Genomic DNA, 57957 nt, shown 5'->3' on the forward strand with positions numbered 1-57957 from the left:
GGTGAAATCAGACATGCTTGTCTAGTTCCTCTAAGTTGGGGTGCTCCAACTTCTTTGTTTCCTCCCAGATTCCAAGTGTAGGACAGACAGAGTTTATGCAAACATGTTTTTCTTCAGCCTGCACCTGCGCATGAAGCCACGTAAAGAGTTCAGGACATTTCAGAGGCCATGCTTGATCCCTTTATAATTATCAAAATCATCAAAATCCTAGAGGGGGTTTTCTTTCATCTTCTTCTCAACAAAGCTCCAGAGATTTGTCCAAAGATCACCTTTGAGTCCACTCAGGGAGATATCTGAATTGTCAACAACGTAAGGTAATTAAGATATATCATCAGAGCAGAGAGGAATTGGTGCATAAAGGCCTTCTGTACCACTGACAGTTTGGGTTCAGATTTAGGACAGGCAAGTTGCAATACAAGGGTGCAAGGCTGATTTCTAACCCTTCTAGGTGTGAAGTCTTGGTTGCATTCCATCAACATTATCTAATTATCTTCTATTTCAGAGGAGCAGTCACAGACAAGGAAGGTGTTCCAAGCAGGCACAGAATGGTACTGCTTCTCCTGATCTTCCTGCCTCATGCAGACTGTGGAGCGAAGGCAAAATGCCCCTTGACTTTGGAGAGAGATTGGCTAGAGCCATTCAATTATTACAGGCCAGGAGACCACCTCATTAGTGGAGTCATCTCTGCCGCAGGTGCAATATTTAATCCACAGCACTTCAATGAGTCTCCCTCTACCACCTTTATCATGTAAGTCCATTTATTGCGATTTGGTTATTGCTGCTTCATTCAATATTTATCTTTATTCACCATCCTTTGGGAGTTGTGGTGTATCTGTGTACTTTAGACCTTCCAGGCTGTGATGTTTTAGGCTATAAATTTTAAAATCTTTATTTTCTTCCTTTTTTACTGTTTGCACTTCTTTTTAAAAACAAATCAATAAAAATAATTTTAAAAATTAAAGGGTTGGGGGAGACCGGAGAGAGAGAGAGAGAGAGAGAGCAATAGATGTTCCATGTCATTTTATGAGCCTTTAAAAACCTTTTGTCTCTTATTGTTATTTGAAAGTCTGTGCCCGTCTAATTCCATCATGAAAAATTCACTCTATTTTAGTTTTGTTTTCCAAGGGATAATGGGTCTTGACTGAACAAGGCTTTTCCACCACTCAGGCATCATTAAATGGGGATTGGCTGTCAAAATCTGAACTTGGATCAGTGTTAGGAGGATTAAATTCTAGAAATTGGATCCAGGACTTTAGATTATCCTTAGAAGCTTGTCCAAAAAAAGAAAGAGTTGGAAGTGATATATTCACTGAATGCTGGAGGAAATGATGTGGTATTTTTTGCAGCAAAGAAGGAACAAGGTACTGGCTGCCCCTGTCCTTCGTCTTTGCCATTCAAGAGATCAATCAGGATCCCAGGCTCTTGCCCAACATCACTCTGGGCTACAATATTTATAATAACTTTTTTCATGGAAGGATAACGTATGAAGCTTTGGTAGATCTGGTCTCTTCTAGACATGTGAATGTTCCAAACTACAACTGTGGAGGACAGAATAACTTGATTGCAGTTCTGGAAGGGGCTGACTCTGACTCTGAGAACTCCATCCAGATTTCAAGCATGTTGAGCATCTATAAAATGCCACAGGTAGGAATGGAGATGGAGGGATTATCTGACTGAGCTTCTCAGGCATGAAAATTTTGGGTAGTGTCAACTCAGAATGAGGAAGACATTGGATGTCAAGGAATTGAAGAAAGGAGATAAGGAATGGTCAGAAGAATTGTTGTTCTCATTTTGATACTACCTGTACTTCCTCCCTTCCCTTTGTGTCAAATGCTGATGTGTGTGTGTGTGTGTGTGTGTGTGTATGCCTGTGCATATAAAATGAGGAGGAAGGGAACTTCCCTCATACTAGTGGCCATGCCACTAAAAATGGAATAAAGTAGAAAAGATTTCCCTGAGTGAAACTGATATTTTGTTTTTCAATTGAAAACAGTTATAACGCATTCAATAAATAGCATAACATAAAATAGTAACAAAATTGTTGAAACAAATGTACAGTATAATACCAGTAAATTAGAAATATAAAAGCATATTTTAAAAGATGAAAACAGGAACTGAGGGAATTCATAAAGATAAAAATGGGGTCCAGTCTTATGTGCCAAAGAAAATCTGGGGGGGAGGACAACGTTTCTTTACAAAACAGATATATGTTATTTGGGAAAATAACTATTTCGGCTTTGATCCCAAACAATGCAAACCAACAGTTCTTCTTTTCTTGCCAGGTCAACCATGCTTTTGGCTCCCATGTTCTGAATGACAAGAGGCAGTTCCCCCTTTTCTATCGGACGGTCCCCAAAGAAGACACCATATACCCAGCGATTGTCAAGCTGCTCCATCATTTCAGATGGACGTTCATTGGTCTCATTGCTCCAGACACTGAAAACGGAGAGAGGTTCATGAAGACATTGACACCTGGGCTCATAAAGAGTGGCATTTGTGTCGCCGTCTCACTAATCATTCCACAACTTAATACATACAGCGTGAGGTTCAGTGTTCCTCCATTTGAAAAGTGGGGACAAGTCCATGTATTTTTTTATTATGTAGAAACTACTTATTTCTCGCTGGGAATACGACTTGGAAAAATAATATTTGACCAGCTGGTCAAACCCACAGCAGGGAGAGTCTTCATCACAACATCTATGTGGGATTTGAGTATAGACTTCGTCAGCTTCATCAACCATGGTTTTGATTTCCAGCATTTCCACAGTATTCTTTCTTTCTCTATTGGGGCAAATAAATGGACAAAATATGACAATTTTGATGCCTTTTTCTTTGCAAGCAAGCAGTTTTGGGAGACAGCTTTTAATTGTTCCCCTTTACAGAATACATTGTCAGTGAAAAGCTGGACAAGATGCCGAGAAAGAGAAGAACTGGAGATGCTGCCCCAAGAATATCTGGAAAGACTCTTATCTCTAAACAGCTACAGGATTTACAACACAGTCAAAGCTGTGGCCTGTTCCTTAAATGCTGCGTATTCCTCCAGATCAAAGTGGAGGTTGAAGGACAGTCTGGAAGTTCAAAGGCTACAGCCATGGCAGGTATTTCCTTTCCCATCACTGACATCACTGCCAAACGTGACAATCAATTGTACAATTCCAGAATGGTAGTCTTGGAGAACTTGAGGAATGTAGTGGGGAGGTGAGATTTTGCAAACCCCTTTGTGAAGTGCCCTGAATTGGATCCTTTTCATCTCCTCTCAGATGATAGTCTCTCTGGTAACAGTTCCTACTACTGGCTTAACCTCTTCTTTGTCTTGCAGTGGCCCATTTGACCCCCACCTCCTACATAAGAATTCCCTTGGGCAGGGAAGATGGCATTGCACAGGCTCTCTCTCCCATAGCCTTCTTCCCTCCCCTTTATTGTGATATTTCGGCACCAACTGAGCTCCACTAAGCTCTATCCTTTGTCCAAAGATTATGTGTGTTGCTGGAGCCTGTATTAAGTGCCTGAGCAACTCATGTTCTTATTACGATAGAGTTTAATACATGTGTACAATTGTCATATTTCTGGCTTATTTATATTCTGATTCCATTAATATGCAGAGGCAGGAAGTTTATTCAAGAAAACGGCATACAACTCAGCAGCACCTCCCAATCAGTCTGGCCCCTATAGGGCAGTTGCCAGAACTGAAGGGACCTGCCTTCTGCCCTTTCTAAGGCACCTCTGGTCTCTGTTCTGCCCTTTTCATTATCCTGCACGTTCTTGGAGACCAGGGAGGAGGGGAGCCTGTCTCAGCAGGAGAGAAAGAGTCCTTGGATTCTCCAGCAGCCTCTTGACCCCTCTCCTGTGCTCCCAGTCACTGACTGTAACTGCTCACTAAACCCTGTTGCCCCTTCAGCATCCAGCCCCTCATCGCAATCTTCTTCCTCTGAGCTCTCCTCAGTGTCCCACCACCAATCCCCTGGCTCTGAGCCTTCCTCCCCTGGGGTTCCCTGGCTAGTGCTTCCCACCAAACTGCCCAACCAATCCCTGACACTCTGTAGCCAATCCCAAATGAGAGCACATCCAAGCATGAAATGTGCAGAGTTGAATATTCAGTGTTGTTTCCACTGTTCTATATGTAGCCCTTTTCTCTGCCATTCTAGCTGCACTCTTTCCTGGGAGACGCCCAGTTTTACAATTCTTCAATGGACGGAGTGTATTTGGATGAGAACGGGGAACTGGCAGCTGACTTGGACATTGTGAACTGGATGGTGTTTCCAAATCGGTCCCTTCTTAGAGAGATCATTGGGAGCATCAATAGGCAGAAATCCCTAGACCTAAAGTGCACCATGGACCAGAATGCCACTGTGTGCCCCAAATGGCTCAACAAGGTGGGGAAAATAATTTGTTTCGTTTTATTAGATTTCCCATCCGATAAGTTCAAATCATGCCACCATGCTTTCTGTCACACTGCCTTCAAATGCCTCCGGCATCCCTTGAAAATCTAACAGTGGGCCCCTGTGAAACTCTGTATATGCATGAATCAGCTGCTATGGGAGTGTAATTTCAAGGTGGGTGTTTTAGTAACTAGATGATGTGGCCACTGGTTTCCCCCTTCCCCATCATATTTAAACCATTTAAAACTTAAAATCTGTAGGAGAGTGTGGCTTATAGCAGCCTCAATGCTGGCAATATTTCCTGAACTGCTCCTGTAAATCCATGTTCTATGGAACAACTTTCAGAAAAGTGTGCAATAGATTTGTTTGATAGAAGAGATGGATAGAAGAGATTTGTTTGATAGAAGAGGGGAGCTAGTCTCAAACGTTTCTTGGGGGAGACCTAGGTTTTTTGGGGGGTATGTTATTTGTCCTGTCTTCACGCTTTTTATGATGGAGAACCGCTGTAGCCACCCCCAACGACACGTTCTCAAGATGGAGGGTGAGGGAACAGCTGCAGTCGCCTGTGGTTCCTGCGCAATGTTTGCCATCTTGCCAAAGGTTGCAGGCAGCTTTACCTGCAGCAATTGCATGTTGATTGCCCTCTTAGAAGACAAAGTCCAGCAACTGGAGGAACATGTAGCTACGCTCCAAAGAATTAGAGAGCTGGAGCTCTTCTTGGAAGCAACAGAGCACACCGTCTCCACCATGGAGGAGACAGGGGACTCCCCTGAGAAGGAGGCTAGTTCACCAACACAGGAGCCAGATATATGGAGAAACGTGACTCAAAGAAGTAGGAGGCCCAGGGTTCGCTCTGATTGTTTAGAAATACACAATCGCTTTGAAGTCCTCTCCCCTAGCATGGAAGACGAAGAGCAGACTCCATTTGAGGATCTCTCCCTCATTACAGTCGATCAGGTATATGAAGACGAGCCGCAAAGTCAGTCCTCAGGGAATGTGCAGGCGACCTTGGAACAGACAGCTCACGGAAGAACCCCGACCAAACCTAAGAGGAGGCGTGTAGTGGTGATAGGGGATTCCCTACTGAGGGGAACAGAAGCAGTGATCTGTGGGCCTGACAAGATGTCTCGGGAAGTGTGCTGTCTCCCCGGGGCTAAGATCCAAGATGAAACTGAATGACTGCAAGGAATCATAAAACCCACTGACAAATACCCCTTCCTCTTGGTTCATGTGGGAACCAATGACACTGCAAGCAATAGCCTCCAGAAGATCAAAAGAGACTATGAGGCTCTGGGCAGGAAATTGAAGCAATTAAATGCACAAATTGTCATCTCATCTGTCCTCCCAGTTGAACGACGTGGCCCAGGGAGAGAGGGAAAAATAGTGGAAGTGAACAGTTGGCTTCGCAAACGGTGTAAACAGGAACGGTTTGGATTCTTAGATCACGGACTGCAGTTTCTTGAAGATGGACTTCTGGCAAGCGATGGGCTGCACCTCACAATGGTTGGGAGGAATGTTTTTGCCAAAAATCTCAGAAACCTCATCAGGAGGGCTTTAAACTGACTAATGTGGGGGAGGGAGACAGTGCTCCTGAAGGTAGGAGTCTATCAATTGATGAAGATGATCATCCAAATGTCATAGACCAAATGGAGCAAACAGCATGCAGACCTAGTGGTGGGAGGAAAAAATCCTTAAATAAGAGACACGGGGGAATGATTAATGGACTTCAATGTCTTTACACTAATGCGCAAAGCATGGGAAATAAACAAGATGAGCTTGAGTTCTTGGTACAACAAACTAAATATGACATAACAGGCATCACTGAAACCTGGTGGGATAAGTCCCACGATTGGAATGTAATAATGGAGGGATACAATCTATTTCAGAGAAACAGACCAGACAAGAAAGGAGGAGGAGTGGTGTTATATGTCAGGGATGTGTATACTTGTGAAGAGATCCAAGATTTAGAACCTCAAAGCCAAAGTGAGAGCATTTGGGTCAAAATTAAGGGAGAGAGGAATAACAGTGACCTCATTGTGGGAGTTTACTATAGATCCCCAAGCCAAATGGAGGACATAGATGATGCCTTCCTGGAACAGATGGCCAAGCATGCAAAAGGAAGGGAGATAGTAGTACAGTGGTGCCTCGCAAGACGAAATTAATCCGTTCCGTGAGGCTCTTCGTATAGCGGTTTTTTCGTCTTGCAAAGCAAGCCCATTGACAGCTTAGCGGATTAGCGCTATTAGCGGTTTAGCGGCTTTTAGCGGATCAGCTGATAAGCGGCTTAGGGCTTAGGAAAAGGGGGACTTGCAGGAACTCGCAAGACATTTTCGTCTTGCGAAGCAAGCCCATAGGGAAATTCGTTTTGCGAAGCGCCTCCAAAACGGAAAACCCTTTCGTCTAGCGGGTTTTCCGTCTTGCGAGGCGTTCGTCTTGCGGGGCACCACTGTAATGGGGGGACTTCAATTACCCGGATATTTGTTGGGTGTCAAACTCAGCCAAGAGCATAAGGTCAAACAGATTCCTCACTGGCCTTGCAGACAACTTCATTGTCCAGAAAGTGGGAGAAGCAACAAGAGGAACAGCCATTTTAGATCTGGTCCTAACCAATGTTGATGACCTGGTTAGTGGGGTAGAAGTGGAAGGATCATTAGGCACGAGTGATCATGCTCTTCTGAAGTTTACTATACAGCGGAAAGGAGCAGCCAAGCATACTAGGACTCAATTTCTTGACTTTAAGAAAGCCGACTTCATAAAACTTAGGGAAGTGCTGGGTGAGATCCCATGGACAGTAATACTAAAAGGAAAGGGAGTTCATGATGGCTGGGAGTTTGTTAAGAGGGAGATAGTAAAAGCACAACTTCAGGCAATACCAATGAGACGGAAACATGGAAGGTGCCTAAAGAAGCCAGGGTGGCTATCTAAAGAACTTTTAACTGAGTTAAGATTAAAAAAGGATGTGTACAAAAAAATGGAAAAGGGGGGAAACCACCAAAGAGGAATTCAAACAAATAGCTAGCGCGTGTAGACACAAAGTAAGAAAAGCTAAAGCACAGAATGAACTCAGGCTTGCTAGAGAGGTCAAAAGCAACAAAAAAGGCTTTTATGGGTATGTTCGTAGCAAAAGGAAGAACAAAGAAACAGTGGGGTCACTCAGAGGGGAAGATGGTGAAATGCAAACAGGGGACACACAAAGGGCTGAACTCCTCAATGCTTTCTTTGCCTCAGTCTTCTCCGATAAAGAAAACAATACCCGACCTGAAGAATTTGGAGCAAATGATTCAGCAGAGGAAACACAGCCCAGAATAACTAAGGAGATAGTCCAAGAATACTTGGCTAGTTTAGATGTATTCAAGTCTCCAGGGCCAGATGAACTGCATCCAAGAGTATTAAAAGAACTGGCAGATGTGATCTCAGAACCACTGGCAGTCATCTTTGAGAATTCCTGGAGAACAGGCGAAATCCCGGCAGACTGGAGGAGGGAAAATGTTGTCCCTATTTTCAAAAAGGGGGAAAGAGAGGACCAAATAATTACCACCGAGTCAGTCTGACATCAATACCAGGGAAGATTCTGGAGCAGATCATTAAGCAAACAGTCTGTGAGCACCTAGAAAGGAATGCTGTGATCACCAATAGTCAGCATGGATTTCTGAAAAATAAGTCATGTCAGACGAACCTGATCTCGTTTTTTGACAGAATTACAACCCTGGTAGATGAAGGAAACACAGTGGAGGTAGCCTACCTTGATTTCAGCAAGGCATTTGACAAGGTGCCCCATGATATTCTTGTAAAGAAGCTGGTAAAATGCGGTCTTGACTATGCTACCACTCAGTGGACTTGTAACTGGCTGACTGACCGAACCCAAAGGGTGCTCATCAATGGTTCCTCTTCATCCTGGAGAAGAGTGACTAGTGGGGTGCCACAGGGTTCTGTCTTGGGCCCGGTCTTATTCAACATCTTTATCAACGACTTGGATGATGGACTCAAGGGCATCCTGATCAAATTTGCAGATGACACCAAACTGGGAGGGGTGGCTAACACCCCAGAGGACAGGATCACACATCAAAACGACCTTCACAGATTAGAGAACTGGGCCAAAACAAACAAGATGAATTTTAACAGGGAGAAATGTAAAGTATTGCACTTGGGCAAAAATAATGAGAGGCACAAATACAAGATGGGTGACACCTGGCTTGAGAGCAGTACATGTGAAAAGGATCTAGGAGTCTTGGTTGACCACAAACTTGACATGAGCCAACAGTGTGACGTGGCAGCTAAAAAAGCCAATGCAATTCTGGGCTGCATCAATAGGAGTATTGCATCTAGATCAAGGGAAGTAATAGTGCCACTGTATTCTGCTCTGGTCAGACCTCACCTGGAGTACTGTGTCCAGTTCTGGGCACCACAGTTCAAGAAGGACACTGACAAACTGGAACGTGTCCAGAGGAGGGCAACCAAAATGGTCAAAGGCCTGGAAACGATGCCTTATGAGGAACAGCTAAGGGAGCTGGGCATGTTTAGCCTGGAAAAGAGGAGGTTAAGGGGTGATATGATAGCCATGTTCAAATATATAAAAGGATGTCACATAGAGGAGGGAGAAAGGTTGTTTTCTGCTGCTCCAGAGAAGCGGACACGGAGCAATGGTTCCAAACTACAAGAAAGAAGATTACACCTAAACATTAGGTAGAACTTCCTGACAGTAAGAGCTGTTCGACAGTGGAATTTGCTGCCAAGGAGTGTGGTGGAGTCTCCTTCTTTGGAGGTCTTTAAGCAGAGGCTTGACAACCATATGTCAGGAGTGCTCTGATGGTGTTTCCTGCTTGGCAGGGGGTTGGGCTCGATGGCCCTTGTGGTCTCTTCCAACTCTATGATTCTATGATTCTATGATCCTAACTTGAACCCTTCTAGGAAACTTAACTATGAATCTCAAATGAATAAAGTTTAGCTACCTCTGATTAATACAGTGATCATGACACTTTATCATGTACAAGAGGGGAAACTGAAAGAGAGCTGAGCAACAGGGGAAGGGAAGCGAAAGGAACTAGGGTTTGGATTAATCAGGAAACTGTTTTCATTAGAGGTTTTCCTGCAATCAAGCAGTCTATAAATGTGGCCAAAGATAATCAATTAATTAATACATTGCTCTCATCCTTAACACAGCAACCTTAACACGTTTTCCTTGATGCCCCTTTATGCTCAGCCCCTGCCTACTTCCAGGTGTGTGGAAAGTTGCCAGCCTGGATTCTTCAAGGTCGTTCAGGAAGGAATGCTGCTCTGCTGCTATGACTGCGTTCCCTGTGCGGAAGGAACAATGGCCACTCAGGAAGGTGGGTGACACCAGCAGAAAGACCTGCCCTTGGGGAAGAGGACAAAGGACCTTTCTGGGGTCCGGGGTTTATTAAAGGGGAGCTCTAGAACTGATGCACTGCTACAACACAACTGGGCATTTTCCCCATTGGGTGTTCATACATGCTGTATTGACACATCCAATGACAATTGGAAGCCTACACAGAGTGGGAGAAAATTCTGAGATATGTGAATTTGACATTACTTTGACTGTTAGTCAAACTTGCACAAGAGGCACCATGAACTCCCACATGATTGTCAGGCACAAATGTTTCATATAGTTGAGTCCAACAAGGTCCCTTTTGAGTGTCATTTTCCTATTCCGTAATATTATTAATACCAATAATTGCTCTCCCTGGTTGTACACAATGGTTTTTATATTTTCTTTTAGTGGGGAGCACTTTGGTATTACTTTTTGTTAAGGAAAAGCAGTAAAGTTGATATTCCTTGTGTTCTTTCCAGATGCAGAGCGTTGCACCAGGTGTCCAGAAGATCAGTATCCAAACAAGGACAGAGATCAATGTTTCTACAAGATCATCACTTTTCTGGCTTATGAAGAACCTTTGGGGATCTTCCTAGCTTTCTTTGCCCTATTCTTATCCTTAACCACGTGTGTTGTGCTAGGAATATTCATTATATTCCGGGAAACTCCCATAGTCAAAGCCAATAACAGGGACCTCTCCTATATCCTCCTCATCTCCCTCCTGCTTTCCTTTCTGTCCTCCTTCCTCTTCATTGGAAGGCCAAGGAAAGGGACCTGTCTTCTTCGACAAATGGCCTTCAGCATCATCTTCTCAGTTGCCATCTCTTCTGTGTTGGCCAAAACCATCACTGTGGTTCTGGCCTTCCTGGCCACAAAACCAGGAAACACGATGAGGAGATGGCTGGGGAAGAGTCTGGCCAACTCCATTGTCATTTCCTGTTCAAGTGTCCAAGTTGTCATCTGCATCTTCTGGCTGGGAATCTCTCCTCCCTTCCCAGAGTCTGACATGCATTCCCAGCCCAGAGAGATCATCCTGCAATGCAATGAAGGGTCTGTTTCCATGTTTTATGGTGTCCTTGGCTACATGGGCTTCCTGGCCTCCATCTGCTTCACAGTGGCTTTCTTAGCTAGGAAGCTGCCTGGGGCCTTCAATGAAGCCAAGCTGATTACCTTCAGCATGCTGGTCTTCTGCAGTGTTTGGGTCTCCTTTGTGCCCTCCTATCTGAGCACAAAGGGGAAATACATGGTGGCTGTGCAGGTCTTCTCTATCTTGGCTTCCAGTGCTGGGCTTCTGGGCTGCATCTTCTTTCCCAAGTGCTACATAATTGTACTTAGGCCTGAGCTAAACACAAAGGAGCATCTGACAACAAAAGCTGGTTCTTAAATGACTCATTTTCGACAACTGTTGTCCAGCACAGTAATGTTGAAAAAGACATTTTTGCCTTGCAAATGTAGCTTCTTAATTTTAAAAGCATGTTTATGGCTCCTTTTCTGATGGTTACTTTTCAAACTTTTAAGAAGTGTCTAAATGTTTAAATTTTATTTTTAATTGTACTATTTTAACTTGGAAAGCTGAATGTCTTTCTCTTAAAATTCAGGTTCTTTGGCATTTCCTGCATTTCAAAATATTGATTTAATAGGAAAATTGATTGGGACTGCTAAAACAAACAGAGGAGAAAAGTGTAATTGAGTAGTGAAATGTTTTGATTACAGAACAGTTAACAGGGGGCACAGAAACATTATTTACAGATATATATATATATATATACCACAATGGGAGGGTTCTTGGGAGGGGGGAATAAACATGGTAAGAATAATTTATTCCTTATTGTAAAATGCCATTTAAAGCATGTTGAACTTTGAGATATGAATTGCTCTTCATTGCACATACAATTAATATCTGAATTTTCCTTCACAAACATTATGTTAAAAATACTGAGATAATTGTGCCCTGATAAATCTGTTGCTCTTCACGGTGTCTCAGGACTTAGTTGCTTTTGAGCTGGCGAGAAAGAGTGCTGATTTTTTTCTTCTTCATTTCTGTTGGGAAATATCACGGCAATGATAGTTAGATGAAGGAAGTAAAGTTGAAAGGAAGATCATTTCTTCCAGAGAGCCCAATGCCCTTTGATAGTGACTTGAGATAACTGCTCATGGTACCCCCACTCATCCCATTTGCTTTGCATCTATTTTGCAGGCTTTGCAATATATTCTAAAACTTCTTTGAGCAGAGGTAACAATATGGGAAGTGCAGCCTCTCTAGTCTCAAAGCCACTGTCAGCTCCTTTGGGGGTGGAGAATGCAAACCATATCCAGCATGAGTTCCTATTTGACTCTGGCTGGAGTTTCTGCTGCTGCTGCTCTTTTTCCACTATCATGATGAGTGGAAGGATTCTCCCCCCTTCATCTGTGATGTCTCAGATTCTCTGTAGCTGAAGCTCTGTCTCCTGACTTCTTTAGACATGGCAGAACTTGTCATAGTGGAAGGAAATTCACCCTAGATCAGCTCCAGTTGTCCCTCTGGCACATAAGAGGCAGGGGAGAACTGCTAAAATAAACACACAGAGACACATTTAATCTATAGATAACAGGTGGTGGGGAGACCTAGATTGTGGAGGGTGGGGACAAGGTCACACTATCTGTGACACCCTCCTGCAAGGGGATCAAAATAGATGCTCATTTGGACTCCCAGTGGAGCATGGCAAATTGGGAAGAGTCCATTGCTAGCTCATCTGCCAGCATGGATAAGTATTTGGTGATAAAAGGTGGTCAGATCATCTCCTAGGGTCAATGAGGGATTGATAGGAAAGCCTAAGAAGTTCTGAAGAGACACTCTTATCAGGAGGAGTTTAAACTTCCAGAGACATGGGGTGGGGGTGTTCAGAGCATGGAGCTCATACACCAAATAATTGGTCAGAACTGTTAAAATAAACACAAACAAACACACTTTTAATCTATAGTGTGGGGGGGTTGAATTGTGACGGGTGGGAAAAGGTCGCACTGTCCAAGGGCTCCTCCTGCAAGTGGGTCAAGAAAGAGGCTCATTTGATTAGCCCCATTGTGACCCAAGGAAATGTCTTTGCAAAGCATGCTAAGAACATGTCTTAAATACATGGAGAAAATGTCACCCTTTACTATGAACATCCTAGAAAGGTAGCTGACATGTCCCTCATTCCAGGACTAATCAAGGACTCCGATATTATGTTGGCAGGCCTACTTACTATATAACCAAAGTGGCCTTTTTGCTACACCTCCTTCTGAAATGAATGACACCTCCTACCGGTTTTTCCAGTTCTCCAGAACCACCCAAGGCTTATGTTTCTGCTGCTATGCCTCTGGGGCATGGAATGGATAGATCTATCCAAATGGATAGATTGGCACCATGTACAAGGCTACCAACGTAAAGGTTGGCTGGGAAATTATACACACTGCACCGATAGATTTTGGTTGCAGGGTTCCTTCAATACCACCTATCAAGGAAACACCACATCTTCAGATCTGTATCCATACTTTCCCCAATATACAGTCAATCTATTACACCGGACAGGGACCCATCTGTTCTGGATGGATGATCAAGGATCCACATTTATGGTTCTTGTATAATGGACTTGCTACCAACTACCTCCCGGTAACTATCAGTGTGTGGGAATCAGAGCCTTCACCTTCCCTGTGACTGTAGAGACTTATCCTCTTCTTGCCTCTAGAAGCAGGAAATGGAGAGAAGTCCAGGGGAAACAGTGCAGTGAGGAAATCTATCTGACCCGTTCTATAGGTGCTGTTGGTGGAGGTTTTGTTAGTGTGCTAACGCTAAATATATTTCCAGGAGTTGTTTCTGAACAAAATTGTGAAGCCCTTTCTGCCTTAACGTGTAGGCTGGAGAAAACCATCAACGCCACAACCTATATACTCAGGCAGTTACAATCTGAAATCAAGGATTTACATCAGATAACTGCTGCTAACAGGCTAGCACTGGACTATCTCCTTGCCAAGTCAGGAGGTTTCTGTAAGATAGTCTCAGAAGGCAAATCTACTGAGGAAGAATTGCAAAAGTTGCAGGCCCTTATATATGACAACCAACCAAGTCAAAATCCCTGGGAGTGGATGTGGTCTTGGGTCCCAGGAGTTGGGTGGTTACATAGTCTTTTGACCGCCATTGCAGTAGGAGGGTTAATACTGTTGATGATTCTGTGTATTACTCCTTGTTGCATATCTCTGATCAGAGGAATGGTGGCTCAAAGCATTAAGAGTCTCACTGATACCAACATAATGGCCATATATCGAGCCTTACCCCCCAATCCAGAAGAAGAACATGAAGAACATGATTATGCTAGATTAATTCATGAGACTCCTCCTGAAGAGATTCCCCTGGAAGAGACAGTTGTCTATACTGGAGTTCAACATGAGGGTCAAGCTGGAGAAACAAATGCTTGAATTGTTTCTAAGCTTGAAAGGGGGAAATGTGGCAAGGCCACCTGAGGAAGGTATACAGGTATACCATTGTGCCTTCTATGCTGTAATGTATCTTCATAGTGCCTAACGCTAGATGCTAGAAGTGCCTAAATTCTAGGAACCAAACGCTGTGTCTCTCGATCACGAGATGGTCACCATGACCAGACAAAGGAGGATGTCTGAAATTGGGTACTTTCCATATGATGCAGATGTCTGATAACAAAAGGAGGGGGGTTGGCTTTGCCTGCCAAAAGAGGATTTTTTCGCTTGCTTACAGATAACAAGGTATAAGCAATTAGTAATACCCTGAGTACATATATGGAAAAAGCAGAAGTGATCTTTAAATGGACATAGGAGGATTTAGGAAGGGCTGTGTCCAAGCTTATTGGTTTGATTTTGCTGCAGGTTATGAATATGTAATGCTTAAAGCTGTTTGGAAAAAGGTATATAAACTCAGAGCACCAAAACTCCACACCCAGTCTTTGGAAAGAAATTTCCACTGGGTCTATTGCTGTCAGCAATAAATTTTTACTTTCTATTTCACCACCACTTCGTCTGTGATCACTGAGCACACCTTGAACAGGTTCCAGTTAACCCTTTGCAACACCCTTCGGAAGAGAACTGGAAAAGGGAATATTCCAAGGGATGTGACTGAAGGCCTGTTTGCTGATTTTTACTTGTTACTCAGTAGAAAAGAGGGGGAAGTCCCTAAGCAACTTACCAAACACACACACACACCCTCAATCACGCAAGAGCACCAATGACTCAGCTATACAGTTGCAAATATAACGTTTTAAGTTTGTTTTAAGTGCATTATACTATCTATCTATCATCTATCATCTATCTATCTATATATTCACAGCTTTTTAAATATATGTCTATGCTCATGGGTGGGGTGTAAACACTCTGCACTTAAGAAAGGAACACTTTCCAGTAAAATATTTTGAAAGATATAAATAAGACACGAAACAAGGTAATAATTTGCTGATATGTTTTATTGTAAAGAACGCAGGGTGAGGGAGATGTGGGGAAGTTCAGTTAACAACTTAAAAATGTACCCTGAAAGTTGGATTATTTTTATTTTTTTCTTTTCTATCTTTTTCTTTTTTCTTTCTGTAAACTGAAAATATAATAAAAATTTTATTAAAAAAAAAGAAGAAGAAAGGAACACTTTCCTTTCTTAAAGTCCTTGATATCCTCTACTCTAGTACAGTTCTGCATGAGCCAGCCAGTCACAAATTCCGCTACCCTTCAGAAAATCAGGATGAGGATTTACATTCTCTGCTATGCTGGGTGAGATCATTCTAAAAGGAGTTGCTGGCTATTTAATCTTACAATTCTAAAGATGGAAGAAACCCTGAAGAAGGAAGGAAGGAAGGAAGGAAGGAAGGGAGGGAGGGAGGGAGGGAGGGGCTTATTCTGAATCACAAACTTGTGATAGCTGAGAAACACCAATTAGTTGACGTAGCAGAATTGGGGTGTTAATGCCCTCTGAAACCCTGAAAAATGGCTGGGTTTGAGACTTCTGACTGACTAGCTCCATTTGAGTCAGGAGTGTGCCATAGGCACAGAAAGCAATACCAACTGAAAGTGCCCATGAGCATGTGCAGAGTACCTTCAGCTCATCCCTTATTTGCTCTTGTAAAGCTTATATAAATGTACTGCTGATCTAGGAATGATCCAGAAAGTGTAATGGGTTACATGTAGAATTGAGTTATAATGGCTGGATTTTAAATAGGACAAGACAAGAAAATACCAGTAAGTCAAGCAACACAGTAAGTTGTCTTGGGATAAGGATCACCTCAGATGTAGGAAAATAAACTAAATTTTATCGTAGAAATTCATGGATGAAATTCCAAGCTGCAACATGACGAGAAAGGAGATGGGGGTCCTTCTGAGGAGGGGCAACATAGAAATCTTATCAACATTGAAAGTAATCCTAATAATTTCCTAACAATTCTGATGTGCTCCAAGGTGTTTCAGGGAAGAGAAAAGAATATCTGATAGTAAGCAAATACACAGCAAAAGGCACAAACAGAAAAGGATAACGATGAGGTGTGTCAGGAAAAAAATGAAGCTACAAATGCAGAGAAAATTGTTCTCTTTTCAAATAACAACCCTTTTGAGAGTGAGAAGAGCAAAGCACATCTGTTTTAGCAGGCTTGCTGTAGATCAAATAATTTATGCTGCACAAAAGAAAGGCATTTAAGAAGAAGAGGAAAATGTCTGACTACCAACAGTTTGAATAGACAAATAAGTGTGACTGTTTATTTGTGACCCCCAGGTAAATTTGAGCAGCATAAAGACTAGTATGTTTGGTCAATATTATAGCGGGATAAGCCTGTGATGAAGTGATGTACAAGCTTATGCCCAAAGGACCTATGGCCATTGCAGAGCTATTATGACTTCAGTTTCAACATTCATGATTTATTTGACAGGAAGAAAGATTTAAATCTAAGAAGCTACATTTGCAAGTAGGTCTGTGCTGGATGGAAATGGTCGAAAATTAGTAATTTAAGAATCAGCTTTTGTTGTCAGACACTAGATGTTGGTCATCAAATCAGTTGCATAGAACAAGATCATAAACCATCCTTTGATTTGGTCAGATCCTCCTTTGCATTCAGATCAGGCCTGAGTACAATTATGTAGCACTTGGGAATGAAGGTGCAGCCCAGGAGTCCAGCACTGGAGACCAAGATAGAGAAGATCTGCACGGCTACCATGTATTTCCCCTTTGTGCTCAGGTAGGAGGGCACAAAGGAGAGCCAAACACTGCAGAAGACCAGCATGCTGAAGGTGAGCAGCTTGGCCTCATTGAAGGCCCCAGGCAGCTTCCTAGCTAAGAAAGCCACTGTGAAGCAGATGGAGGCCAGGGACCTCATGCAGGCAAGGACACCATAAAACATGGCAATAGACCCTACATTGCATTACAAGGTGATCTCTCCAGCCTGGGAGGTCATGTCAGACTCTGGGAAGGGTGGACAGATTGCCAGCCAGATGATGCAGATGACAACTTGGACAAGAGAACAGGAAATGACAATGGAGTTGTCCAGACTCTTCCCCAGACATCTCCTCATCGTGTTTCCTGGCTTTGTGGCCACGAAGGCCAGCACCACAGTGATAGGTTTTGCCAATACGGCAGAGACAGCAACGGAAAAGATCTTACATCTATTCTATGGTTAGCAGAACCAGATCCATTGAGTAACTGAGCTTGTAGGGAAGGGAGAGTGAATGTTCAGGACGTGGGTGTTGGTGTTACAACTGGGGTGTTAGTTGCAAGTGCTTTTTTGCTGATATTTTGGAGGGCGTGTATTTTTCGGGGGTTAAAGTTATTTAGCTTGAAGTAAACTACTAAATACTTCAGCTGCTCTAAATATTCGAGTCAACATTTCTCTCACACAGGATCTTCTGTGCACCAGATTTCTCTCCCCCGGGCCCCAGCACAGTGCAATGAATGACACTGTGCTGCTATTTATTCAGTCGTTTGGACAATTACGAATAATATCGCTTGAGTTCTGGGGAGAATAAATCACTATGATTCTGATAATTATGTGGAAAACAAAGTTCACACTACTTTGCTGCCATTTATGGAACATTAAAAGAATATGTTGCCATTTAAAGGACAAGCTGACCCATGTAAAGACCAGGGCACCATTTCTGTGCATTCCGGTTCTCATGTTTTCCTCCAGGTCTGCACCTGTGCCTTGAGCCACACAGAGACTCAGGTGATGCCTCAGGTGGTATAATTATTCTTATTCTTGCCAAATCACCAAGGATTTAGACAAATCAACCAAACACCAGAATCAAGGCTAAAGTGAGGTAATTTATTACACTCTGCCTGAAAAGTTTCTTGCAGAAAATATACCCTGTGCCATGGACCACTTTTCTTGTCCAATTCTCAGGGCTTGGATTAATCATGAGATTGTAAGAGCACCTGAGGGCCAGCCAATGAGTTTTTAATATACCTTTTCAGCTGTTTCTGGGTGAGCCAGCTTTTGTTAGTTCATCAACAGATCTCTCTTCTCTGTTGATGCAATAACAAAGTTTCAAGGACTTTTCTTTATTCTCCTTCTGATTCCCCTTGAGCCTTTATCTAAGTTTTCTCTCCTACAAGCCCAACTTCATTTTCACTGGAAGCCCTGCCCACACTCTGGATCATGTTTAGCTATAGGATCCCCCAAATTGAATATTCCTTATTCCTGCCCACCTATCAAATATATTTCTTCTTTTTAAAACTCTATTTTAAAATCAATTAGAAAAATGATCGAAAGCACTGGAGAATAGCTGGTGGAAAAGCCTACTGGATGGCAGCCTTGAGAACTGCAGTTGTCTCCATGTCTGCTTTGATGCTTGGGCCGCACCCATTGAAGGTTTCTGTGGTCCTTCTTTAAAAAATATGGTTAGCCACCTCCGATTAAACAGTGGTCTTTATTGGTGCAACATTTTACAGGGCAGAAGAATAGAAGTATGTGCTTTCAAGAGTTTACAACCATGGAAGCAGTATCATAAGATGATTTATTACAATCAGGTAGTACAGAAATTTCATCATAGCTTTGAGTTTGTTAAAGCAATCAAGTAAATTCGCCATTTGCCTTCTCCATTTTCCATAGTGTGTTACATGGAAGATTGATAAATGAATTTCCCTATCTGTGGTGCTGCAACATGCTGTGCTAATTGACTGAACTATCCTGCAGATCTCAACATTCACCATGGCAGATATTTGGGAGGGGGGAGGGTCGGGTCTTCCTGTAAGAACGTAGGCTCTGATCCAAGTAGCGACATGCTGAATTGGGCTCAGTAGCAAACACACAGCCAGTGTGTTTCTAGTAGATCTGGTGATATGTAGGAATGTTTGGATTCCTCTCCATTTCTCATTATCCCAATCTCATGTTCTGTTTTCCACATTTCTACCTCTGTCCCACTTGGCTGCTCCCACACTGAGCAGCCTGGCTGCTTCCCTTCACACCATTTGCAGCTTCCAGATTTCTTCATGTGTAGCCCCACAATAGGAGAACCAGAAGATTTGCAGAGCATGTAGAACTGAGGCCAGCCTAACCCCAACCAGGAACATCCATGGCTCGTGAACCTGCCCGAAATAGGAATGCACACTCAATGTCACTAAGCCTTAATTGCAGGGTTCACATGAGAATCCTGGGCCTTCCCAAACTGATGTCTCATTTACATAGGGAAAAATAAATAGGCCTAACACAATTTCTTTGCTGCTTAGACCTTGCCTCCTTCTAAGTGTGTGGAAAGTTGCAGCCCTGGATTGGTCAAACGTGTTCAGGAAGGAATGCCACTCTGCTGCTATGATTGCATTCCCTGTGCAGAAGGGACCATCTCCACTCAGGAAGGTGGGTAATGCCAGCAGAAAGGGCTGCCCTTAAGGATGAGGAAATCGCTTCATTCCAATATACAGGGGGAAATTTAGAAGTGATGATAACTCCAATACAGATTGGAGAAGTGGGCCCACATAAACCAAATAAATTTCAATAAGGAGGGGGGGATACAAGGGATACAAGGTTCTGCACTTTGGCAGGAATAACCAGCTGTACAAATGTAAGATGGGGAACACCTGGCTTGCCGTTAGTACCCCTGAAAGGGATCTAGGGAATTAGTAGACCACAAGTTTAACAGGAGTCAATAGTGTGATGCATAAGCAAACATAGTTCATGCTGTTCTAAGCTGCATCAACAGAAGTCTAGTTTCCAGATCAAGGAAAACCATAGCACTGCTTCATTCTGCCTTGGTCAGACCCCACCTGGAATATTGTGCCCAGTTCTGTGTGTCAAAATATAAGAAGATATGGACAAGCTGGAACGTGTGCAGGGAAGGCCGACCAAGAAGATAAAGGATCTGGAAACTAAGTCTTAGGAGCAATAGTTGAAGGAGCTGGGTATGTTTGGCTTGAATAAGAGGGAACTGAAAGGACATACTTTAGCCATCTTCAAATATCTAAAGGGCCATCACATTGTTTTCTCCTGCCCCAATGAGTAGGACCTGAAAAACTGTCTTCACGTTACAAGAAAGGAGATTCCGACTAAACATCAGGAGGAACGTTTTGATGGTAAGGCTTGGTGGCAAGTCTCCCTCAGAAAGTGATATATTCTCCCTCTTTCATCTGGGCTATCTCTGATTCTCTCTAGCTGAAGCTCTGTCTTCTGACTTCTTTAGATATGGGAGAACTTGTCATTATGGAAGTCAATCCACCCAAGATTAGCTCCAGCTGGCCCTCTGGCATATAAGAGGCAGGGCAGAACTGCTAAAATAAACACACACAGACACATTTAATCCATAGATAACAGGTGGTGGGGAGACCTAGATTGTGGAGGGTGGGGAGAAGGTCACACTATCCAGGGCACCCTCCCGCAAAGGGATCAAAAAAGATGCTCATTTGGACTCCCAGTGGAGCATGGCAAAGTGAAAAGAGTCCATTGCTTGCTCATCTGCCAGCATGGATAATTATTTGGTGATAAAAGGTGGTCAGAATATCTGACTGCCAAGAATTTCTCTCCTAGGGTCAATGAGAGATTCATAGGCAGGCCTCAGAAGTTCTGGAAAGACACTCGTCCATCATTATCAAGATGAAAAATAAACCTCCAAAGACATAAGGGGAGGGGTCCTGTTCAGAACATGGGGTTACAGCAACTCATACACTGAATAATTGTCCTTAAATTAGGGATTCAAGTTTACATCAATATTCTTTGGCTTTTAAAAAAGATTGGAAAGAAAAGTTCACTGGGCTCCCTATTTGGGCCCATTAAACAGCACCCAGGGACAAAGGTTGCTTTTGGTATCACCATTCTTAAATATTTAATAGATTTCGAACAAATGTGGAAATGATACTCCTTAAATGAATGGGTAAATAAATGTTGCAGTTTGCACCAGTTAACAGAGTATTGTGATATTTAGCCAAAGACATCTATCACCATAAACACGGGAACTGTAAAATGAGGTTTAGAAACAATCAGAAGAATATCATCTGCATATGAATTTAATTTATATTCAACTGAATTGTGGCCTACTCCATAGATCTCCCTACGTTGTCTAATAGCAGAAGCAAATATGAAAAAGCAAGGGTGAAATCAGACATGCTTGTCTAGTTCCTCTAAGTTGGGGTGCTCCAATGCACAGCCCAAGGGCTGCATGAAGCCCTAAAGACCTTTGTCTCCTTCCAGAAGCCAAGTGTGGGGCCTGCAGACCATAAAGCTTCCTGCAGTGGCTGGGGGTGGGTCACCTCAGTTGACCTGTGTCTCAACATGGTCCATATCCAAGTATCACGGACTGGCTGGATGAGGAGGAGTGGGGGAGCCTCAAGGAAGCCAGGGAAGATGAGGACTGAACCCCTGGGTCCTGGTGGTGGGACAAGGGGGAAGGGTAGAGCTGGGAGGTACTGGAATCAAGGGGGGTGTCAGAAGGTGGAGGCCCTTACAGGACAAGGTTGGAGACTGAGTGTCTCAATGTGAGCAGACAGTGAGGAATCAGAGGGTACACCTGCCATCCCGCAGCAGAACAGTCTCAGTCCTGCTCGCTCTCCTCCTCTCACACCCTGATCTAGAAGAGTCCTACATGTTGACAGACAGACCCAGGGGAGGAGCTCACTCCCATATCGCAGTCTCTGTCTGTTGGGGAGGGCTCCAGAGTGAGAAACTAGGAACTTCCGGGTTAGCGCCAACGTCCAATGGCGGATTCCCTCCGAGCTCCGGAGGGAATCGGCTCAGTAGGGATCGGGTTCTGCCGTGCCGGCGACGCGGGGACCCTTAAAAACCACAGGTGCGAATGCCTGTGGACGTGGTGACTCAGCGGGCACCATTAACGCTCCCCCCGACCCGCAAAGGAGCCTTTTTAAAGGCTGCGGAACGGGGGACGGGGGGTGTCGCGGTGTGAGAGTCTTCTGCTTCCCCTGCTGAGCGAAGCCGCATGCCATGGACGGAGAGCACTGACTTTTTCCTTTAAAAATTCGGACTAAAGCAACAACCCGTGAGTAAATACGGAAACCGGACTTTAAAAGAAATAATTCTTAAATTCGGAACAAACGGGGGACGGATAAAAAGGAAGTCTGCCCCCCCCCATCTTGTAGATATTTTAAAGCAAAGATCGGAGAACTAAAGTCGAGAGAACCATCTTTTCCTTTTTTCGGAAGAAAAATTAATATTTTCGCGATTGGACTGTACAGTTGATATTGCTGGAGGATAAGAGCTAACTTAAATAAAAGTACAACCCCCCCGGGAACCGGGAGTGATCTGCGAGAGAGCCTGTTGAAAAGATACGGACTCTGACAGCTGTCAAACTAGCTGTCAAAGTTGGGAATAAAAGGAAACGTTGTTTCTGGTGACTCTGCTGGCTAGATCTTTTTTATAAATTTTGATACAATTTATCAGGAGTAAAGGAAAATAAGCTACATTTGGACTTTTGGAAGTAAGTGGAAAGATACTAAGTAAACAGGGTCCCCCTAGAGGGGACTTTTGGGATAAATCTAAGGTAAATAGATATAAGATTTTAAATAAGTATTTGTTGAGTGGATAAAAATGAAGTTATAATACAGAAGGGGGAGGTGTGAGGAGGTCGGGGAAATAAGGCTCAAGAAAGAAAGGATTGAAATTATACTTGTTTGTTTGTTTGTATACGTTTGTATGTTGGTTTGTGTTTATGAGTGTAAAACCTCAATAAATATTATATTTTTTAAAAAAACAGAGTGAGATACTAGAGGGGAATGGCGGGGCTGGAGCTAAGTTTCCTGCAACTTCTTGAGCTGAAGTAGTCAAGCCAGGATGACCTCGCTGTCTCCCCGGCCTCTTCTTGACCTGCAATGGCCCACCACTTCCCTGTCAGCCCTTGTGATACAGAAGCACGGCCCTTCTAAACCTTCAGCTTTCCATATCCCAGGCCTGACCCTGCTCAAGCTTGCAGTGGTGCTGCACTCTCACGCAGGTCAGCAGGCTCCCACGAGAGCACGGCACCGAAATATGTGCACCCCAATTTACATCAGAGGAATGTTGGAGGGTGTGGAATGAGCTTCTTTCATCAAAGTTAGACATATTCAGCTTCCCATTCTGTTATGCCTCTCAGAGTTTGAAGGGACATGTGGGAGTTTTTGCAAACATGTTTTTCTCCAGCCTGCACCTGCGCATGAAGCCATGTAAAGAACTGAGGGCATTTCAGAGTCCATGCTTCTTCCCTTTGTAATTATCAAAATCACAGAGGGGTTTTTCTTTCATCACCTTTTCAACAAAGCTCCAGAGATTTGTCCAAAGATCACCTTTGAGTCCAATCAAGGAGATATCAGAATTGACAACAACATGAAGTTATGAACATATTTCACCAGAGCAGGGAAGGATTGGTACATAAAGGCCTTCTATACCACTTAGAATTGGGGTTCAGATTTAGGACAGGCAAATTGCTATACAAGGGTGCAAGGCTGACCTCTATTCCTTCTAGATGTGAAGCCTTGGTTGGATTCCATCCACATTATCTAATTATCTTCTAGTTCAGAGGAGCAGTCACAGGAAAGGAAGGTGTTCCAAGCAGGCACAGAATGGTACTGCTTCTCCTGCTCTTCCTGCCTCATGCAGACTGTGGAGCGAAGGCAAAATGCCCCTTGACTTTGGAGAGAGACAGGATTGAGCCATTCAATTATTACAGGCCAGGAGACCACCTCATTAGTGGAGTCATCTCTGCCAGATTTGCTATATTTAATCTACACCACTTCAAGGAGTCTCCCTCTACCAGCTTTAAGCAGTAAGTCCATTTATGGGGATGGGGTTACTGCTGCTCCATTCAATATTGATTTTTACTTATCATCATTTTGGAGCTTGGTGTATCTGTGTACTTTGGGCCTTCTAGGCTGTGATGCTTTTGGAATTAAATTTTTAATTCTTCATTTTCTTTCTTTTTTAATGTTTGCACTTCTTTTTTAAAACAAATCAATAAAATTAATTATAAATATAACAGGCTTGGGGGAGGGTGGAGGAGAGAGAGCAATAGATATTCTGTGTCATTTAATGAGCCTTTAAAAACCTTTTAACTCCTATTGTTCTTTGAAAGTCTATGCATGTCTAATTCCATCATGAGAAATTCATTCTGCTTTAGTTTTGTTTTCCAAGGGATAATGAGTATTGATTGAACAAGGCTTTCCCAACACTCATGCATCATTAATTGGGAATTTGCTATCAAATGTCCAAATTTGGATCAGTGTTAGGGTGATTAAATTCTAGAAATTGAATCCAGGATTTTATATTATCCTTAGAAGCTTGTCACTGAATGCTGGAGGATATGATGTGATTTGTACATTTTTTCAGCAAAGGAGGAACAAGGTACTGGCTGCCCCTGTCCTTCTTCTTTGCTATTCAGCATATCAACCAGAATCCCAGGCTCTTGCCCAACATTACTCTGGGCTACAATATCTATGAGACCTTTTTTCATGGAAGGATAACGTATGAAGCTTTGGTAGATCTGGTCTCTTCTAGACAGGCAAATGTTCCAAACTACAACTGCGGAGGACAGAATAACTTGATTGCTGTTCTGGAAGGGGCTGACTCTGACTCTGAGAACTCCATCCAGATTTCAAGCATGTTGAGCATCTATAAAATGCCACAGGTAAGAATGGAGATGGAGGGATTATCTGGCTGTGCTTCTCAGGCATGAAAATTTGGCACATTGTCAGCTCAGAATGAGGAAGACATTGGATGTCAAGGCATTGAAGAAAGGAGATAAGGAATGGTCAGATGAATAGCTGTGCTCTTTTGGATATTAACTGTACTTCCTCCCTTTCGTTTGTGTCAAATGCTGATTCATGTGTTTGTGTGTTTGTATGCCTGTGCATATAAAATGAGAAGAAAGGGAACTTACTAGTGGCCATGCAACTAAAAATTGGATAAAGCGGGGAAGTTTCCTCTGAGTGAAACTGTGAAATTTGTTTATTAATTGAAAACATTCATAACCCACTCAATTATTAAAAAAAACTTTAGTAGTGCACAACCTAAAACTAACAAAATTGTTGAAACAAATCAACAGTATAAAGCATTAAAATAAAAGGATAAAGGCATATTTTTAAAAAGGAAAACAGGAACTGTGGGGATTCATAAAAATAAAAATGGAATCCAGTCTTATATGTCAAGAAAAGTCTGGGCAAAAAACCAACAACACACGTGTTTTTACAAAGCAAATATATGTTATTTGGGGTATGAATTATTTCATCTTTGATCCCAAACATTGCAAACCAACAGTCCTTCTTTTTTTGCCAGGTCAGCTATGCTTTTGGCTCACATGTTCTAAATGACAAGAGACAGTTCCCCTTTTTCTATCGGACGGTCCCCAAAGAAGAGGCTGTTTACCCAGCGATTGTCAAGTTGCTCCATCACTTCAGATGGACATTCATTGGTCTCATTGCTCCAGACACTGAAAACGGAGAGACGTTCATGAAGACATTGACACCTATGTTTGTAGAGAGTGGCATTTGTGTTGCTATCTCACTAAGCTTTCCACAACATAATACATACCGTATGAGGTCCAAAGTTCCACCATCAGAAAAGTGGCGACAAGTCCAAGTATTCTTATATTACGTAGAATCTACTTATTTCTGGAAGGGAATGAAAGTTGCTGAAATGATATTTGACAAGCTGGTCAAACCCACTGCAGGGAAAGTCTTGATCACAACATCTATGTGGGATTTGAGTGTAGACTTAATTGAGTTAATCAACAGTGGTTTAGATTTCCAGCACTTCCACAGTATACTTTCTTTCTCTATTGGGGCAAATAAATGGGCCAAATATGATGATATAGATGCCTTTTTCTTTGCACTTCAGCAGTTTTGGGAGGAAGCTTTTACTTGTTCCTATTTAAAGAACACATTGTCAGTGAAAAGCTGGGCAAGATGCCGAGAAAGGGAGGAACTGGAGATGCCGCCCCAAGAATATCTGGAAAGACTCTTATCTCTAAACAGCTACAGGATTTACAACAGTGTCCAAGCTGTGGCCCGTTCCTTAAATGCTGTGTATTTGTCTAGATCAAAGTGGAGGTTGAAGAACAGTCTGGAAGTTCAAAGGTTACAGCCATGGCAGGTATTTCCTTTCACATCTTGGACATCTCAGCCAAACATCGCTATCAATTGTACAATTCCAGAATGGTAGTCTTGGAGATTGTCTGAGAATTGGGGGATGTAGGGGGGAGGTGAAATTTTGCAAATCCCTTTGTGAAGTTCTGTGAATTGAATCCTTTTTATCTCCTCTCCGATGATAGTCTCTCCGGTAAGAATTCCCACCACAAGCCTAACCTCTTCTTTGCCTTGCACTGGCCTATTCGACCCCCACCTCCTCCATAAGAATTCTCTTGGGCAGGGAAGATGGCATTGCACTGACTCTCCCTCCTGTTTAGGGTGTAACTTTGGCATCTGAGCTCCACTTAGCTCTTCCCTTTCTATAAAGGATTGTGTGTGTTGCTGGAGTCTCTATTAAGTGTCTGAGTGACTCATCTTCTCATTATGCTAAGAGTTTAATATATGTGGACATCTGTCATATTTTTGGTGTATTTACAGTGGTACCTTGGTTTGCAACCACTTTGGATTACAACCGTTTTGGATTACAACCACGTCAAACCCGGAAGTGCATGTCCCTTTTTTTGGATTACAACACATTTTGGCGGGGGGGGGGAGGCCCCATTGGTGAAAGTGTGCCTTGGGTTACAACCTGTTTTGGTTTACAACCTGACCTCCAGAACAGAGTATGGTTGTAAACCAAGGTACCACAGTATATTCTGATCCCATTAATATGCATTCAACTAAATTTTCCATTTTATATATCTTGATTTTTTTTTATGCAGAGCAGATAACAACTGCAATCATTGTTTGAGGCCCTTCTTCATGTCCCTCCCTCATGAGGAGTCTGGAGGGTGGCAACACGAGACTGCGCCTTTTCTGCAGTGGCTGCCCGGTTGGAGAATGCTGTCTCCAGGGAGGTTTGTCTGGCACCTTCATTATACATCTTTTGGTGCCAGACTGGAGTCACATGCAGCTCAGAACAAAGAGACAGTCAGTTGTTAACTATTTATTCAAGAAAACCAGCATATAACTCAGCAACACTTCCCATTCGGTCTTTTATCTTTTTTAAAGTTTTAATTTATACTTTTAAAATTTATACATTTCATTAGTTTTACAATCATTTTAACATTTCAACGTTTGACCTCCATCCGCCTCTTTCTGTGGTTCTTAAAACTTGCTTTCTTATATCTTCGGCATATCCAAATTCATTTAATTTGCTCATTTAATAATCTACTTTAAATATATATTCTTATGAAACTGCAGGTTATTACAATAATCCTGCCAATGGTTTTAGTTGTTTGTGATTTATCTGCAAATATTCAATGAACCATTTTTTTAAAGTTTGTTAACATGATTTTTTATTCTTCCGGGAACTTTTGCCATTTCTGCATATTCCCTTAGATTTTGTATCCATTCTTCCCTCTGCTTCTTTCCTTTTTTAGGAGAGTAGCTGCTGTTGTTGCATGCATAAATAAATTTCTGTACAATTTAGATACCTCTGTCCCTGTCATTCCCAAATGGTCCTTGGCTTCTCCAGCAGCCTCTTCACCCTTCTCCTCTGCTTCAGCCTCAGAGTCTGAACTGCTCCCCATCACCGACTCTCCCTGCTCACTAAACCCTGTTGCCCCCTTCAGCATCCAGCCCCCCATTGCAGTCTTCTTCCTCTGAGCTCTCCTCAGTCTCCCACCACCAATCCTCTGGCTCTGAGCCTCCTCTCCTGGGGGTTCCCTTGGAAGTTCTCTAGCTGGTGCTTCCCACAATTCTTCAGACTGCCCAACCAGTCCCTGACACTCTGTAGCCAATCCCAAATGAGAGCAGATCAAAGCATGAAATGCGGAGAGTTGAATAGTCAGTGTTGTTTCCCCTATTCTATATGTAGCCCTTTTCTCTGCCATTCTAGCTCCACTCTTTCCTGGGAGACGCCCAGCTTTACAATTCTTCAATGGACAGAGTGTATTTGGATGAGAACGGGGAACTGGCAGCTGACTTGGACATTGTGAACTGGGTGGTGTTTCCCAATAAGTCCCTCCTTAGAGAGAGGATTGGGAGCATCAAGAGACAGAGATCCCTGGACCTGAAGTGCAACATTGACCAGAATGCCACTGTGTGCCCGAAATGGCACAACGAGGTGGGAGAAATATTTTGTTTCATTTTATTGGATTTCCCATCCCATCTAAGCTCTAATCATGTCACTGTCTGGCATGAGCCAGCTCCTAGTGGAACTTTACAGCCAGCTGCAGAACAGAGATGGACAGATCGGACACAGACTGAACAGCAGTCAGAGGAGACTTCCCCACCCCTTGGAATGAAAGTTGCCAGGGGAATGACCGAGAGCGGGCTGGAAATCAGCCAAAGCTCTCAGAAAGCTCAAATACGCATGAACAGACACGGAGATATTCTCTCAGAAAAGGAAGAGGCTAGAGCTGATCCAATAAGTCCGAGGAGTTGGCGAATAGGAGGACTGCTAGACAGGAAGCAAAACAAGAGACGCAAGAGGCATCGGTTCAATATATTCTGTAGACACCAGAAGGAGTCTTCAGAAGGCTCATCTTGAGTGACAATGGTGGTGGCTGTGTTAGAGCCATCCAGAGCTATCTGTTTTTGTAATAAATCTTCATTTTTAATTACCTACGCTTACTGTGTTATCAAGCTGGGAACTGTCACCATGCTCGGTGTGTGGCTACCTTCAGGTGCCTTCTGCATTTCTTGAAGATTTAAGAGTAGGTCCCTGTGAAACTGTGTATATGCAGGATTCAGCTGTTTGGCTGGGTGATTTCTAGGCGGTTGCTTATTTAAGTAAGTAGAAGAGGTGGCCAATGGTTTTTCCCCTCCCCTGTCATATTTAAACCATAAAAAATCTGTAGGAGAGTGTGGCTTTTAGCAGCATCTTAGTCTCTCCCACAAACGCAAGATGACTCTGTCTGTTAATTATTTCACATTTATTGCTAAAACAAAAAACTAGGATGGAGCTCCTCTACTCATCGTCCTCACCAGAAGATGGCCAGACTGAGCTCCTCCCCCTTCCCCAGCACAGAAGCCCCCACCTTCTCTTCCGGTATCTTTTGCACGTCTCTGCCACTTTTGAGTTCCTACGAGATTTGGGAGAGACTGTTTCCTGCATTCCAACGTCTGGCTCACTATTGGAGCTCTCACACAGCTGCCTGTCTCTCTGGCCCTGTTTATTCCCTCCCCTTTGTTCAGAGCTCAGCTGCTCTCCCCCTCCTCCCTGCCTTCTGCTGCTAACTGTTCTCTCTCTCTTGAGCTTGGCTGAGCTTGGCTGACAATCAGTGCTAGCAATTTTTCCTGAAATGCTCCTGTAAATCCATGTTGTTGCGAGAAGCCAAGTTACAGGGAACCAGGCAGAGGGCCTTCTCGGTAGTGGCACCCACCCTGTGGAACACCCTCCCATCAGATGCCAAAGAGAGAAAAAACTACCAAACTTTTCGAAGACATCTGAAGACAGCCCTGTTTAGGGAAGCTTTTAATGTTTAATAGGTTATTGTATTTTAGTGTTTTGTTGGAAGCTGCCCAGAGTGACTGGGGAAACCCAGCCAGATGGGCGGGGTATAAATAATAATGATGAGGATGAGGATGATGTTCTATGCAGCAATTTCCAGAAAAGTGTGCAATAGGTTTGTTTGCTGGAAGAGATGGCCTCCTAACTTGAACCCTTCAAGGAAATTTAACCATCCCTCAACTTTTGCAGTTAATTCCTCTCCCAACCAATTTGGTGAATGAAAAAATATTGTTAGAAAATACTGTCCCAGCTCCAGTTCAAAAACAGGTTGTGGTGACAGGAACTTCTTCACCAGTTTATCATTTATTTATATGAAGGGTGGCTAATATCTGGACCCCCTCCCCCAAATTCTATATGGCACCTAGGACCACTTTTTAAAAAAACAAAACAAAACAAGGGTTATTTTCTGGAAATAGTTTTACTGTACTGTATGTCTGCTGCAGTTATACTGTGATCAGTGGCGTAGCGTGGGGGGTGCAGGGGGGGCCGGCCGCACCGGGCGCAACATCTGGGGTTAGGGCAAATCCACGGGTTAGGGGGCGCAAATCCACGGGTTAGGGGGCGCAAATCCACGGGTTAGGGGGCGCAAATTACTTGCCTTGCCCCGGGTGCTGACAACCCACGCTACGCCACTGACTGTGATGCTAAAAGGTTTTGAGACACCTCCCTTTTGATAAAATATGTTTGTGCAAATCTGCTTTATAAAACTGAATCGTACAATGAAATACAAAAAATAATTTAGAGTACTGGAAAATGGCTGATGGTAAAACATATTGGACTGAGGACTTGAGAGTTGTGGTTCTCAATCAAGCTGACTCTTTGGCCAAACCAACAGAAGGTTCCGCTTGGGTAACTATGGCCCTCAAATGAAAACAGTTTAGTTACCTCTGATTTATACAGCAATCATGACACTGTATCAAGTCCAAGAGGGGAGGTCTATGCTTTGAGGATTTAACAAACCAAACTGAAACACAACTGAGCAGCAGGAGAAGGGAAGAGGAAGAATCTTGGGTTTTGATTTAACAGGGAAACATTATCGTTAGAGGTTTTGCTGCAATCAAGCAGTTAATAAGTTTTGTTAAAGATAATTAATCAAGTAATACGTTGTTATCATTCTTAAATCATCAGCCTTAACACGTTTTCCTTGATGCCCCTTTATGCTTAGCCCCTGCCTACTTCCAGGTGTGTGGAAAGTTGCCAGCCTGGATTCTTCAAGGTCGTTCAGGAAGGAATGGTGCTCTGCTGCTATGACTGCGTTCCCTGTGCGGAAGGAACAATGGCCTCTCAGGAAGGTGGGTGACACCAGCAGAAAGACCTGCCCTTGGGGAAGAGGACAAAGGACCTTTCTGGTGTCCAGAGTCTATTAAAGGGGAGTTCTAGAACTGATGCACTGCTACAACACAACTGGGCATTTTCCCTATTGGGTGTTCATATGTGCTGTATTGACACATTGAATGACAATTAGAAGCCTACACAGAGTGGGAGAAAATCCTGAGATGTGGGAAATTGACAGTACTTTGACGATTGGTCAAACTTGGCACAAGAGGCACCATGAACTCTGGGATGGTTATCAAGCACAGATGTTTCATACAGTTGTGTCCAACAAGTTCCCTTTTGAGTGTCATATTAGAAGCTTTTGGCCTCAGGACCCTTATCCTAACATTGTCACTTTTTCAGGAAAGGGGTCACCATGGCTTAGAATTCTTTTATTCCTATCAGAAATATTAGTGAGGTCCTCCTGCATTGTGATTCCCTTAGTATGTGGAATCCTCTCCCCATTGTTTTTACCACCAATTGAAGACATTCCAATTGCCTCGGGTTTTCCTTTTTTTATATAAAAAAAATATTTTTGATTAACAGACCAATCAAATCAAATCACATTAATTCCAAATTACAGAGCCAAATTTTAATTTTTTGTTGGGGGTACCCATATTTCAAGTTCCGAAAAGGATCCGATCATCTTATTGCTGCTGCTGCTTTAATATCCACAATTCTGTCCAAATGATGTTCACAGTTCTATCCAATCCTTTCTTCTTGTTTTCCAAATCTCTTCTTGTTGTTTTCGTATATTATTCCTTTCTCTTTGTGACCTCTGAAAATCTCCACAAGCGAGTTGAAAAGAGATATTTTTATAATCCTGTGTGGGTTTTTCCATTTGTCCAAGAGTCATATTCAGACAGCTGGCGCACTTCATCACTTCCAAAAACAAAAAGTCTTACCGTCTACTCATTAATCTTTGCAGGTCTGTCACTCCCTTTCTCACTCTTCTGAGGAGGTTCTGCCAGGAATCCAGTATGATAACGAGCCATAGCTTCCTCCTCCTCGATCATCAATCTTTCGATAGCTTTCGACAAATCCTGCCAAGATGGCGACTCTCTTTTTATGACTGCGCCATTCCAAAAGCCCTTATTCTTTTCCAGATCTCCATACGTCAAACCTTTGGTTAATAATTCATTTCCACACAACTTTTTATCATCCCGCATATAGTCAATTATGCAACGGTTCTTTCTTGGGGAGGGGTTGTTAGGTAATCACATAGAGAAAAAAGAAAAGTCCCCCCCCCCTTCCAGTCCCGTTCAGACATACCGACACTTTGATGTATCTTCTTCATGAATATTTTCCTGCTGAATCCAACCCATCGCTCTACTTCACAGAGGTCACCTCAATTAGCAGTCTTAACTCCCGTTCTTCACTTGAAATATGTGCATTTGCTTCTCTCTAATTGTATATTTTGAGCTCCTGCAACCAGTTCGTGCGATCAGAGACAGCGTCCGGGAGAGCCGTGCCACACGGGTGCTGTGTGCCTAGTGCCTTCACCCCCTTTCGAACTCGGGGGTGATTTATGGCAACAGCAGGCGAGGCAGTATTACCCCACTCCCAGGGGTAACAAGGGAGGCTGCATACTCCCATATCAGCCTCTTAATTACCCCGTGTGAGACGGAGAGATGGAATTGTCGGCCATCTTCCAATGCGCCCCTAGCGGCCCCCACTGCCTCAGGTTTTCCTGTCTCGTAATATCATTAATAGCAATAAATACTCTCCCTATTTATATGCAGTGATTTTTATTGAATATAGTTAAGTTTCCTTTTAGTGGAGACCGCTTTGGAATTACTTTTTGTTACTGAAAAGCATTACAGTAAAGTGATATTCTTTGTGTTCATTCCAGATGCAGAGCATTGCAACAGGTGTCCAGAAGATCAGCATCCAAACAAGGACAGAGATCAATGTTTCTACAAGATCATCACCTTCCTGGATTATGAAGAAGCTTTGGGGATTTTCCTAGCTTCCTTTGCCCTATTCTTATCCTTAACCACATGTGTTGTGTTAGGAATATTCATTATATTCCGAGAAACACCCATAGTCAAAGCCAACAACCGGAACCTCTCCTATATCCTCCTCATCTCCCTCCTGCTTTCCATTTTGTCCTCTTTGCTCTTTATTGGAAGGCCATGGAAAGTGACCTGTCTTCTCCGACAAATGGCCTTCAGCATCATCTTCTCAGTTGCCATCTCTTCTGTGTTGGCCAAAACCATCACTGTGGTGCTGGCCTTCCTGGCCACAAAACCAGGAAACACGATGAGGAGATGGCTGGGGAAGAGTCTGGCCAACTCCATTGTCATTTCCTGTTCCAGTGTCCAAGTTGTCATCTGCTTCTTCTGGCTGGGAATCTCTCCTCCCTTCCCAGAGTCTGACATGCATTCCCAGCCCAGAGAGATCATCCTGCAATGCAATGAAGGGTCTGTTGCCATGTTTTATGCTGCCCTGGGTTACATGGGCTTCCTGGCCTCCATCTGTTTCACGGTGGCTTTCCTGGCCAGGAAGCTGCCTGGGGCCTTCAATGAAGCCAAGCTGATCACCTTCAGCATGTTGGTCTTCTGCAGCGTTTGGGTCTCATTTGTGCCCACCTACCTGAGCACAAAGGGGAAATACATGGTGTCCGTGCAGATCTTCTCTATCTTGGCCTCCAGTGCTGGGCTTCTGGGCTGCATCTTCTTTCCCAAGTGCTACATAATTGTACTCAGGCCTGATCTGAACACAAAGGAGCATCTGACATCAAAAGCTGGTTCTTAAATAACTCATTTTTGCTCAATAACTCCAGCACAGTAATGAATAAAAAGATATACTTGCCTTGCAAATGTAGCTTCTTAGATTTAAAACATGTTTATGGCTCCTTTTCTGATGGTTACTTTTCAAACCTTTGAGAAGTGTCTAAATGTTTACATTTTACTATTAATTGTGCTATTATAACTTGGAAAGCTGAATGTCTTTCTCTTAAAATTCATGTTCTTTGGCACTTCCTGCATTTCAATATATTGATTTAATAGGAAAATTGATTGGGACTGCTAAAACAAATAGAGGAGAAAAGTGTAATTGAGTAGTGAATTTCTTCCCCCCAGGAACAGTTAACAGAGGGCACAGAAACATTATTTACAGATACACACACACACACACACACACACACACCACAATGGGAAGGTTCTTAGGAGGGGGGAATAAACATGGTAAGACTAATTTATTCCTTGTTGTAAAATGCCATTTAAAGCATGTTGAACTTTGAGATATGAATTGCTCTTCATTGTACATACAATTAATATCTGTATTTTCCTTCACAAACATTATGTTAAAAATACTGAGATAATTGTGCCCTGATAAATCTGTTGCTCTTCACGGTGTCTCAGGACTTAGTTGCTTTTGAGCTGGCGAGAAAGAGTGCTGATTTCCTTCTTCTTCATTTCTGTTGGGAAATATCACGGCAATGATAGTTAGATGAAGGAAGTAATGGAGAAAGGAAGATCATTTCTTCCAGAGAGCTCAATGCCCTTGAGATCACTGCTCATGTTACACCCACTCATCCCATTTGCTTTGCATCTATTTTGCAGTTTTTGCTATATATTCTAAAACTTCTTTGAGCAGAGGTAACAAGATGGGAAGTGCAGCCTCTCTAGTCTCAAAGCCACTGTCAGCTCCTTTGGGGGTGCGAATGCAACCCATATCCAGCATGCGTTCTGATTAGACTCTGGCTGGAGTTTCTCCTGCTGCTGCTCTTTTTCCACTACCATGATGAGTGGAAGGATTCTCCCCCCTTCATCTGTGATGTCTCAGATTCTCTGTCGCTGAAGCTCTGTCTCCTGACTTCTTTAGACATGGCAGAACTTGTTATAGTGGAAGGAAATCCACCCCAGATCAGCTCCAGTTGTCCCTCTGGCACATAAGAGGCAGGGGAGAACTGCTAAAATAAACAACACAGAGACACATTTAATCTATAGATTACAAGTGGTGGGGAGACCTAGATTGTGGAGGGTGGGGACAAGGTCACACTATTTGTGACACCCTCCTGCAAGGGGATCAAAAGAGATGCTCATTTGGACTCCCAGTGGAGCATGGCAAATTGGGAAGAGTCCATTGCTTGCTCATCTGCCAGCATGGATAAGTATTTGGTGATAAAAGGTGGTCAGGATATCTCCTAGGGTCAATGAGAGATTGATAGGCAAGCCTAAGAAGTTCTGAAGAGACACTCTCTCATCATTATCAGGAGGAGTTTAAACTTCCAGAGACATGGGGTGGGGTGTTCAGAGCATGGAGCTCATACACCGAATAATTGGTCAGAACTGTTAGAACAAACACAAACAAACACACTTTTAATCTATAGTGGGGGGGGGACTTGAATTGTGACGGGACTAATCAAGGACCTTGATATTGTGTTGGCAGGCCTACTTACTATATAACCAAAGTGGCCTTTTTGCTACACCTCCTTCTGAAATGAATGACACCTCCTACCGGTTTTTCCAGTTCTCCAGAACCACCCAAGGCTTATGTTTCTGCTGCTATGCCTCTGGGGCATGGAACTCCAAATGGATAGATTGGCACCATGTACAACGCCACCAACGTAAAGGTTGGCTGGGAAATTATACACATTGTACTGATAGATTTTGGTTGTAGGGTTCCTTCAATACCACCTATCAAGGAAACACCACATATTCAGATCTGTATCCATACTTTCCCCAATATACAGTCAATTTCACCGGACAGGATAACAATGAGGTGTGTCAGGGGAAAAACTGAAGCTACAAATGGAGAGAAAATGGTTCTCTTTTCAAATAACAACCCTTTTGAGAGTGAGAAGAGCAAAGCACATCTGTTTTAACAGGCTTGCTGTAGATCAAATAATTTATGCAGCACAAAAGAAAGGCATTTCAGAAGAAGAGGAAAATGTCTGACTACCAACAGTTTGAATAGACAAATAAGTGTGACTGGTTATTTGTGACCCCCAGGTAAATATGAGCAGCATAAAGACTAGTATGGTTGGTCAATAATATAGCGGGATAAGCCTGTGATGAAGCAATGTACAAGCTTATGCCCAAAGGACCTATGGCCATTGCAAAGCTATTATGACTTCAGTTTCAATATTCATGATTTCTTTGACAGGAAGAAAGATTTAAATCTAAGAAGCTACATTTGCATGTATGTCTGTGCTGGATGACAGTTGTCGAAAATGAGTAATTTAAGAATCAGCTTTTGTTGTCAGACACTAGATATTAATCATCAAATCAGTTGCATACAACAATATCATACACCATCCTTTGATTTGGTCATTAGATCCTCCTTTGTATTCAGATCAGGCCAGCTTACATCTATTCTGTGGTTAGCAGAACCAGATCCATTGAGTAACTGAGCTTGTAGGGAAGGGAGGGTGAATGTTCAGGACGTGGGTGTTGGTGTTACAACTGGGGTGTTAGTTGCAAGTGTTTTTTGCTGATATTTTGGAGGGCATGTATTTTGGGGGGTTAAAGTTCTTTAGTTTGAAGTAAACTACTAACTACTTCAGCTGCTCTAAATCTTGACTCAATATCATCTATGCACCAGATTTCTCTCCCCAGGGCCCCAGCACAGTGCAATGAATGACAATGTGTTGCTATTCATTCAGACGTTTGGACAATTATGAAAAATATCGCTTGAGTTCTGGGGAGAATAAATCACTGTGAATCTTATAATTATGCGGAAAACAAAGTTCACCCTACTTTGCTGGCATTTATGGAACATTCAAAGAGTATGTTGCCATTTAAAGGTCAAGCTGACCTTTGACCCCCCACAAGCTGACCCATGTAAAGACCAGGGAGCCATTTCTGTGCATTCTTGTTCTCGTGTTTTCCTCCAGGTCTGCACCTGTGCCTTGAGCCACACAGAGACTCAGGTGATGCATCTCTCCCTTATTCCTGCCAAATCACCAGGGATTTAGACAAATCAGCCAAACATCAGAATCAAGGCTAAAGTAAGGTAATTTATTACACCGTGCCTGAAAAGTTTCTTGCAGAAAATATACCCTGTGCCATGGATCACTTTTCTTGTCCATTCTTCAGGGTTCGGATTAATCATGAGATTGTAAGAGCATCCAAAGTCCATCCATTGAGTTTTTATAATACCCTTTCAGCTGTTTCTGGGGGAACCAACTTTTGTTAGTGCGTCAACAGATCTTTCTTCGCTGTTGATACAATAACAAAGTCTATTGTTTCAAGGACTTTTCTTTATTCTCCTTCTGATTCCCTTTGAGCCTTTATCTAAGTTTTTTCTCCTACAAGCCCAACTTTCAGGCCCTGTGGCACAGTAGTCATGGCTTTTGCCATAAGAGCTTTCTTCCAAATTGCCCCAAACAGTTTCAGCTGGTAAGAAGTATGGAATACACCACAAAGGAGAAGTGACTGGTTCCTCTCTTCATTTTCCCTGGAAGCCCTGCCCCTGTCTACTTCCCTTTCCATGTAGGGGCCCAATAACCCTGTTTTTAGGGCTGGTTGTGACCATTCTTTGTGACCATTGCAACAATTCTGAACATAACGAATTGGTTTTGATTTTCACTGATCTTTCATGCAGGCCCTGCACCCTCATTTTGGTTCAAGAGCCCATTTAACAAAAAGGTTAGTTTTGGTGGGTTGTGCTACCACCAAATATTCCCAACATAATATTCTGTTGGGAGCTGCCCAGAGTGGCTAGGGAAACCCAGCCAGAGCGGGGTATAAATTGTTGTTGTTGTTATGCTTTGGGATGTCTTGTAACCTCTCCATGATCCGATTCCATCATCCATGAATCTGAGGGAAATAATTTTTCCCCTGTACTCTTTCGGGACCCATATGGACGTTTGAGACTCGAAACAATTTTTGGGGGTGTTCAGAGGTATCTGATGGTGGGGTAGACAGGTCACCATACACAATACAAGGTGAATCCAGTCAACCATAAATCTCAGAAGGTGACTAGATATTTCTGCAGCCATTCAATGCAGGCCTCCTCTTGCTTCAAAGGAGAGACGTGTGCCTAGAAAATGTGGGGGAAATATAAGTATGGATGAGCCTCTTCTGTCAAGAATTTCTTTTAGTGTTTTAATGATGGTTGCCTTGACAGAGAAGTAGTATAGAAATGCAATAAACATGCAAATCTTGCGCTGGAGAAGAGATATCCCTTCCCTTGTTAATAATAAAAGGTTTTTTTTGCGTTGGAGTAGGATTTTAATCAAACTTGTAACAAACACTATGGATAATGTGGAAGGATAGAAAATGTAGATTATGGAATAATATGAAGTTTTAAATGTTGACCATAGGACCCATGGAGGGGATGGGGGAAAGTCTCGAGATTCAGAGAAAACTCTTTATATGGTTACGTATTTGGTAATGTGATAATTTTTTACTTGTAAAAAAAAGTTCTTTGTGTTGGTTTCCACATTCCCTTTCCAGAGCGCAGACTTGGAGTGTGACATTCCCCATGTCATGCTTCACTTTCAGACATGCTTTGAATTCAAAATTAATTCAGCACTCCTGAAGGGGGTTCCTTTAACCAGCCACACCCCTCTGTCTTCCACCTCCTCCTTCCCTTTGATGAGCTGCTTCTCAGGTAGCATTTTCAGGGAGGAGAACTGCTCAGCTGAGTGAGCATAAGGAAGTGAAGTTATGGGAGCATTGTCTTGTCTGCTCAGGAGACATACTGAATTGAATTTTTTTTCCAGCTTCCCTGTGAGAGGGCAGCCCTCCTTCCAAGAAGGAAGTGTGAGGCAGTTAGGCCTGCCCTGTCCCCAAGTGACTAGCAGTTCAAGTGAGGAGGGTTTGGTATCTCAGCGTAGGGAGCTAGAAAACTGTGAGTCTTCACAAACATCCCCCCCCCCCACTGCGACCCCTGCACATGGATATCAATAAATTCTTGAGGATGTTGTAGAGTTACTGTTTGTTTCCTTTGTAATTATTAAAATCACAGTGGTTTTCCTACATCTTCTACTTTGATACTTGGGCCATACCCACTGAAGGTTCAACATGCGTTTCTGTGGTCCTTGATTTAAAGAAATGGTTAGCCAACTGTGATTAAAGAGTTTATTGGCACAACATTTTACAGTGCAAAAGAGCAGAAGTATGAGCTTTCGAGAGTTTACAACAATGGAAGCAGTATCATAAGAGGATTTATTACAATCAGGTAGTATAGGAATTTCATCATAGCATTCAGTTTGTTAAAGCAATCAAGTAAATTCACCATTCACCTTCTCCGTTTTCCATGCTGTGTTACCTGGAAGGTTGATATTTGTGGTGCTGCAACACCAAACGTCCTGTTTCACGTTACCAGACAACATGCTATGCTAGTCTACAGAAATATCCTGCAGATCTCAACATACACCATGGCAGAGATTGGGGGGACGGTGTCCTCCTCTAAGAACTTAGGCTCTGATCCAAGTACCGACATGCCGAATTGGGCTCAGTAGCTACAAAATTATATAAAATACAATAACAACTGGAAAGGTCCTTAAGAACCTTTAAATAGGGAAAAAACCTAGAATTAAATATAAATTACTTACAGATATAAAAGAAAGAGGGGGCTTTTCCCTGCCAGATTTGAAGATATACTTTGAAGCTGCTGCATTCTGCTGGATCAAGGATTGGATTCAATTAGAGAATGATGATGTGTTAGAATTGGAGGGACTGGATAATCGATTTGGATGGCATGCATATCTATGGTATGACAAGGTAAAGCCCCACAGGGGTTTTAAGAACCATGTAATTAGAAAGGCATTATACAATGTATGGACTAGATACAAAGATCTCTTAGATCTCTTAGATCTCTTAAGAAAAACACCAAAATGGATTTCATCAATGGAAGCACAGGCTCAAAAAAAGTTAAATATGGAAAACAAATGGTTGAGGTATTCAGATTTGTTGTTAGAGAATCAGGAAGGCTTTAAATTAAAACCATTTGAACAAATTAAAGATAAAGTGAATTGGTTGCAATATTATCAAATTAACGAATTATATAAGATGGATAAGAGAAATGCTTTTGCAACAGGAAAAAACAAATTTGAAACAGAGTTGTTAGATACTAATGATAAGAATATGTCTAAAATGTACAGTTTGTTGTTGGAGTGGCATACAAAGGATGAACAAGTTAAACCGGTCATGATTGATTGGGCAAGGGATGTGGGACATAATATAATGATGGAGGACTGTGAGGGGCTATGGAGGAAAGGGGTTAAGTTCACTGCATGTACGATGTTAAAGGAAAACATTATGAAGATGATGTATAGATAGTACTTGACCCCTGTAAAATTAGAAAAGATTTATCACAAAAGTGATAATCTTTGTTGGAAATGTAAAGAAAAAGAAGTTACTTTTTTCCATATGTGGTGGACTTGTCCCAAGGTGAAAGACTTCTGGGAGAAGATTTATAATGAACGGAAAAAAATGTTGAAATATACATTTATTAAGAAACCAGAGGCCTTTCTCCTTGGAATAATAGGTGTAGAATTGCCCAAGAAAGATGTTAAATTATTTTTGTATGCCACAACTGCCGCTCGAATATTACTTGCTAAAAATTGGAAAACACAAGAACTACCAACAGTGGAAGATTGGCAGATGAAGATGATGGACTTTTCGGAGCTAGCTGACCTGACTGGAAGAATCCGCGACCAGAAAGAAGAGGAGCTTCAAGAGGACTGGAGGAAATTCAAGGACAATTTGAACAAATATTGTAATATAAAAAATTAGAAATTACTTGAAAGAAACAAATAGGCCTAGGACAAATTAAGTTATAATTAAATAAATGGGATTCAGAATGTCAAGAAAAGTGAATAAGATGACTATAATTGGAAATTGTTTTAGTTTAATAATGATATTGGAAAGCTGTTACTTTTAAATTACAAGGAAACTCAGAAGGGAGGGATTTGAGGAAGTCAATCAAGATGTTTAAAAAGTTGGATTTGTGAAGAATTAAGTTTGTTATTATTGCCTATTTGTTTATTGTTCCCCCCTTTCCCCGTCCCTTTTTTTCTTTTTTTTCTTTTTTCCTCTCTCTTTTTTTTTCTTTCTCTCTCTTCTTCTCTTTTTCCTTTTCTGTTTTTGTGTATTAATCTGCTTTGTGGTTTGTGTTATTATGGTGGAAAAATCTAATAAAAACTTATTTTTTTAAAAAAAAGAACCTTTAAATATCAGATAACCTAAAAAGATATATGGGAATGTGATTTATCAACTGTTTATGATGTATAATTTATGTTCTTGCCCAAAGTGTAAGACTTAATGACTCCCAGCTAATAACGTCTGAAAAAATATCTCTCTCTCTCCCTCTAAGTTACGTTTTACAAAGTGAGAGTTAAATCTCTTGGTATTACCGTACTTAAATATTTAATAGATTTGGAACAAATGTGGAACTGATAGTCCTTAAATGAACGAGTAAGTAAATTTTCACCTGTAGGCACCAAACCCAATTTGTACCAGTTAATAGAGTATTGTGAAGACATCTGCACAAACATGGAAATAGTAAAATGAGGTTTAGAAATCATCAGAAGAATATCATCTGCATATGAAATCAATTTATATTTACCTGAATTATGGCCTACTCCATAGATCTCCTGATGTTGTCTAATAGCACAGGCAATTATGAAAAAGCAAGGGTGAATTTGGACATGCTTGTCTAGTTCCTCTAAGTTGGGGTGCTCCAACTTCTTTGTTTCCTCCCAGAATACAAGTGTAGGACAGAAAGAGTTTCTGCAAACATGTTTTTCTCCAGCCTACACATGAGCATGAAGCCACGTAAAGAGTTCAGGACATTTCAGAAGCCATGCTTGTTCCCTTTATAATTATCAAAATCATCAAAATTATAGAGGGGTTTTTCTTTCATCTTCTTCTCGACAAAGCTCCAGAGATTTGTCCAAAGATCACCTTTGAGTCCACTCAGGGAGATATCTGAATTGTCAACAACATAAGGTAATTAAGATATATCATCAGAGCAGAGAGGAATTGGTGCATACAGGCCTTCTGTACCACTGACAATTTGGGTTCAGATTTAGGACAGGCGAGTTGCAGTTCAAGGTGCAAGGCTGACTTCTATCCCTTCTAGGTGTGAAGTCTTGATTGCATTCCATCAACATTATCTAATTATCTTCTAGTTCAGAGGAGCAGTCACAGACAAGGAAGGTGTTCCAAGCAGGCACAGAATGGTACTGCTTCTCCTGCTCTTCCTGCCTCATGCAGACTGTGGAGCGAAGGCAAAATGCCCCTTGACTTTAGAGAGAGATTGGTTAGAGCCATTCAATTATTACAAGCCAGGAGACCACCTCATTAGTGGAATCTTCTCTGCCGCAGGTGCAATATTTAATCCACAGCACTTCAATGAGTCTCCCTCTACCAGTTTTATCACGTAAGTCCATTTATGGTGATTTGGTTATTGCTGCTTCATTCAGTATTTATCTTTATTCACCATCCTTTTGGAGCTGTGGTGTATCTGTGTACTTTAGACCTTCCAGGCTGTGACGCTTTAGGCTATAAATTTTTAATTCTTTATTTTATTTCTTTTTTACTGTCTGCACTTCTTTTTAAAAACAAATCAATAAAAATAATTATAAAAATAAAAGACTGGGGAGGGAGAGAGAGAGCAATAGATGTTCCGTGTCATTTTATGAGCCTTTAAAAACTTTTTGTCTCTTATTGTTATTTTAAAGTCTAATTCCATCATGAAAAATTCACTCTATTTTAGTTTTGTTTTCAATAATGGGTATTGATTGAACAAGGCTTTCCCACCACTCAAGCATCATTAAGTGGGGATTGGATCAGTGTTAGGAGGATTAAATTCTAGAAATTGAATCCAGGACTTTAGATTATCCTTAGAAGCTTGTCAAAAAAAGGGGGGAAGCAAGAGTTGGAAGTGATATAGTCACTGAATGCTGGAGGATAGGCTGTGATATGTACATTTTTTTAGGAAAACGGCAACAAAGTACTGGGTGCCCCTGTCCTTCTTCTTTGCCATTCAAGAGATTAACCAGAATCCCAGACTCTTGCCCAACATCACTCTGGGCTGCAATATCTATGAGAACTTTTTTCATGGAAGGGTGACGTATGAAGCTTTGGTAGACCTGGTCTCTTCTAGACAGGCGAATGTTCCAAACTACAACTGCGGAAGACAGAATAACTTGATTGCTGTTCTGGAAGGAGCTGACTCTGACTCTGAGAACTCCATCCAGATTTCAAGCATGTTGAGCATCTATAAAATGCCACAGGTAGGAATGGAGATGGAGGAATTATCTGGCTGTGGTTCTCAGGCATGAAAATTTTGGGTAGTGTCAACTCAGAATGGGGAAGACATAGGATTGAAGAAAGGAGATAAGGAATGGTCAGAAGAATTGTTGTTCTCGTTTTGATACTACCTGTACTTCCTCCCTTCCCTTTGTGTCAAATGCTGATTTTTCTCTCTGTGTGTTTGTATGTCTGTTCATATAAAATGGGAAGGAAGGGAACTTCCCTCTTACTAGTGGCCATGCCACTGAAAATGGGCAGTCGAAAAGATTTCCCTGAGTGAAACTGTTTTTTTTTTATTTCAAATGAAAACATTTAAAAACGCATTCAATAAATAAAAAACATTTTAGCATTGCACAACATAAAATAGTAACAAAATTGTTGAAACGTATGTACAGTATAATACCAGTAAAATAGAAATATAAAAGCGTATTTTAAAAGATGAAAACAGGAACTGAGGGAATTCATAAAGATAAAAATGGGGTCCAGTCTTATGTGCCATAGAAAATCTGGCGGGGGGACACACCACATTTCTCTACAAAACAGATATATGTTATTTGGGGTAAGAACTATTTCAACTTTGATCCCAAACAATGCAAGCCAACAGTCCTTCTTTTCTTGCCAGGTCAACTACGCCTTTGGCTCCCACGTTCTGAATGACAAGAGGCAGTTCCCCTTTTTCTATCGGATAGTCCCCAAAGAAGAGTCCGTTTACCCAGCGATTGTCAAGCTGCTCCATCACTTCAGATGGACGTTCATTGGTCTCATTGCTCCAGACACTGACAATGGAGAGAGGTTCAGGAAGACATTGACACCTGTGCTATTAGAGAGTGGAATTTGTGTTGCCGTCTCACTAAGCATTCCACAATTGAATACATTAAATTTGACAGTCAATGTTCCTGCATCAGAAAAGTGGGGACAAGTCCATGTATTTCTTTATTATGTAGAAACGACTTATTTCTTGGTCGGAATGCAGATTGCAGAAATGATGTTTGACATGCTGGGCAAACCCACTGCAGGGGAAGTCTTGATTACAACATCTATGTGGGATTTGAGTGTAGATTTAGCCCACAGTCGTTTTCACAGTATTCTTTCATTTTCTATTGGGGCCAAGAAATGGGCAAAATATGATGATATGGATGCCTTTTTCTTTGCACTTCAGCAGTTTTGGGACGAAGCTTTTACTTGTTCCTATACAGAGGATACATTGTCAGTGAAAAGATGGACCAGATGCCAAGAAAGAGAAGAACTGGAGATGCTGCCCCAAGAATATCTGGAAAGACTCTTATCTCTAAACAGCTACAGGATTTACAACACTGTCCAAGCTGTGGCGCATTCCTTAAATGCTGCGTATTCCTCCAAATCAAAGTGGAGGTTGAAGGACAGTCTGGAAGTTCAAAGGCTACAGCCATGGCAGGTATTTCCTTTCCCATCAATGACATCTCAGCCAAACATGACAATCAATTGTACAATTCCTGAATGGCTGTCTTGGAGATTGCCTGAGAACTTGGGGAATGTGGTGGGAAGGTTAGATTTTGCAAACCCATTTGTGAAGTGCCCTGAATTGGACTTTTTTAATCTCCTCTAAGATCCTCTTTGATCCCAAACAATGCAAGCCAACAGTCCTTCTTTTCTTGCCAGGTCTCTCTGGTAACAGTTCCTACCACTGGCCTAATGTCTTCTTTGCCTTGCAGTGGCCCATTTGACCCCCAGCCCCTCCATAAGTATTCCCTTGGGCAGGGAAGATGGCATTGCACAGGCTCTGTCTCCCAAAGCCTTCTTCCCTCCTGTTTAGGGAGATACTTTGGCAACTGCTGAGCTCTACTGAGCTCTATCCTTTGTCCAAAGATTGTGTGTGTTAATGGACCCTGTATTAAGTGCCTGAGTGACTCATGTTCTCATTACAATAAGAGTGTGAGATATATGGACATTCATCATATTTCTGGCGTATTTATATTCTGATTCCATTAATACGCAATGAACTAAATTTTCCATTTTATATAGAATCTTGAATATTCTTAATACAGAGCAGATAACAGCTGCAATCATCATCTGAGGCCTTTCTTCATGTCCCTCCCTCATGAGAAGTCTGGAGGGTGGCAACACAAGAATGCGCCTTTTCTGCAGTGGCTCCCCGGTTGGAGAATGCTGTCTCCAGGGAGGTTTGTCTGGCACCTTCATTATACATCTTTTGGAGCCAGGCTGGAGTAACATGCAGCTCAGAACAGAGAGGCAGTCAATTGTTAACTATTTATTCAAGAAAACCAGCAACCCTTCCCATTCGGTCTGGCCCCTATAGAGCAGTTGCCAGAACTGAAGGGACCTGCCTTCTGCCCTTTCTAAGGCACCTCTGGTCTCTGTTCTGCCCTTTTCATTATCCTGCACGTTCTTGGAGACCAGGGAGGAGGGGAGCCTGCCTCAGCATGAGAGAAAGAGTCCTTGGATTCTCCAGCAGCCTCTTGACCCCTCTCCTCTGCTTCAGCCTCACAGTCTGAACTTTCCCCCGTCACTGACTCCCCCTGCTCACTAAACCCTGTTGCCCCTTCAGCATCCAGCCCTTCATCACAATCTTCTTCCTCTGACCTCTCCTCAGTCTCCCACCACCAATCTCCTGACTCTGAGCCTTCCTCCCTTGGGAGTTCCCTTGATGGTTCCCTGGCTACTGCTTCCCACAATTCCTCAGACTGCCCAACCAGCCCCTGACACTCTGTAGCCAATCCCAAATGAGAGCAGATCCAAGCATGAAATGTGCAGAGTTGAATAATCAGTGTTGTTTCCCCTGTTCCATATGCGGCCCTTTTCTCTGCCATTCTAGCTCCACTCTTTCCTGGGAGACGCCCAATTTTGCAATTCTTCAATGGACGGAGTGTATTTGGATGAGAACGGGGAACTGGCAGCTGACTTGGACATCGTGAACTGGGTGGTGTTTCCAAATCAGACCCTCCTTAGAGAGAGGATTGGGCACATCAATAGGCAGACATCCCTAGACCTAAAGTGCTCCATCGACCAGAATGCCACTGTGTGCCCCAAATGGCTCAAAAAGGTGGGGAAAATAATTTTATTTTATTAGATTTCCCATCCAATAAGTTCAAATCATGCCACCATGTTTTGTGTCACACTGCCTTCAAATGCCTCCTTTTTTTTTTCAATAATATTTTATTAAGTTTCTTTTCTTACAGTCAAAAATATATAAATTAAAGAAAGAAGAAGAAAAAAAACAGAAATATAAAAGAATATATAAAAAGTCCAACTTTCCATAATGTTTTTTAACAATCCAACTGGACTTCCCCACATCTTCCAAACCCTGCGTTCTTTGTAATAAAAACGTCAGCAATTTGTTACCTTGTTTCATAACTTACTGTATCTTTCAATTTATCATGTTTCTAGATTCACAATGTTATGTCCCAATTCTTATATATTTAAAATAAACATAATAAAATTATTTCATAGTTCCACCTCTTATTTCTTGTACCTTAGTTTTCAATTCACCTAATCAAATTGCAGAAGCTAAAGTTTCCTAATCGTGCATTTTCTTAACATTCATACAACTTATAATATTTTTGCAAATAGTCCTTAAATTTTTTCCAATCCTCTTCCATTGTTTCCTCTCCCAAGTCTCGGATTCTGCCAGTCATTTCAGCCAGTTCCATATAGTCCATCAACTGCGTCTGCCATTCCTCCAGCGTGGGTAAATCTTGTGTCTTCCAATACTTTGCAATGAGAATTATTGCTGCTGTAGTAGCGTACATAAAGAAGATTCTATCCTTCTTTAACACTTTCTGGTCCACAATGCCCAGAAGGAAGGCCTCTGGTTTCTTGGGAAAGGTATACCTAAATACCTTTTTTAACTCATTGTAAATCACCTCCCAGAAGGCCTTCACTTCTGGACAAGTCCACCAGAGGTGAAAGAATGTCCCTTCAGCCTCCTTGCATTTCCAACATTTATTGTCAGACAGGTGATATATCTTAGCAAGCTTGACTGGGGTCATGTACCACCGGTATATCATTTTCATAATGTTTTCCTTCAAGGCATTACATGCCGTAAATTTCATTCCGGTGTTCCATAACCTTTCCCAGTCCTCAAACATGATGTTGTGCCCAATGTCCTGTGCCCATTTTATCATGGCAGATTTAACTGTCTCATCCTGTGTATTCCACTTAAGCAGCAAGTTATACATTCTCGAGAGTATCTTAGTTTTTGGTTCTAACAATTCCGTCTCTAATTTCGATTTTTCCACCTGGAACCCAACCTTTTTGTCTATTTTAAAAACCTCTTGAATTTGAGCATAATGTAGCCAATCTCGCACCTTATTTTTTAATTTTTCCAAGCTCTGCAACCTCCAATTGTCTCCAGTTTTTTCAATTATTTCCCAATATTTCGGCCAATAGGCCTCCATGTTGAGTCTTTTTCGAGCCTTAGCCTCCACCGGTGATAGCCACCTCGGGGTCTTACCCTCTAATAAGTCTTTATATTTTATCCAGACCATAAATATTGCTCTTCTGACAAAATGGTTTTTAAACAGTTTGTGAACTTTAACCTTGTCATACCACAAATATGCATGCCAACCCAAAGCATTGTCAAACCCTTCCAGATCCAGGACATCAGTGTTCTCCAGCAAAAACCAATCCTTCAACTAGCAGAAAGCTGCAGATTCATAATACAACCTCAAGTCCGGCAGGTTGGACTTGCCGGCCTTCAAATGCCTCCTGCATTCCTTGAAAATCTAACAGTGGGTCCCTGTGAAACTCTGTATATGCATGAATCAGCTGCTATGGGAGTGTAATTTCAAGGTGGGTGTTTTAGTAACTAGATGATGTGGCCACTGGTTTCCCCCTTCCCCTGTCATATTTAAGCAGCCTCAGTGCTGGCAATATTTCCTGAAATGCTCCTGTAAATCCATGTTCTGTGCTGCAGTTTCCAGGAAAGTGTGCAATAGATTTGTTTGCCAGAAGAGATGACCTCCTAACTTGAACCCTTCAAGGAAATTTAACAACCCCTCAACTTTTGCAGTTAGTTCCTCACCCAACATGTGGCACGTTAGCACCCCTTTAAAAACAAGCATTATTTTCTGAATATGGGAGCCAGTGTGGTGTAGTGGTTAAGAGCGGTAGTCTCGTAATCTGGTGAACCGGGTTCGCGTCTCCGCTCCTCCACCTGCAGCTGCTGGGTGACCTTGGGCTAGTCACACTTCTCTGAAGTCTCTCAGCCCCACTCACCTCACAGAGTGTTTGTTGTGGGGGAGGAAGGGAAAGGAGAATGTTAGCCGCTTTGAGACTCCTTAAAGGGAGTGAAAGGCGGGATATCAAATCCAAACTCTTCTTCTTCTTCTTCTTATGGTTTTACTGAGCTCCTGTATGTCTGCTGCAGTTATACTGTGATGCTAAAAGGTTTTGTGACACCTCCCTCCTCATCAAATATGTTTGTGCAAATATGTTTTAAAAGTGAATTGTGTACAATGAAATATAAAGTACTGGGAAAGAGGTGATGGGGAAACCTACTGGATGGCAGACTTGAGAGCTGTGGTTCTCAATCAAGCCCACTTTGATACTATGGCCAGACCAACAGAAGGTTCCACTTGGATCACTATGGACCTCAAATGAAAAAGGTTTAGCTACCTCTGATTAATACAGTGATTATGACACTATATCAAGTACAAGTCTCTGCTTTAACAAACCAAACTGAAACACAGCTGAGCAAGAGGGGAAGGGAAGTGGAAGAATCTTGGGTTTTGATCAAATAGGGAAACATTCTCATGGGAGGTTTTGATGCAATCAAGCAGTATATAAATGTGGCCAAAGATAATTAATTAAGTAATACATTGTTATCATCCTTAACATATCATTCTTAACACATTTTCCTTGATGCCCCTTTATGCTCAGCCCCTGCCTACTTCCAGGTGTGTGGAAAGTTGCCAACCTGGATTCTTCAAGGTAGTTCAGGAAGGAATGGTGCTCTGCTGCTATGACTGCGTTCCCTGTGCGGAAGGAACAATGGCCGCTCAGGAAGGTGGGTGACACCAGCAGAAAGACCTGCCCTTGGGGAAGAGGATAATGGATCTTTCTGGGGTCCGGGGTTTATTAAAGGGGAGTTCTAGAACTGATGCACTGCTACAACACAACTGGGCATTTTCCCCATTGGGTGTTCATACATGCTATATTGACACATCCAATGACAATTGGAAGCCTACACAAAGTGGGAGAAAATCCTGGGATGTGGGAACTTGACAGTACTGTTAGTCAAACTTGAAACAAGAGGCACCATGAACTCTGGGATGATTATCAAGCTCAAATGTTTCATACAGTTGAGTCCAACAAGGTGCCTTTTGTGTGTCATCTTAGAAGCTTTGACCTTGGGACCCTTATCCTAACATTGACACCCTTTCAGGAAAGGGGTCACCATGGCTTAGAATTCTTTTATTCCTGTCAGAAATATTATTGAGGACCTCCTGCATTGTGATTTCCTTAGTACGTGGAATCCACTCCCCAGTGTTTTCACCACCAATTGAAGATCCTCCCTGGTTATATGCAATGATTTTTATTGAATTTAGTTATGTTTTCTTTTAGTGGAGACGACTTTGGTATTACTTTTTGTTAATGAAAAGCAGGAAAGAAAGCCATAAAGTTGATATTCCCTGTGTTCATTCCAGATGCAGAGCATTGCACCAGGTGTCCAGAAGATCAGCATCCAAACAAGGCCAGAGATCAATGTTTCTACAAAATCATCACCTTCCTGGCTTATACAGAACCTATGGGGATCTTGCTAGCTTCCTTTGCCCTATTCTTATCCTTAACCACGTGTGTTGTGCTAGGAATATTCATTATATTCCGAGAAACTCCCATAGTCAAAGCCAACAACCGGAACCTCTCCTATATTCTCCTCATCTCCCTCCTGCTTTCTTTTTTGTCCTCCTTCCTCTTCATTGGAAGGCCAAGGAAAGGGACCTGCCTTCTCCAACAAGTGGCCTTCAGCATCATCTTTTCAGTAGGCGTCTCTTCTTTGTTGGCAAAAACCATCACTGTGGTGCTGGCCTTCCTGGCCACCAAACCAGGAAACAGGGTGAAGAGATGGCTGGGGAAGAGTCTGGCCAACTCTATTGTCATTTCCTGTTCCAGTATCCAAGTTGCCATCTGCACCATCTGGCTGGGAATTTCTCCTCCCTTCCCAGAGTCTGACATGCATTCCCATTCCAGAGAGGTCATCCTGCAATGCAATGAGGGGTCTATTGCCATGTTTTATGGTGTCCTTGGCTACATGGGCTTCCTGGCCTCCATCTGCTTCACAGTGGCTTTCCTAGCTAGGAAGCTGCCTGGGGCCTTCAATGAAGCTAAGCTGATTACCTTCAGCATGCTGGTCTTCTGCAGCGTTTGGGTCTCATTTGTGCCCACCTACCTGAGCACCAAGGGGAAATACATGGTGGCTGTGCAGGTCTTCTCTATCTTGGCTTCCAGTGCTGGGCTTTTGGGCTGCATCTTCTTTCCCAAGTGCTACATTATTATACTGAGGCCAGATCTGAACCTGAGAGAGCACCTGACAAGAAAAACCTAAACAGGACATTTGATTCTTAGCTGTAAGGATATCATAGAATCAAGTAAAAAGTTCTACAAGCAAAGTTAGTACATGGAAGGACACTGCTGGAAGTTTTGGCTTTGGACAGGACAGTGATGTTGATTTTAGGTACTCAGGAAGGAGCTGGGTGGTCTTTGGAGGAGTAAAGTTGTCAGACTCAGACATGAAGAAAGGGGAACAGTTGGATGCATGTGAGGACCTCGTGTATACAGGGCTTTTTTCAGCTGGAACTCACAGGGACTCAGTTCTGGCACCTCTCAGGTGGGAGCCATTGCCATTATAAGAGAAAGAAGGGTGAGTTCCAGCACCTCTCTTTCTAGACAAATAGCACTGCATGTAGGCATGTCCTGGTATTTATGCTCACCAAAGGGAATGTGAACAATTTGACCACCCTTGGCAGACGCAAATGGAAAGTATAGAAGCTGGTGTTTTTATGCCAAGAGGTTGTCTCCTCCTCAGAAATCACTACATCTGGACAGAATCAGCCTCTCTGGAAATGTCTTTGCCACTTTGCATGTTACAGTTTATATTGATCTCTGTTGCTCTTGCCTTCAGATTTGTGACGGAAACCAGCTGTCAAAAAGTGGTGCACAGCATAGAAAAAACACACAGAGACAACTAGTATCTTCAGGGTTGAGGGCAGCTCTGCTTGAACATTCCTCCTCTCCCGTATTTTTATTATACTCTCCTCTCTCTATCAGCCTCCGTGGCCATCTGCCAATGTCTCACGTTACATTGCCTGATAATGGCTTTACAACACTCATCACCATATATTGTATTACTCTATGGCTCAGAGGGACATAACTCCATATAAGGTCAATACACTTAACACACTGCAAAGCACGGACATGCCAGTCACCGAGGTAAGTGAGGCACCAGGCAGCACTACAAGCCTCTGCCATGGCTTTATGGCTCCCACAGATTTGAATCTGGCAAATGTAGAATCCATATACCTCAGTGAAAAAATACTACTTTGTATGCAGCTAGTGCACACCTGGGTTCAACTTGCAGAAAACAATTTTTAAGCCTCCTTTTCTGATGGATTCAAAACGTGTCTAAATGATTAAGCTTTACCTTTAATTGATTTCCTTTATATTGTATGTGGGCTGGAACTGGTCTGTGACCGTTATAATAAATTGATTCATTCATTTGAGTGTCTTCTTCTTACTCTTCTTACTCATACTCTTTGGCAGTTCCTGTATTTAAAAATACAAATTTAAATGAAAATGGATTAGGACTGCTTTCGAAACATCTTTGAGTGGAGGTAGCAGCATGGGAAGTGCAGCCTCTCTAGTCTCAAAGCCACTGTCAGCTCCCATCTTGGCCTCCAGTGCTGGGCCTTTAAGCTGCATCTTCATGCCCAAGTGCAACATTATGGTGCTGAGGTCTGATCTGAATACAAAGGCATATTTAAGAATAAACAGCCATAAAAAACCCCACACCACTTGGAGCTTTAAAGCACACACGTGTGCCCAGAAAGCATGGGGCGAGAGGTAAGCATGGCTAAGCCAGTGGAGATGTCCAAAGGTTGTTTTTCAAAAAGCTGCTTGCATTGACTTCCAGACTCCCTTTCCAGAGTGCAGACTTGGAGTGTGACCTTCCCCACGTCATGCTTCACTTTCAGCCATGTTTGGAATCCAAAATTAATTCAGCAGTCTCTTCCCACCACGCTTGCTTTCACCAGCTACACCTCTTGCTTTTCCTCACCCTTCTCTTCTGGCCCAAACCTTGAGGAACTGCTTTTTGAGTGGAGTTTACACAGAGCTGCTCTGGTTAGAGAGAATAAGGGACTGAAGTCATGGAGGCATACTCTTGTCTGCTTAGAAGACATACTGAGTTAGAAGACATACTGAGTTAGAAGACATACTGAGTTGGAATGAACTTTCTTCCAACTTGGCTGTGAGAGGGAAACACTCCCTATAGGAAAATTTCAAATGTAAGGCAGTTGGGGTGGGCCTGGCCTGAGCAAAAGTGACTTGGGGTTCAAGCAGCGGCACCAACTTGGGCCCTATACTGTGGGTGTCCAGCACGTGTACAATGCCACAACATCATTGGCCGGGGAGGGCGGGGTATAAATAACATTGATTATGATTATGATAATGATGACATCGTACAGGCTTTAGCGCAGACACAGGTCCTAGACCAGTTGTTACTGGGGCATCAGAGTGCCAGAAGTTAAGTGGTGGTGGACAGCAGTGGGCAGCCATGGACAGCGCGTGGCGACAGCTGTAAGGGATGGAGGTTGAGTATCCACCGGGGGGGGGGATGTGGTTGTCTGGGCTCCCAAGGTCCCCTAAAGTTGGTGCCCCTAAATTCAAGTGAGGAGGGTTTGGCGTTTCAGAAATGGGAGCTAGTCGTGGGAGTTCTCACAAACATGTTTTTCTCCCAACTACTACCGCTGCACATGAATATTATTTAACTGTTTAGGATGTTGTAGAGCTGCTTCTTCTTTCCTTTGTAATGATCAAAATCATAGTGATTTTCTTTCATCTTCTCAAGCAAGATCCAGAGACTTCACAGATCGCAGTTGAGTGCACTGAAGTAAACATGAGAATCAAGAGCAATATGAGGCAACATCTTGCATTTGGAAAAGACTGGGATATAAATGCCTTTTGTTCCAATGAGAATTTGGGTAGGAATTTAGGTTAGGTGAGTTGGATGATGAAGGTGTGAGGTTGACTTCCATCCCCTTCAAAACTGAAGGTGTAGTTGGGCTCCATCCACATTAGGAAAGGAAAAAGAGTTTGGCTTCATCAAATAATTCTCTGATATGAGAAGTCACAAGGAAGGGAGCTGTTCCAGAATGGGATTGCTACTGCTGTTGTTGCTGCTGCTGCTGCTGCCTTATGTGTAATGTGGAGTGAAGGTGAAATGCCCCTTGACTCTGGAGAGAGATGAACTAGACCCATTCAGTTATTCCAGACCAGGAGACCACCTCATGAGTGGGCTCATCTCTGCCACAATAGCCACATTTTTTTCCACACACTTTCAAGGAGTCTCCCTCTACCAGCTTTAGACAGTAAGTCATTTCATGGAATGGGGTTAGAGATGTTCCTTTAGCTATCAAATTCATGAGTCCCAACTCCCAGGCTCTCTCCTACTCAGATGCCTGTGGCTAAAGGGCTTTATTATTGGTTTCGTGACTTCCGGGTTAGCGCCATCGGCAAATGGCGGATTCCCTCTGATTCAGAGGGTCCAGCTCTGTGGAAATCGGGTCTGCACCGCTACGGCGAAGCGGGGACCCTTCAAAAATCACAGGCGGGTGAAGCCTGTGAGTGTGGGACTCGGCGGGCACCCTTTGCGCCTCCCCAATTCACAAGGAAACCCGTCTACGGGCTCTGGAGCGAAACGGGGCGAGTGGCGCGGTGCTGTGAGTCAACTGCTTTTTTCACGGAGCGAAGCCGCATAGCCGTTGCTGGAGAGCGCTGACTTTTTCCTGGGACAATTCGACTACAAAAAGCAACTACCCGTGAGTAGGGGAAATTGGATTTATTTAAAAGGGGGGGGAGACTTAATTGGATACCGAAGCGGGGAGGTCTAAACAGGAAGTCCGCCTTCCGCTTTTGTAAATAGATCAAACAAAGAGACTCTAAGCTAAAGCTTTGGGATTTCACCTGGAAAGGACTGACTTCTAACACGATAAAGTTTTGAACCCCCTTCCTAGGGAGCAGGGAAGGAGGGGGGACGTTTTGGACTGTGTATTCCTGCAAGAGAGAGGGAAAGAGCTTAAAATCCACTGCTCAAACTCGGGAACGGTCTGCCAGTAGACAAAGACTGTCGTCTTTTGAATTGCGCTCTGTTAATAGAAGGTTCGCTGACATCAAGAGAGATACATTGTGATCAGTTATCCTACTTTGCAAAAAGGAGAGAAAGTAATTGGAAAGTAACAAAAATTGGAACTGTTTATTTTTCTCGGTTGGAGTTTTAAAAGGTTATTTCTTTTTTGGACTATCACAACTGTTTCCCCCACAGGGAGTTTTAGAAATTGCTACAAGGGGAATTTTCCACTGGTAAACAGAAACTGTGTATCTGGGTGACCTTGACTCTTCTATTGTTTAAGTGTTATGGCAGATGGGAAAGAAAAAGTAGATTTGTCCCTCCCAGACAGAACAACAAGGTCTGGGAAGACCTTGAGGCAATCAGCTGCTGGTCTCACTACTTTATCTGTGACTGTACCAACACAACCTAAGTCTAGTGGAATGTCTTCAGAAGATGTCTTAGCGAACGCACTGGCCAAGATTAATGAATCTTTGGTGCAACTCAGCACGAGGGTTGAAGAGACAAATAAGAGGGTCGAGGAGACAAATAAGAGGGTCGAAGAGACAAAAACGACTGTGGATGAGACCAAAGTGAAGGTTGACACTGCAACCACTAAAATTGACTTAAATACAGAAACTTTAAACAGTTTGGGACAAAAGGTTAACACTAATACAGAATCTATCCAGAAACTGTTGCAGGAATCCACTTTGACCCGACAGACTGCAGATGAAGCTAAGGAGAAAGCTGTTGCTGTGGAATTTAAGGTAACACAATTGGAAACAGAGAAGGTTCCAGACCTACAGAAACAAATTGAAGACCATAAACTGACGTTGTCTATGATTGAATTGAAGGAAAAACAGATGAACTTAAAGATTAGAGCTGTACCCGAATTGGAGGAGGGCACCCTGATAGACTTTTTGACACAGGAATTTGCAGAGTTTTGGAAGTCGGATTTGAAACAACAAGAATTTAAAATTGTGAGGGCCTTCAGACTAGGAAAGGGAGGAAAGAAGATCAAAATAAGGGACTGTCTGATTACCCTCCGATCTAAAGAAGAGAGAGACAAAATTTTGGGTTTGCATTTTCAGAATCCTTTGATAATTCTGCAATCAAGAGTGGAAATTTTTAAAGACATACCGAAACATCTTTTGGATCTTAGATCCAATTTTGGAGATTTTGTTGCCCTTCTGAGAAGGAACAAAATCATTTTCAGGTGGGAATTCCCCCAAGGCCTATCCTTTAGTTACAAAGGAAGAAAGATAAAAATAAGATCAGTTGAGGAAAAAGACAAGTTTTTGGGAAACCACGAAGAAGATCTGCAGAAAGAACTTGGAAAAGAGCCAGAAGTTTTGGACAAGAGTTCACCAAAAAGAGGGAAATCAACACCACCGACTGATATAGACAAAGTACTGTGTGCTGGTGGAGGAAAAGCAGAGTAATTACATCATGACACTGCAAGTACTAAGCTGGAATGTGAATGGACTGAACTCCCCGGAAAAAAGGCGGAGAGTCTTTCATTTATTAAAAAAAGAACAATTGGATTTGATTTGTTTACAAGAAACACATGTGACATGGCTACATTGGAAGATTCTGAGTAACAAAAGATTAGGATATGAATTTATTTCATCAGATAAAGTTAAGAAAAGAGGAGTAGTACTTTATGCAAAGGAGAGCCTGTCACCGAAATTCTTATTTAAAGATGACCAAGGAAGATTTGTTGCAATTGAAATTCAATCACAAGGAGAGAAGTTTTTGATAGTAGGTATTTATGCACCAAATGAGGGGAAATCAGAATTTTTCAAGAAGTTGCATGAAACTCTGATGGACTACTTGGACTATAATATGATCTTGATGGGAGATATGAATGGAGTGGTGTCCACTAATATGAATAAGGCCCAGAGACAGGTGGTTACAAAAGATGGCAGATTACCAAAGACGTTTTTTGACATGGCTGACAATATGGACCTTGTGGACATTTGGAGAACTAAGAATCCCTTGGGAAGAGAAGGAACTTTCTTCTCTGAAGCCAAAATGACATGGGCAAGAATTGACCAAATTTGGGTAACTAAGGGGCTGGCCCCAAAGATTTAAAAAGTGGAAATTTGCCCCAAAACTTGCTCCGACCACAATGCGACCACAATACGGTGAAGATGGAAATGAAACACCAATTGGTTCCTTTAGATGGAGGATGAATGACACCTTGTTTAGGAATGAAGGAGTGATTAAAAAGGCCCAAAAAACCTTGAGAGACTATTTTGAGATAAACATGAATACCACTGTTGAAAAAAGAGTAATATGGGACGCAAGTAAAGCAGTTATGAGAGGGGTTCTGATACAACAGAATGCAATTAAGAAGAGAGCTCAAAACAAAAAAAGGATAAAATTTTGGAGAAAATAAAGGAAGGAGAAAAGAGACTGAGAGCAAAACCAAAATCACAGGAGATCCTGAAAGAGATAAAGTTATATCAAGTACAATATATGAAATTGATGAATCAGGAAATAGAATGGAAGATTAAACAGATGAGACAAAAGACATTTGAATCGGCAAACAAATGCGGGAAACTGCTGGCTTGGCAAATGAAAAAAAGACAAAAACAATACTATTACCAATTTGGAAGTGGAGGGAAAGAATATACAGAATCCTGTGTAGATCAGGAAGTGCTTTCAGAAGTATTTTAAACAGTTATATACACAGGAGACCCAGAAAAAAATGGATATTGACCGATTTCTGAAAATAAATGGACTACAAAAAAAATCTCTCAAGAGAATAAGTCAATGCTGAATTATAAAATAACAGATCAAGAGGTGGAAGGGGCCATTCAGAATATGAAATTGGGCAAATCTCCAGGGCCGGATGGCTTGACTTCAAGATATTATAGATCTTTGAAAGAATGGTTAGTACAACCTTTGAAGGAAGTTTGCAATGAAATACTGGAGGGGGAAAAGGCACCAGAGTCGTGGAAAGAAGCCTATATGACACTTATACCGAAAATAGAGTCTGAGAAGACACAGCTTAAGAACTACTGCCCCATATCTTTGCTCAATGTGGATTGCAAAATTTTTGCTGAAATCATGGCTAAAAGATTAAAAAAGGTATTGGTAGAAGAAATCCATAAAGACCAAGCGGGCTTTCTCCCGGGGAGACACTTGTCAAGGAATATAATTAATATTTTAGAAAAATTACAAGTGAATATTAATACTAAAGCAGTTTTGATATTTGTGGACACGGAGAAAGCTTTTGACAACATTTCTTGAAGCTTTATGAAGAAAAATTTACAGGGAATGGGGGTAGGCCAAGGTTTTGAAAACGGTATAGGTGCAATTTACTTAGAACAAAAATCAAAATTAATTGTGAACAATGTAATTACAGAAGAATTTAAGATTGGGAAAGGAACAC

The 57957-nt window shown here is 42.4% G+C and overlaps 1 protein-coding gene across 1 annotated transcript; it reads left to right on the plus strand.

The window, feature by feature from the left end:
* Positions 1-23202: 23202 nt before the first annotated feature.
* Positions 23203-28745, plus strand: LOC309335211 (vomeronasal type-2 receptor 26-like; the record flags this gene model as incomplete). Its single annotated transcript, XM_081850084.1, has 4 exons — positions 23203-23895; positions 24456-24753; positions 25401-26216; positions 28092-28745. The coding sequence occupies exons 1-4, from the start codon at positions 23693-23695 to the stop codon at positions 28743-28745; spliced, it is 1971 nt and encodes a 656-aa protein (XP_081706210.1). The 5' UTR covers positions 23203-23692.
* Between the last annotated feature and the right edge of the window lie 29212 nt (positions 28746-57957).

This window comes from Podarcis erhardii (genome assembly GCF_964252035.2).
Source record: "Podarcis erhardii genome assembly, chromosome: 2".
In the NCBI taxonomy this organism is placed as follows: Eukaryota; Metazoa; Chordata; class Lepidosauria; order Squamata; family Lacertidae; genus Podarcis; species Podarcis erhardii.